The sequence below is a fragment of the Pollicipes pollicipes genome, unplaced genomic scaffold (assembly GCF_011947565.3).
Source record: "Pollicipes pollicipes isolate AB1234 unplaced genomic scaffold, Ppol_2.1 Scaffold_3447;HRSCAF=4054_pilon_pilon_pilon, whole genome shotgun sequence".
NCBI classification, from domain to species: Eukaryota; Metazoa; Arthropoda; class Thecostraca; order Pollicipedomorpha; family Pollicipedidae; genus Pollicipes; species Pollicipes pollicipes.
The window spans coordinates 35,638,534-35,709,340 of NW_023596297.1; the positions used below are offsets into that span (position 1 = coordinate 35,638,534).

The 70,807-nt window shown below is 52.8% G+C and overlaps 3 protein-coding genes across 7 annotated transcripts; 1 reads left to right on the forward strand and 2 right to left on the reverse strand.

Annotated features, from left to right (window-relative positions):
- The first annotated feature begins 15,303 nt into the window (after positions 1 to 15,303).
- Positions 15,304 to 20,919, forward strand: LOC119091218 (uncharacterized). The gene is made up of 3 exons (XM_037213863.1): positions 15,304 to 15,469; positions 16,047 to 16,174; positions 20,593 to 20,919. The coding sequence occupies exons 1-3, from the start codon at positions 15,358 to 15,360 to the stop codon at positions 20,758 to 20,760; spliced, it is 408 nt and encodes a 135-aa protein (XP_037069758.1). The 5' UTR covers positions 15,304 to 15,357; the 3' UTR covers positions 20,761 to 20,919.
- Positions 20,920 to 33,083: 12,164 nt separating this feature from the next.
- LOC119091410 (major vault protein) lies at positions 33,084 to 43,030 on the reverse strand. 4 transcript variants are annotated; one of them, XM_037214190.1, is made up of 3 exons: positions 42,896 to 43,030; positions 36,395 to 36,545; positions 33,084 to 36,063 (listed from the first exon to the last, which is right to left on the reverse strand). In XM_037214190.1, the coding sequence occupies exons 2-3, from the start codon at positions 36,535 to 36,537 to the stop codon at positions 33,639 to 33,641; spliced, it is 2,568 nt and encodes an 855-aa protein (XP_037070085.1). In that variant the 5' UTR covers positions 36,538 to 36,545; positions 42,896 to 43,030; the 3' UTR covers positions 33,084 to 33,638. The 4 variants fall into 4 exon arrangements, with proteins under 4 accessions (XP_037070085.1, XP_037070087.1, XP_037070086.1 ...); XM_037214192.1 differs by lacking the exon at positions 42,896 to 43,030 and adding an exon at positions 42,669 to 42,792; XM_037214191.1 differs by lacking the exon at positions 42,896 to 43,030 and adding an exon at positions 40,962 to 41,060.
- A 1,386-nt stretch (positions 43,031 to 44,416) lies between these two features.
- On the reverse strand, positions 44,417 to 53,675 carry LOC119091429 (uncharacterized). 2 transcript variants are annotated; one of them, XM_037214219.1, is made up of 6 exons: positions 52,594 to 53,675; positions 51,966 to 52,095; positions 51,588 to 51,682; positions 50,714 to 50,950; positions 49,777 to 49,902; positions 48,306 to 48,384 (listed from the first exon to the last, which is right to left on the reverse strand). In XM_037214219.1, the coding sequence occupies exons 1-5, from the start codon at positions 52,831 to 52,833 to the stop codon at positions 49,807 to 49,809; spliced, it is 798 nt and encodes a 265-aa protein (XP_037070114.1). In that variant the 5' UTR covers positions 52,834 to 53,675; the 3' UTR covers positions 48,306 to 48,384; positions 49,777 to 49,806. The 2 variants fall into 2 exon arrangements, with proteins under 2 accessions (XP_037070112.1, XP_037070114.1); XM_037214217.1 differs by lacking the exon at positions 49,777 to 49,902 and having other exon boundaries at positions 44,417 to 48,384.
- Between the last annotated feature and the right edge of the window lie 17,132 nt (positions 53,676 to 70,807).

Genomic DNA, 70,807 nt, shown 5'->3' on the forward strand with positions numbered 1-70,807 from the left:
GGCCGGCTGCGTTAGGGTGAACTAATAACGTGCGGACCGGCGCCCGAAGCTGTTTCCGGCCGCCGGGCGGTCGGCCCGCTGTGACCAGTCCTCCACCGCTACCGGCGCCGGCAGCACGGGCGGCTTCCGCTCACACCGCTGGCTGACCTCGCGGTGGAGGTGCACTAGTCGGCCAGGCCCTGACCGCCAGTGGACGTCGGAGAGGGCACCCCCGCGTGAGCGTCCGGGAACTGCACGGACGCCTCCGGTGCCAGGCAGGAGCTTTTTGGCTGGACACCTCGGTGACAGTGCTGGGCACGTGCCAGTGAATGCTTCCGGTCCCAGCTCACCCTCAGCGATCGGGCGGATGAGTTGACTCGGTGCTCAGCAAGAGGACAGAATCTCAGGCGGACCTGTGATACCCCAACCCCCAGCCCAGCGATGGCCAGACTGCTGCTGGTCGTGGCGCTGCTGCTAGTCGCTGCACACGGCTCGCTCCTGCCCTTCTCTGGCTACGAGACGCTGCAGGACGTGCTGCGTCACTTCGGCTCGCGCGCCACGCTCACGGCACTGTCGGGTCATGAACGGAGCCCGCCGCAGCGATATCCGACCGTCGACCGGTCGGGCGGGCCGGGCTGGGGCGGCCGCTGGGGGGACAGCGGCATCGCCGAGTCGGACGGCGCGTGGGGCGAGACGCGGCGTCAGGACTGGCCCGCCAGCGGGTACACCCTGCCGGAGCGGGTGTGGCCGATCTACCCACCGTGGATGGGGTCCGCCACCGACGCGGAGGTCACTTCGGAGGTCACTTCGGAGGTCACGTCGGAGGTCACGTCGGAGGTCATGTCACCAAGTGACGTCAGATTTGGTGGGGTGTCGTTAGCAGACGGGTCAGATCTGACGTCAGACCCGTTCAGTGACGTCATTTACGTCACGGAGAATGCCACTGATATCACCACTGACAACGTTAGTGCGGATAACTCCTCGGACGTGCCCAAGAACTCGACTGATTTGCGGGAGGTGGTCCGAGACACGCTGGCGTCCATTTTCCAGGACATGCTAGGCGGCTCTGGCTCGTCAACCGCCCCTTCCGAAGAATCGCGGCCGAAATCTGTGCCGGACCAAATCGCCGTGGATTCGGTAAGGGTTCCCACCAACTCTAAACTGCCCTTCGTGAACTGCAGCGGCTGTTCAAATGACGTACAATGGACCCCGCTAGTGCTGCCCCCATCGTCCTTCGACGCAGCCCCGCCGCCCACTCAGCTCGCCGAGCCCGCAGATGTCGGCGACGGCGCGGCCCCGACATCGGACTACGACCTGGGTGGGGAGCCGACAGCGGATTACGATCTGGACAGGGAGCCGACGGCGGATTACGATCTGGACAGGGAGCCGAGCGTCAACTCGCTGGGAGTGAGGCCGAGCTTCGCCGGCGGCGACTACGAGAGGGAAGTCGGCGAAGATCTGAGGGGCGAAGCAACGTCCCTGGAGTATCCGGATTACGGAGACGGCGACCTGGCAGCTGCAGGGTCTGAGAGCGATAGCTATATAAGCCGAAGAGTGTTTGGCCTGTGGAATGGCTTCCGGAGGAAAATGAGAAGGCTGTTTCCGTCTTGGCGTTACTTGACCACGTGGCGTACGCCTTGGTTTATCAAACGATATTTCAGAGGAGGAAAGAAGAAGAAGAAAGTTCACGGGAGGCCGAAGCCATCATACGGCGCTCCCAAACGAAAGCCTCAGGCGTCATACGGTCCTCCGAAGCCTAAACCCAAACCATCGTATGGCACTCCTAAGCGAAAACCTCAGGCATCGTACGGTCCTCCGAAACCCAAACCCAAGCCATCATACGGTCCTCCAAAAACCAAGCCCGGACCATCATATGGGACCCCAAAAGCCAAACCAAAACCATCATACGGGCCCCCAAAAGTAAAACCAAAACCATCATACGGGCCGCCTAAGTCAAAGCCAAAGCCTTCGTACGGTCCTCCGAATGTTAAGTCCAAGCCATCCTACGGACCACCAAAGGGCGAGCCGAGACCGTCATACGGACCCCCTAAAGTAAAACCCAATCTCCAATATGGCTCTCCAAAAGCAAACCCCAGTCCATCTTACGGTCCTCCCAGGGTCAAACCGAAACCCTCTTACGGACCGCCTAGGACTGAGCCTAAACCCTCCTACGGACCGCCTAAGACTAAGCCTAAACCCTCTTACGGACCTCCTAAGGCTAAGCCCAAACCCGCATACGGACCTCCTAAAACTAAACCTAAACCCGCATACGGACCTCCGAAAACAAAACCTAAGCCGTCATATGGCCCTCCCAAAAATGTACTAACCGATTCCTACGGGCCATCGAATCATCCAAAATCCGCGCCAAGGCCAAAACCGTCCTATGGACGGCCTCAGATTTCACATCAAATACCCATCACATACGCCCCAGCCATCGGATATCCAACACGGAATTATGGTCCACCAAAACAGCCGGGGAAAGGTGGTGGACGTCGTCCAGCTAAGCATCCCAGCAGCCAGTACGGCGCTCCTCAGCAGCCATCGCAGCACACCCCTGTCAGAAAACACTCGCTGGCGTACGGATCACCGAAAGGATTCGGTGACATTCACAAAGACTCGCTGGACGTGCACATACTGGACCCAGTCGTACAGAACGACCACCGTCCACACAAGCAGCCCGACTACCACACCGACGTCAAGGCCTACAGCTTCCCCACCTTCGATACCATTAGCTCCCCCTTCCGCACTCTCTACGACTGGCAGGTGGCGCAGCTGGGCAGCATTATCCGCAAGATCCCGCCGCTGCCGAAGTTCTCGCTGCCGAAGCTGAACTGGAGGCCGCCGCGGCTGAAGTTCCCGCTCTTAACGAACCCGTTCAACCAACACACCCGCGCGCCGGCACACCGCCTCGAGTACACGGACGGCACGCTGCCGGCATACCTGAGGCCGGCCGTCAGCGGCGGAGGCCGGTTGGAGGAGAGGGCCGGCTACCTCGGTCGCTCCGGCATGCCCCGCGCCGTCGAGCTTATCCTCTCCGGCTTCACGCTGCTGTCCGTCATGCTGTTCGTGTACGAGCGCGGCCTGGCCGTCGGTCAGCTCGTGGGCAACAACACGGTCAGCTTCTGGGGGGTGAGCGCGCTGGCCCGCCGCGGCGGTGGCGGCGGCGGCGGCGGCCCTCTGGCAGTGGCCAGCGCCGACCTTCTCCGAGACCTGGCCGGCCTGGCGGAGCGGTGCGCGACGCCGGAGGAGGCGCGGGGCGCCTCCTGTCCGGCCAACTCGAGCCTGCTGGGGCACCTCGTCAGCAGCTACCGCGACCTCGACAATGCCACGGCGACATTCGCGGCCGGGTCCGAGTGCCTGCGAGAAGCTCTCTGTCGGGTGGCCAGAGTCAGACTGGACGACCCGGCGGAAGTGGCGGCAGCCGTGGCCGTCATGTAAGTATCCAGCAGCCCTTGGGTGGGGCAATGCTATTTCGTGGCAAGCATGTTTGATTAGTCAAAAGTGTGAACATGTTTGTGACATACGGTCGCGCGGTTCGTGAGCTCATGGCTTTTATTTTTTGCCTGAACTTGGGCATTTACTTGGTTCTAGAATTTACTGATAAGCAAGCGTGCTTAACAAGCGCAGCACGAACCCCTACAGCTTTTCGCGTTGCGTTCCCCAAAATATTCATGCAGCCCAACCTGGCCAGTCTTTTGACCAGTTCGAAACCGGCACATTTATGTTCTATAGCAGAACAAAACGCTGTCCCACGTCCGAGCCTAACGTCTGCACATGCGTCGGCAGGGCAGCCAGGTCGATGTCCAGCGAAGAGCCGCTCTCAACGTTGCTGAGTCTGGGCGTGCCGTTCTGGCGGGCGGCCGGCACCTCAGGCCAGTCATGTCGACCGTTTTCGCTGCACAACTGCGTCGATGACCCGACCTGAGGTCAATGCCACAGCAGCGACCCAGCGCGCGACCCAGCCGCACCAAAGTCGTAGAGGACCGTCTAGTCATAATTCGTGAGGAGTGCGTTGTTTCGCTACGAGGCATAAGCTTCCGGACATTGTGAGCAATGATGTTCAAGAAGCACCTCAAGACGTTGTCAAGCGTGGGGCACGGCTCCTACACAGACACCTGTTTGACCTGAGTGAGTGTGCTAGCACATGTAACTAGCTTTGCAGCCCGTGCTACACTGCAGTCAGCGCTGCAGCTTGCGCCACCTGCAGCGTGTGCTCAGAGACTGCGCGCCATCACGTACGCCCCAGATCAATACACCAGATCGCGTTCGAATACAGCGCATCAACATACACGGCTTTCCAGAGCAGCGCCCACGAGCCAGGCACCAGCGCCACTCTGCGACATGTCGCCTCGGTCACAGCTGCGCGCACCCGGCGCCGCCGCCTCATCTCTGCCGCCGCGGCGCCCGCCGTGGACGTCAGGTCACGCCCTGTCGTGACGGATGCGGCGCGGGCTTGCCGGCTCGCGTCACGCCCTGGTTCGCCAATCCGCCGGCCGGGAGCCCACGTTCGCCGCGTGCCGGCTGCTGCGGGCCGACCGGCGCGAACGGGTCCTCATTAGGGACGCCGGCGACGCCGAGACGGACACGCTCGGAGCGGTGCGCGCGCCGGCTGCGACGCGCGCCGCGCTGCCTGGCGCCTGGCGGAGGCGGCCGAGCGCGACGCTCAGCGGGATTAGGACGACGTGGCGGGGTGCGCACACACGCGCACACGCACAGCGCTCACGCTCATGCGTACGTCCATGTGAGCACTTCTCTTTAGGTTCATTCCTGCGTGCACCCCTGTGGGTTCGCTCCACCATGGCGCTGTGAGATGTTATGACATGTATTCATTGAGTGAGGGCAATGCCCTGTCAAATAGGTTTTGGATTGCAGTCATGGTTATGCCGCCGTGATTCCACGGTAAATGGTGGCTTCTTACGACGCGCTTGTTCTACAACTACGCAAGTTAGAAATTTATTCCGTCCATGGCTGCATTGCAGTTGGGGAATAGCTTTCGCGTTAAGTTGAGCTTACAAGACTTGAGTTTGTTCTAACCAATCCACTTGGCCGGTACATCTTCTCTTAATTGACTTTATTGATGACAAATGTCGAAAAAAACTCGTGTTTATGCGTTTTTTTTGTAAACGCACGGCGTGGGTCTCCTTCATCGAGATTCAGCGATCACAGCGGCTATAAATTAAAGCTCTTGGGCCACGCCGCAACCGGGCTTCGAACCCGGGTCCCCAAGTGCAAACCAAAGGTGTTAAACACTTGGCCATTACACTCTCAGCAACTATTGCAAACATTATCACGACGTTGTCACTGAGGTGCTGAGGTATGGTCAGTCTGAGGCCACCCACGCCTGGTAGCCACAGAAAACCTGAATGTGATGGCATGACCCCCTTACGCTGGAGCACACTCTTTGGTCGGGTAGTGTACAACAATATGCCCGTCTGCTATACGTAAGGATTGCTATGTCGATCCCATTCAGACTACAGTTGCCAGTGTGGTCAATCAGTACGCCTCATGAGCGTTGGTGTTACAAGGCGCGACGACGGCTGCAGTCGTTTTGCGCCCAAACGTAATCGTCAGCCTGAACGTACGCATCAGCTCCATCCTCAAGCACGTCCAGGGTTTCCAGTGGCCATCTAAAACAAACGGATCTAGGTGCAACACACGCCAAGTGAAAACAAAACCCATTCAATCGCTCGCCATCCGTTCGGAGCATACGCATGAGACCGGCTTTGAATTGTGACACGTGTCGGTACGCGGTGTTGCTTCAGGCGAAGTAGTTAACTGTTTGCCAGCTCCATAACAAAGCTTATGTTTTACGGCCTCGGTTATCAGCGTCCCATTCAGCCGGTACTGACTGGGAAAAAATGCATGCAAAGTGTTGCTGCTGCTTTTTGTCATGTTGTATGCTCCCGCCATGTAACGCCCCCCGCCAAAGTCCTCATTTCATCGCTTACTTGAAAGCACAAGCCAGTAATTACTAACTAGTGGACAAATCACCATCGCGAGCTAACGAACATCACTAACACCAGCGTCGCGTCAACACACACACACACACACACAACACACACACACACACACCACACACACACACACACACACACACACACACACATATATATATATATATATATATATATATATATATATATATATATATATATATATATACATACATATATATATATATACATATATATATATATATATATATACATATGAAATTAATGATGACTTGTACGCATGAAATTAAATGCCTAATTATTGCAGGCATGCACGACATGATGCCATTTGAAGCCCTCCAGGCCTGAAATTTTAGTGCAACCATCGCACACCTTACTGCAGCTTAAGTCATTCAACTATTCCGGAACGGAGCTATCTGCAAGCTCACTGCGCACTGTAAGCTGGGTCAGCTGGCGTAAAATCGTGGGAGCCGACCACCCGCGGTCCATTGCCAGCGCGCGCTGACACCGCTATGTCAAGCCTGGAGCGGCGGCCACCTCCAGTGGGTGTGGAGTGTAATTTTACCCACCAACTAACCGCACGCGGCGCACGTCGAGCTGAAAATGAGCGGGGGTCGCGCACGCATGACCTGGCTCACGCGGCAGAACCGGCGGTGCCGGACGGCGGACAGCACCGCCCGCGCGCGCAGGGGGAGGGGAGGGGAGGGGAGGCCCCTGAGCCCCGCCGGACGCTCTCGGCAGACCGTCCGTCCTTCCGTTAGGCGCACGTCGGCGGACGCTGTCCTGTCCCGCATGAGTGGCCGCGCGTGCCGCTATGCCGCCCCTGTCCCCGCTACATCGCCGCGCGGTACGCGGACCGCCCACACCCGCGCCGCGATTGCCGCTATTGTCGCTGGCGCGCCGCGTCCGCCGCGCGCGCGTCCTGAGTGTCGCCGCGGCGGCTTCGCAGCAGACGTGGCCCGGGGGTGCGGAGATGGTCGCTCCTGGAGGCGTTTGGTGGCAGGCCAGCGGTTCGTCGCCGGTGCTGCAGTCGACCTTGACCACTGCGCTGACCTCCGCCCTCCCCGGCTCGCCAGCGGCGCTGTCTGACGTGGCGCGCTCGTCTGGCTACGGCGGCGGCAGCCTGGGCCTGCCTGGCTTCGATATGATCTTGACAGCGCTCACCTACATCGCGTTCGGCATCTTCCTGTTCCTGCTGATCCAGCAAGCGGTGTCGGGCGGCGGTGGCGGCGGCGGCGGCGGAGGCGGCCGCGCCGCGCCGGAAGCTGACACCCTCTGGGCGGTATTCCTGCTGGAAAACCTAGACGAGGTGCCCAACGTAGTGGCCGAGAGCGTGCTGAAGACGACGCGCCTGCTGACACTTCATAGGGGGGTCTGCACCGCGCGTGACCTGTGCAGACTCAACATGAGGGCGCAAAGGGAAGAGGTCTACAGGGGCGTCATCACCAACGTGATCAGGTGCGTTGCATGCTTTCAGTCACTTTGTTTCATTTGAGAAGAGCTTGTTTCAGAACTGTGCTGTGAACTTTGCGTTACGCGATTAAAATGCACGCATCCATATCGACGCAAAGAGGGGCAACGGCCTGTAGTTACCCCAGGATGACGCAATTCAAGTGTGCATGCATTTTTCTAGTGTGAATTGTATTTTGGCGAAAGGCCCGAATCGAAAATTCTATTCGGTGAATTCAATTTTTAAAGTTATACACGCGTGCAAAAGATTTACACCCTTCCCGGTGTTCGGATAGTGCTCGCTCAGAGTGTAGCATATCCCTCCGCCATCCCCGTTTCGCAACCGAGGGTGCTTGAAGCCGGCAGCAAGAAATCTAAGCATGTTTTAATCACGATGTGTGTGTAGACTTTCTGTATTAAAAAAAACCACGCGACTCAAGACGCAATCCCAATCTGGTTAAATACGTTATTTTGTGCTTTTCTTTACAGCCTCGGCGTATCACTGATTCCATCAAAAGGCCTAAGTCTATGGCAAAAGTGGGAGGCTGTTCTGGAAGCAAGAACATCCGGTCACTGCGAAGCGAGGATTCCCTGTGTTAAATCGGAGCCCCCTGACCAACTCTCACCTCCCGCTCCTCCGTTGGCAAGCACCAATCGGGCATCGTAGGCCTGTAAGCGCTCATTCATATATTGCAGTGCATGTGACTGGGTGAGTCACGGTAGCTGAACCATGGTTTAACCAAGTCGTCAGCTTAGGGTGAACCGCGAGCAGGCGACTGGAGCATGTAACATTTGGTTGTGTGAGTCGCGGGAGTTGAACCATAGTTTAACCAAGTCGTCAGCTTAGGGTGAACCGCGAGCAGGCGACTGGAGCATGTAACATTTGGTTGTGTGAGTCGCGGGAGTTGAACCATAGTTTAACCAAGTCGTCAGCTTAGGGTGAACCGCGAGCAGGCGACTGGAGCATGTAACATTTGGTTGTGTGCGCAGGCCTATTAGAATCGGTTACCGTTCCCATTCTCGTGCCCTTTACCGGGCTGTGAAAGAATGCTCGTGAGATGTACATTCAGTTGTGACCTACCTGCATGAAAGCATGATCTACATAAGAAGAGCTTTGCGTAGAAGTGTTAACGAAGCCTACCTGTGGTTTGTAAAGCAGGGTTGTGAACGGTATGCATACCTGCAAGCGGACATGAATGATGTGGTGGTGTGAAAATGGAACAGTAAAAGGTAGCAATGTACGATGTGGGACGAATACATAAGCATCAGTGCGCACGTTTAGTTGGACGGGTATTATGAGCGACGCAAGAAATGGTGGACTACAACGATCTTTTTAACCGCCTTAGGACCAACGGCGTCGAACAGACTTGTGCTTAATTCTGCGGCAAACGCCAAATGCGGTATATTCTGACTCTGACTTCGAGGAGCTCAGCACTGGTTTGTGTTGATCCCGGTTACGACTCGGGACCATCTTGCTCGAACTCGGCGGTGCAGAGTCGGCTGGAGTCGGGCTCGTGGGGGGCAGTTTCCGTGCGGTTTTTGTCTGTTTTTGTCTGCACTCTGTCCATGCATAGATACAGTATTTGGAATAAGTATTAAGTGACATATGCCAGTTGGGATAGAATACAAGGTTAACTATATATTCAGGAAAGCTAGATAAGTACAACAGACTCCTGAAAATTGCATACCTATATATACGTCTGTATACATATATATCCGTATAATACATATATAGATCTATAAGAAGTGTAGCTCTCTATTCAGCTGAGCGGAGGGTTACCAGCCCCTCCCCCAACTTGGGCTCCAGTTTCCCAACTTTGGGAAGAAAGTGTGGCATATATATATATATATATATATATATATATATATATATATATATATATATATATATATATATATATTAAGGACGTTGACTCTGGAGCAGTATATAATGATATCATGCTGCCATATCTCTAGCTGAGCCAACTCCTTGCTGACTGCAGCCTCTGTGGATGGTTGACTCAGCTCTGACCAAGACCCTCATAAATTTTCAAACTAACTGAGCCACCTTGGCCCAGCCCACATTTCACTGATTTCGCACTTGGCTCTATTTCCACCCGGAGCCAGGTATAGTTCTGGTGGCATGGGCGTCCGACATGGCTGATCGCCATATTGTCAAGAAGATTTCCGATTTCCGATTTCCATTCACAAAGCAAAAGACTCAACGAATCCGTAGGCCGTGTTGAAGATATGCCATCTTTTCGTTTTAAGTGCAATAATTGGCTCACGGTGGGACAGAACGTCAAAGCGCAAAGTGAGTTCAAAGTGCGGAATATGTGATGGCCAGTTCTGGCCTGGTTAAATGCCCAAGTGGTGCATGCTCAGACCTATTGTCGTCCGTTCAAGGTGAAATCGCGTATCTCGAATATTTGTCGCCAGCTGGGCTCGGCAATGCCTCAGCTAGATCGGCGCTGAGGCGTCTAAATTGGACTGCATATGACATATATTGACAGCAGTTCAGCTTTTGCATCAAATAGACGGGCAGAGACGACTCTATTATGATCAAAACAATTGGCCTGGCTTATGCAGGACTCCACGAAGTCCGCGCAACGCCCCTACTCGTGAAATAATGTCATCGGAATTCACTTCATCGTCATTGATTCCAGCATTAGTATTGGAGTCGGAAACGAAGTCAACTCAGAATCACGCTGGGATGCCAGGATTAGAGTCGAGATGAATTTCATATGCTGCACTGATCAGATATGCAATAGCATTGGCGACTTTTATACACATTGCAAATATTCGTTATGTTTACTCTGTCAACTTATATTTTGAGCACGTTTGCAGTTGGCCGCATGTGGATGCGCCGAGCACATCACGTATTGTAAAATGTAGCTCATAAACCGTTATTGTAAATGGGTAGGCAATGATGTTGATCGATGGCATAACAACAGACCCGCGTTTTTAGCTTTATGTTCATAGTTGGCTACAACTGAATATAATCTTTCCACATCAATAGCTGCAGTTAGATGCCTACGCCTCCTGAACAGTATCATCAGAAATATACGCGTAGGTACAGGTCTGTCTCAGATATATGCAAGTGTCCAAAAAAAGAGAAGCCAAATTTGATCAACACGAAATGCTTGGCAAATAATTTTGATTGGCTCAATCAAACCTGTCGACCTGAACCTGTCGACTTCATTCAAAAAACGGATCGTTTACAGCACATGCCTTTGTCTCAACGCAGCAAACCTTATCTCCAGCCACCAATGACCGGACCTGCCGACATGATCACCCAACCACCCTTCATAGCTCAGAACCGTGCTGTGTAGGAAGCGCAGATGCGGGCTTCAGACCAGTGCCGTAACAATCCGACACCGCTGCCTTTAGTTACACAGGAAGCCCGTTACCGCCGATTCACCAGCGTGCCCACTTCCCCGTCCTCTACCCCTGCCCGTCACGGGCCCGTCCGCGCCCCTGATTGGCTGGCGACCGCTGCCCGCTGTCGCCGCGGTGCTGCCTGGCACGTCCGCGCGCGCCGGTGGCCGCCGGCGGCGACGGTGCGACGAAAGGTGCTGTTACGCCGGATCAGTCCCCTGGCGCAGCTCCGGTGGCGTTCTCCCCGCGTCAGCCGCTGCTGCGCTGCCAGGGCACTGTGCTCTGGGCCGGTGGAATCTCTGAAGAAGAAAGAAGCGCTCGAGTCTGCGGTCGTGATGGTGACTCCCGGACCATGGTGCGGCGCCGGCCGATGTGATAAGTACAGGACCAGGACCACGCCATTTCCTCGTCGGTAGGTGTCGGGAGACCGTCCTGTTTCTGCTCTCATGTTCCTATGAAGAAGACGGAAGACCGGCCCTCATCACCAGGTTTTGTTAGAAATCCGTGCTGCTGCTGCTGTTGTGGGTCCCTTGCCGAAGACCCACCCAGAGCCATCCCGTCGGCTCTCCAGCGTCGCTGACCGGCCTGCCCTGCCAGAGGCCGCCGCGACAGTGGCAGCCATGCCTCTAGACCCGGACGGTGACCTCGCGGCGCTGGACGGACCGCGGCTCTCCTCTGCGCCGAGCCCCCTCCTCCACCACCTGTGGGGCGGCCTGCCGCTGGCGGAGCCGCGCAGCTCTGGCTACGGCTCCAGCCACGGCGGCGGCTACGGCGGCAGCTCCAGCCCGCTTGACGCAGCGCTCAGCGCGCTCGCGCTCCTCGCCTTTGCCCTGTTCTTCCTGAACGTGCTGCTGCCGCAGATTACGGGCGGCGGCGGCGGCGGCGGTGGTGGCCGGGCGGCCCCGGAGGGCGATCCGCTGCCGCTGGACCTGCGACAGGAGCTGCTGAATGTGCTGCTGGCCCGGCTGGAGAAGCTGAACAGGAGAGCGGAGGAGGACCAGAACGTGAACAGGAGGGCCACAAGGCGCCAAAAGGCGACCAGGCGCCAGACCGGGCGTCAGGAGGTGACCAGAATGCCCACCAGGAATCAGGGCGGGGAACTTCCAGCTCGTTGGAGGCGAGACTTCGGGGAACCGAGCGAGACTGAAACTTCGGGGAACCGAGCGAGACTGAAACTTCGGGGAACCGAGCGAGACCGAGACCTCGAGGCACCGAGCGAGATCGAGAAGTGAACTAGAGCGTGTGCGGAAAGCTGGGTAATTTACATCGTGTGCCTCATGAAGACTTGTCTCCTTAACGTAGGTTTATTTGTGGATAAATTAAATACACACTGTGTTTAACTGCCTAGGTCCTTGTGTCTAAACAAGTACGTGTCATATGTGTGGCTGTATTCACGTTAGGAATGTAGTAGATGGTTTTGTGCTTCGTATGATCTCGGGAACATTATGCCCATTAACAGGCATCGACAATATTAGCTCATTCATAAGCCTATTTTTTGAAATGGTTGAATGTACTTGTTATCGTGGAGACATGCATTGCATAGATTGTAGTAATCTAATTAATCAGGTTTTGTACGTGAACTGATTTTCAGTACCGCCAAAAACAATAAACATTAACATATACCCATGAATGCCGTTCCCACATTTCATACTGAAAAACTCACAAATGTTCGTTAGCGGATTACAAGTCCTATTGTTATCACCGGAGCCCGTCACTGGCATGCCATGGCCAGGGCAGCTGACCCAGGGTGAGTACGGACTGGAGGTCAGACGGAGGTGCTCCTGGAACCTTCGAGTTCGATTCGATTCCGTTTCATCTGACGGGTGGTCTGGTTTTGAGGCCAAGATCGATGTGGCAGGCGGACGCTGCATCCATCCTCAGCTACATAAGTCAAGGAAAAGGTGGTGGCGGCAGCATTGGGGCCGAAGATGTGCAACTCACGTTTAACTGCTGACACACGCTGAGAGTGGTGATGTCTTTAAAATGCTCCACCCTTGTGGCCCGTCACAAAAAATGAGCTGAAAAGCACTGACGTGTTATGCAATTGAAATGCGTTGCGACGTTACAAAGCAAAATATAAGCAAGCGATCGTTGTGCGTTCTTGACTCAATAAAGGTTGGAGACCGTTGGGAATGTCAGCAACATCACTAGATGGCAGCAGGACAGAGAAAAGTCCCTTTTCTCTCACTGGCAAAATTTGGAACCGAATAAAACTTGTCACCTGCAGCCAAATCTTTCAAGAGCCTTTGCAATGTATACTCGAAATGCAATAAGCCACGAAACAACGACAAGTTTAATGCAATGCGGCTTAGCCGTGAAACTTTTGGTTTTTGTTTCGGGAGTTCATTTGCACTTAAGTATCAGTTGCTGGCCATCAAACACTGAAAGATAGCTGAGACCAAACTAATAACAGTTACCCGATAAAGGCGTACTTAACATAACCAGGTTAGAGATGTGTAGTTTCCTATTCAGCTAAGGGTAGGGGATTATGCCTCCTAGCCATGGGTGTTGGTTCCTATTTATATTTATTTTGTATCATCATTTTTCATGAATCTTTTTAGGAATCAGCTCTCCAAACTAATTTCGAGAACTTACATCCTTGCTCCCAACTGTGAAAAAGTGCGTCAAAAAGATGGGAAAACTATTGAAGATGCATTTCGGAGGCGGGTTCAGTCATTTTGTTCTGCCCCACCCCCATCCCTCAACCCTACGTATTTTGCCAAACTGCATCCCCCTACATTTAACGATAATATGGCTACACAAGCACCCGACAACAATGTCGCTTTTGGTTTTGTGTGACGTCATTACACAATCAGCTAGAAGCGTAGGCGATCTCCACTATCTTCGCATCATCATTACTGGTGCAGAACTCGCGCTTCCTAACATGATCCCAATCATTTAGAACTGACAGTTCAATTCTGACAAGCGTACCTAGCGACGCATGTGTACAACTAAACCTCTAGCATGTAGGTGAGAATCAAGATATAAATGACAGCAAATAGCGCGTCGATATCAGCGATATGCTGTTACCTTCGCCTTGTGGCACTCGGAAGCATTGCGATACCTCTTGAGGCACACCCGCAAGTTGTTAGCTCGCCTTGGAAAGCCCCATCACGTGCGCCAACCACCGTGATCAAACATGACCTGCCAGGTAAGGCTTCTGCATGTTCTACAGCGGCCGTGCGAATTAGTTCCGTACGGCGAGCCGCCACCTTCCCGACCGTTGTAAAGTGCACGGCGCTAGTGACCCGTGACGCCGTGGAATGCGCCGCCGGCCGCGCTCGCCCCGGCGCCACTCGGCCCCGCTGTGACGTCCCCGCGTGGCCCCCGCGACCGGCGTGGCGGCGGCGCGCCAATGGGCTGCGGCGTACGACCTGCGGACACGTCGCGACACAGCCGTAGCGGCCGCGCCCCTCCCCGCGCCGCTACAGACCGCCGTCGTGACGGAAGAAGACTGTCGACGCTGCTGCGCGCTCTGGTCGACCGCTGTGACGCTGACAGCACCGTTTGAGGTGCCTTGTGTGAACCGGCTGGTGCGTGACGTCACATAATTATTGATGCGCTCACCTGTGAGTACGTTTAGTCACAATGAAATGAATACAGCCTCTGCAAGCCCCGGCGCGGCTCACTTCCGGGGTGAAATTACATCAGACGCTCGCTACTGCACCGTCATTTTTTAGATGTGCACATTTGATTGATGGTCGCATATATGCTCATACACCAGACACGCCTCAGAACACAAATTACCATTATCATACTAATCATCATGAGCTCAAGTGGGTACAGTCATGCAGATGAGAGCCATCACCCTATCACGATGTCAGATGGGGTCATTTTTGCAGTTTCGTCTCCACTTCACCGCCAGCCTCCGTTTTAAAGGTTGTGAGCACCGAAGGATGATGCCTATGATGTGCATAATCAGTATGTGATGAAATCTTGCATTCACATCGCAACGCATACACGTAATGTTCAATGTCTTTGGTTGATGCTGTACATCATTCGATTGTCTCAACGCAAAGCCCTGCATGTGAATATAAATCTTACAGAGACGATATATCTGCAGTACAATACGCCGCTCACCATCAATTGTGTGCATGTCGCACTATACAATCTTCACGTATCTTTTCTCGCGTGCCAACACTAAATCAGTCCATGACTTTACTGAAGAATCATCCAGCAGATGACAACTGGCGTCATGTTTCACATAAATGGCGCGCGCTTCGTGCGTTCTGTTAAATATGAGCGTAGCGTCTTGCGAACAAGTAAAACGCACACTTTGACTCACCCACCACGAAAACGCACGTGTGTTAGTCTCTCCATCCGGCACGAATAAAACGCAGCGGGGCGGCCAGCCTTTGATCGCCTGGACTGTCACGGGCCGCGGCGTGGATCAGAAGTGCGCCGTTTCCGGCGCCCCTCCGCGCCGGCAGTGTCAGCGGCCCCGGGGCCGGCAGCGGACCCACGCGGGATCCGAGACCGGCGCTCGAGGCGCTGCCAAACGGGACCCGACGCTGGCGCCGAAGCCGGTGCGGCAGTCACGCGCCGCCCGGCCGCCGCGCGACGCGTGAGGCGCCAGGCGTGAGGCGCGTCTCGTGGGGAGGGCGCGGGCCGGGCCAGCATGGAGGCCGTCATGGTGGTCAGCGGGGCGGCGTACGGCCTGGCGGCTGTGGCGAGGCAGCTCGCCGGACAGACGGGGCGCGAGCGACTGGCCAAGACGTCGGAGGCTCAAGGTGAGGTCTCGACACAGTCTGGAATCGCACTCGTGAAGGTTTGTATTTTGTCATAAGTGCTTTGTCTATTGATGTAACCTTGCGTGAGTAATGTGAGGAGACGCTAGGTTTCACCTTTAATAGATGTACTAAATATGTGCTCCGCAAGTTCATCACACATAGGACGAATGTGAATTCGTCTTTTTATGTCTGTTCATGGTTTTATTTGCCGCACATCAGTAGAGACTAATGTTATTTAAACCACTCACGCCGACACGACTTTTGCACGCGTAGCCTGAGAAAATCATTCGAGTGCATCTCGTGACTCGATTACCTCGAAAACCTTTCGTTCACGTGACTGGGTGTAGTTGTTTGTTACTGACCCCCAACGCAACTGTATCCTCAAATGTCTATATGTTGCCAGCGGTGTCAACATGACATATGCAGCTAGACTCCCTGACGTACGCCAAGAAAGTGTGACTGTGCTTGCCCAAGTGACGTATGCAAGTTGAAGGACCTAGCGACCATAGCGTTGTTGTGGAGGCTCCCTTCTGAGCACATATCCGTAGTTCTGCATGACCCCTGACTCTGACCTCAGTTCCAGTGGAGTATCGATCCGGGTACGGCAGCTCCAGCTCCAGCTACGGTGGAGGGGCCAGCCTGGAGACGGCCCTACTCTCTCTCGCCTTCCTCGCCTTTGCTGTATTCGTCATTCAAAATCTGCAGGTTTGATGCCCTTGGTTTGTATTAAAAGGGCAAAATCTTTATAGTTTATGGCATTCCCAAGTTGTGTTTCCAGGCTATTTCAGTCCTTAGCAAAAGAGACTCGAAAGGAGGCGATATTGTATGATGTTTGTTGAGCCGTGCTATTACCTTACGCTATATAAATTTATAAGGCTAGTGTACTTGCTATGAATGCTATGGGCAGGCCAGCTCATCATTTCAAACATTGTTTCGGAAGTCTCTCAGTATGTAAACATTTTTTCATTAGCTTTGGTGTCGGTATATTTTTATTTGAAGGGTATCTTAGACATTGTGATGGCTACTGGAATGACACCCTGAGCTCGTCGAAACAAGCCGGCTTCGTGTTTTATTTTGAATTTCTGTTTGCTAGCTCCTCCGATAAAGAGATGATGTTTGTTCTCTGGGTGTGGCTTCCGAGTCCCATATCACACGGTCGCACCTACGTTTTGTGTGGTCAATTTGCATTAAACTGATTTAGGCTAGTTCGAAAGTAATGTCCATTCAGCTGCATGTAAGTGCCGTTGGTCCTAACCAGGCTAGCGAAATAAGCAACCGCGAAGTAACCGATCCTGAATCATATGATCTTAAATGACATCATCGCGAATCACAGATCATTATTTGCGCTCACGACTCGTATCGTCGGTTGTAAAAGGAAATCCTGGATTTGTATACTTCTGACGCCAGGCTGATTTGTCGGAAGCTCATAGCCCAGCCGATGTAGTCTTCTCTGAACGTAAGTGTGGCATTGAGGATGTAAAGCCTACGAAACGGTCGAGGGACTGGAATCATATGACCTGACGTATGGTGCATCGCTAGCACATTTGCAAGCGCAAACAAAACAAAAAACATCCAAAAGTAACCGCGCAGTAAGCACCACGGGACAGCGCAGCACCCGACGGGAGACAAACAGCCGAGCCCGCAAGTCAGGTCAGGAGAAAACACTGTGGAACATGTCGGGGAAGCACACTGTCAGACATGTCAGGGGAGGACTGAGCCGACTTCGATGACTGGACCGGATTGGAAGCGAGCGGACGAACGGACTGGATCGGGCTGTGCGTGCCATTTTTCCATGACATGACATGACAAAGCGAGACAGGGAAGGGCAGGGCAGGACAGCGCGGAGCAGGACAGGGTAGCGAAGGATAGGACGAGGTGGTGTGGAGCTTAGCAGGACCGGACGGAGGAAGGCAGAGTAAGACATGCCAGACACTAGGTAAAGTGGGGCGGAGGAGGGTAGGGCAAGGCAGGATAGGACAGGAAAGTGCAGGAAAGGAAAGGTTAATGTAGGGCATGGAAAGGACGCACAAGACAGAAACAATAGCTCTGTCCTGGTTGGTCTGATCTCGTTCCGTTCCGTTCCCGTTCCGTTCTGCGTTTTCGACCGGAGCTCAGAGTTGCGCCATTAACAGCCGCAATGCACCATGAGTCTGGCGTGAATATAGGTGGCAGCACAAACGAATGCATTCAGTCGCCGAAGTTCGGCAATTGTAAAACAGTGATGTCGGCTCAGATTTCTGTAGCATTGAAATTTTACATGAAACTTTTCCGCAGTGTGGCTGTTACGTTAACGGAACAAACTATCCCTCGAGAGATATAAAGATTGAAGATAGAAAATGGTGATCATCCGCCAAACAGTCTCATGCCCACGGCGAGTGAATGGAAGTCTTTGTGCTGCCATCTATATCTATATCGGAATCGTACGCTCTGGCTATAGATAGCAACACTAAAATGTTGCTACAAAGCGCATATATGGGCTCTGTCGATCTTTCGTCACACGAGAAGGTTTCTACGGTCCGCCTCCCGCTGTCACTACTCATTAAGAATGTTGGTGTTGCCATACCTGGAAGTGTTTGCTTTTGTCATGTCGGTTAAATGACCTGACATGTTTGTGCTTAAAGGTTTCAGCATTTAAACTGTATGTCGGATCAAATAAGCTGTATATTGGTTCAAGCAGCATCTCTTAACAACGCAAGCCTGGTTCTCTTGCCTTTTCCAAGGGGCGCACATATATATTTGCTTCCGGTAGTCAAAATTCAGTCTAAAGGGGTGCAAATATATTTTTCCCTCCGTTACAAAAAAATTCAGGAAGAACATCATATCGACGGGAGGCCCCATGTTCTGGATTCAAAAGGTTCTTTTAGAAAAGTGGGCGAGAGTTTAGGTAGAGTGCGGCCCGAGATGCCGCGGATCGTCTAATGGAGGGCCTTATATCTGTTTGCTCTTCTTGAAAAAAAAGTTTTTTTGTTTTCCGGCTTCTTAAAAAAGTTATTTTTGTGTCCCTGCTGCTGTTTTATGTTTCCGCTCCTTCACCGAAATATTTTAGTTCTTGAGTTGAGATGCATTTTGGTTAACGCTTTTGATAAACTGTCTAAGGCTTTCAGTTTTTTTGCGGTGTGCCCAACTTTAAGGGAAACGTGTCTGGTTGTCGCATGAGGTAAGCAATACTAAGCTTATGTTCGAGCCAATAAATGCCAGAGCAATACAACGCCTATAGTACTCAGAAACTTGCTACGACTGTTCCTCCGCGTCAATTGCTCTGTTACGGCGCACGGGGTAGTGACGTCAGCAGGGTGTGTTGCGCTCTCAGGGCGCACGGGTCAACTACTACAGAAGCTCGTTCTCCTGCTCTCGTGCACGGGGTAGTGACGTCAGCAGGGTGTGTTGCGCTCTCAGGGCGCACGGGTCAACTACTACAGAAGCTCGTTCTCCTGCTCTCGTGCACGGGGTAGTGACGTCAGCAGGGTGTGTCGCGCTCTCAGGGCGCACGGGTCAACTACTACAGAAGCTCGTTCTCTTGCTCTCGTGCGCGGGGTAGTTACGACATGAGGGCGTGTTGCCCTGTTCTGCCGCATCTTGTGGCAAGCATTGTCCGTAATTTAAGATTGATTTTTGCTGGTTGTTGGATGCATTATTTCTCGTGAACTTTACGTTTGCCCTGATAGTGGAGGGGGTCAATGCAACCCCTAAAGGTCTTTTAGCATACCTCTCCAAGATGCTGTGCAATCACTCCAAAATTTTCAGTAGCGCATAAGACATTTAATTCACGTGTTTTGGCACAAAAATCATCTAACTAGCTTTTTCGGATTCCAAGCAGCGGCGGTTTTCGAGGAGCACTGCACGGCGATTCACGGCCGACGAGCGGGACGGGCGGGAACCGGTGATGCCGCGGAACGCGCGCGGCCGGCCGACATGTTACATTAGCAAAGTCACGAGTCATAAAGATATGCTCAAAACGCATACAAATATGCACCATTGTGCTCAAAATTGAACCAGAAACACGCCAGTTCGTGTCTTTTGTCGCCAGAAGATATGATATCGCATGTATGATGAAAAGCTCATAAAACACTAATTTCCGGAAAAGTTAACCTCTAATCTGACCTAATGGGTTCAGTGATTGACCCGAGCGCACACAAAATGGCACCAATCGCGAGAAATTGTTAAAACTTATCTATTGGTGTTTTTCGCTAAGCCCTATCTTCTCTAGTTTGGGAACACCAGCGGGCACGTCGCAGTCTGCGTTATGGAAAACAGCGACTCGGGGCATTCGTGACAAGTTGTGCTAACTTATTTTTCTAACACTTTTTTAACGGCTCAGTTTATAACAGTTGGGCCTTTTTATTCAAACAGATCATCCCGAAGTTGTTCATAATAACATCGTGTCAATTGGCAATTTTGTGATGGCGTAATTTTGGGATTCTGGGATTGGTCTTTTACTCATCACTCATCACTTCTTGCCTAAGACATGCCATCTAAAGCTGCCCCAGGAAATTCCCACGTGAGCACGCTGATCTGTGTTTTGCTTATTGCGAGCGTCGATTGCGAGACAGGTGCTCCCTCTAGCTCAGCTTGTAGCGCCGACCACAAAGCTGCTTCTGGTGAGTTATTTGTCCAGCAGATGGACTAACAAATCAGACTGGATAGGAGTAACTACACGTGTAGATAAGCGATGGGTTAATAAACGTGTCAGATCTGCCTTCAAGCGTGGTTAACTGGACCACACGCGTCACTAGATGCAGGTCAGCACTTGGACCAGCATTAGGGTCATCCACCGTATGGTGCATAGAAGCGAAGCATGGTGCCGCGTTGTTCTCGAAGCCAACTGCCCTCGGAACATGCAAACAACAAGATTCCACTGAACCCACAATACATGCGCATTTGTCTTACATGCCTCCCTGGTAAGGATGGCCCGCCGAAGCCTGTCGGAAATGACATCGTTTCATTATGCGCAAGCATGAAAATCCACCACCTACAGGGATAAAGCATGACGACACGCATGCTACATGCAACCTAAACAACCGTAACTATTGGTGTATCTGTTCCCAAAAACCGAGCCGTCTGCAGACTGGGCTGCCTGCAGACAGAGGCCCCTCGTCGACGCTGTCTTTGACCCGTGTCCACAGGCGATCATCGCCCTGCTGACCGGCGGCGGCGGGGGTGGAAGGTCAGCGACCGGCCGGGCCACGCGCCCCAGCTCTGACGCAGACGACAGCCGGTTGTACGACCTTGACATGGTATCGGAGGTCACGCATCAGTTCATGCTGGCGCTGTACAAGTACAGCGGCTACTGACGGACGCTTAGTGGCCATAGGTGTTACTGACAAGTTGTTCGCGAATACGAATGCGGAGTCTTCGATGTAGATATCCATGCAGAATGTTGGCTACAGCGTTCATCGACTAGGATAAGATGCTATGGGCATGAATGTGACGTGTGCATATGACCTTGTCAAGTGCTCAATGGATTTCGTACGAATACAATTAATGGACAGATGTGCGTTCAATGGAAAACGTCGTGTCAAGGCCCTGCACCAGAAAACGGGTAGTAGTACGTATCTTTGGACGGCGTTTGATACTGTACCTTCTCCACAGCACTGGTTCAGTCACCACCTGGAATGTCATGCCGCATCCCTCATCAAAACTGTCCTCAACTCTCCTCACACTTGCACAGTGACCCTCACCACTAAAGCTTTATCATGGTACAAACAAAATCGTCCTCAACTCTTTCCACACTTGCACGCTGACTCTTACTTCTGAAGATTCATCACGGTACAAACAGGACCTCCTGGACAATGTCCGGTGTTCTCCTGCATGAAATCTTTAGACTGCCGGTGCGGGGAATTACGTTGAATGCGACGATCATTTCTTTCTGATCACTCTGTAACTTGAAGTCAGCTTCCACGCGCACTCCGCGCATGACTGAATTATTTTGCATCCCGGGCTGCACGACGTCGATTTCTTTCCCTTAATGTCGGGCAGGAAGTCACTGCCTGCATAAAGGGATGAAAAATGCACTTTGCAGGGTGTGACAGTGACTATGCCAATACCGATTTAAGCTTGTACAGTCTTGCTAGCCTTGCATGGAGCTGTCCAACTTTTGACAGCGTTGCAGCACCAGCTTCTTCAGCATTCTCCACCTATGTCTGCTGCACGTAACGTCTCGATGCAATGTAGGTAACGGTGCAACACACGGTACATCTTGTTTGACTAACAAAGGACACAGCTGACAAACGCAAACAAACGTGAATGTACGCACTCGGCGTGTGATACGCTACATTGTGATTTATCTCATTAAAGTGCGGTCAATCTGTCGATGAAACAAACCCGCAAACATAGCTATTGCGAGCCACAGCGCATTGTTCCAGTTCCAGTGCGCTTGACATAGCATCGCCAGCCGGCTTCTTTGACGGCCTGTTTCAGGACCTGCACGGCCCTCCGTGCCGAATGGTAGTTTCTCTGCATCAAAAGCGGCTGTCACGCCTGGGTAGCGTACAACAGCACGCCCGGTTTGGCATTTGTCCCGTTAAGGTGCCTGCTACGGTCGGTTCGCCGAAGCGGGTCCGTTATCTGTGGCGGCGACGAGCGCTGGCAGCTGCGGCGAGCCCGGCGCGCGGCCATGGTCTGGACGCAGTAGTGCGGGAGCGGCAGAGTCCAGTCCAGGCTCTTTAAGCCGCCTCACCATGACGGCCCGCAGCCTCCAGACGATAGCAGCGATCACACATTGCTCAGACGATAGCAGCGATCACACATTGCTCAGACGATAGCAGCGATCACACATTGCTCAGACGATAGCAGCGATCACACACTGCTAAGGCCGTTTCTGCAGGACGATTTAACACAGTTAACTTGGATAGGCAGGGTGCAGGCAAGAAGTACACAGGGGGCACATGTCCTCCCCCATTAGGTCACGAGGGCCCGAAAGGCCCCACGGGGCTCATCATCATGAATCAGACTGGAGGGCTCAAAGGGTCCGAAGGGTCCGAAGGACTGGCAGGAGGTCGTATTGAGGGACCCTTGCCTGCAGAGCCGCACCCCCAAAGATTATTTCATAGTTCGCGTCGATCGGAACCCCTGGGACACTGAGAGCCTCTTTGTTGGGACACTGAGAGCCTCTAAGAGACTGCCAACACCGACCAATCGGTTCCGCGTCAGTTCGGGTCCTTGGGCCGGTTTCCCAAGCAGGGACAAGACCGGGGCCTGCAACTGGCACTAAGGACATCATGCATAGTCAGTGCATCTGAAGCAACAAGGGCTCCCATGTGCTGGCCAGTATCCAATCCCAATACCTGGCCATGGCCCGTGTAAGTGTTCAACGAGAGATTTGAGGTCGGCAAAAGGCCCCAAGTCGGCCATGGATACCTTTGCAGAACAGGAAGAGAGACGTGACACCAAATATCAGAGTGCCTCTAGCGCTGGTCAGAGCTCTCCGACATTGACAGGAGACTTGATAAACGACAATGAAAGGATCCAAAAAGACACGATGGAACGGGTTGTGCCAGTCAGCGGCGGGAGGAAGTCCAGAGGGGGGGGGAGGGGGGGGGGACATAGGGTCATGCCCACCCTTAGGCCCCGAATAGGCCCATACTCACCGAAGGGACCCAACGCCGGCCGAACAGACGCAGTTTTTTTAACACAAAACGCAACAAAACTGGACGTCTTGGGGTTTCCTGACGACCAAGAACAGTCGCAAGCAAAAGGGAAGGAGCCACGAGCAGACAAAAGTTATTGTTCACTGATTAAGAGGATGGTGATAGAGAGATTTTAAGGTTCATTGCGCTGTTCAGTGGCCCTACGCTGTTCCTAGAGCCCTATATGTCAACTTGCAGGGAAAATGCGATTACTAAGGAGCCTTCCATATACTCCTTGATTTAGTTACACTTGCTTGAAAGGCCCCGTGCTATTGTCGGGGCTCTCTGCTGGCCCTCTTGTCAATCAGTGGTCTTCCACTGATTCTTCCCATTCGTCCAAAGGGCTCTATGCGCTATAGCCGTGGCCCCGTACGTTACACTGCTGGGGTATCCTAGTCTGTTCAAGGGCCCTCACGTTGGTTTCGGTTAACCTACCGCCACGCTCGCGATATGTTCATGGGCCCTCTACATTGGTCCTATGCCCGTCCACTGCCCTGTCACTTGCGGAGGGCGCTACGCCCTTGTCGGGGGCTCCATTTGTTAACCCCCACCTCGGGCATGCTCGATCTTTCGGGTGTCCTTCACGTTGGGTCTTAGGTGCTTCTAATGTTTTTTGATGGCGCTACACTGTTGTCGGGAGTCCCATCTGCTAACCGGCTCGGGCACACTCGATTGTTCGGGGGCCCTGCACATTGGGTCTTTGGTACTTGTCATTGGAATAAAGGATCCTACAAATGTAGTCTTACTATCTACTAACATGCCTGGGCACTCTTCATCGATGAAGGGCCCCTCCACGGATTCTTTACATTCGCCTGAAAGGCTCGCGGCTCACTCCTATCAGGGTCTTTTCTATTGATCTGCTCGGGCACTCCTTATCTTTCAGGAGCATTAATTCATGCACACTGGTCTTGGGTTATTCCCCTGTACTCAGAATGTCATGCGCTCTGGCCGGACCCTGTGTGTTATCCCGCCGGGGTACTCCCGACCGCGCAGCGTCTCACCATATGCGCTCTGGCCGAACCCCGTGTGTTATCCCGCCGGGCTACTCCCGACCGCGCAGCGTCTCACCATATTGATCTTAGGTTTTCCGCTTGCTTTGAGGACCCTACACTGTCGATGGGAGCCTTTTTGTTGGCCTTCCGCGACACCCTCAATTGCTCAGGTGCGGTCTCTTTTCGTCTTAGGCATTCCCTTATTACAGAAAGGCCTATGCCGTTGACGGGGAACTAAATCTTAATTGTAATGACAAGTACTTAATTGTAACGATAAGAATGTAATGATAATGATAAGGATCGGTGAGACCACCGAATGTCAGAGACATTTCGAGACGGACACCATTATTAGGTATCAAGTGGGATGCGGTGGTGGCGTAGCCGGGGCCTGAACCACAGACCGATAGGTCCTGAGTCAAACGCTCAGACCATTATACCACCACCGCCCCGAACATAAATCATCATCGCCCGCAGAGCTCTTGCTCGCTGTGGGGCTCTTCACGTTGGGCGTGGACTCTTTCGATGAAGTCGCTTCTTTATTCTCCCCATATGCCTGGGAACTCATAGAAACATTTTGTAGGGGGCGGGGCAACAATGCCCCCTCACCTCAAGTATATAAATAAAGCGATGTCCCTGGCTAGGAGATAGGATGGAGGTTACCCAAAAGCTGCCAGCTTCAAAGGATTTTGGAAACCCCGAATGGGATCGGCTAGGGTGTATTTCTATGAATACCATACATAGTGAGAAAATATGCTGCCTACTGGACGCTGCAGTCAGGCTCCTTCAGAGCAGAGGAGGATTTCGGCGTCGATCGCGGCGACACCATGGCCGGGCAGCGACACAGGCTCGTGATGTGAACATGTCTAGTCGTGGTTATCATGGCACTGGTGAGTAAAAGCAGAGTGTGCCACACCACTCGATCTTTATGAAATCCGGATGGGCCGAAATGATGGAGCTCGGCTTCTAGCACACGAGAGGCGCGGCGAGATGCGCGCACCTTCATGGTTTGCTGATTTCCTTCAGTGTTGTATGCGCATGACTAAGAACGGATCTGTTTTGTGTCGTACTCGTACAACGCTACGACACCGCCGGCTCTGGCCTGGACGGTCTTCCGTGTTCATTCGCCAGGGGAATTTCGGGTCTGACACAACAAACCGCACGTTCTAGGCATCGCATCGAGTGACATCGGGTTAGATATGCCATGATCAGAGGCGATGCCAGTGACCATGTCGCTGGGCCATGACCGGTCAGGCGCCGAGGGCTCTTAACCCCGGCCGCTGCGCTTGTCCCTGACACCCGATTACCGCCCACTGACGGGGACGCTGGAGACTGACACCCGTTTACCACCCACTGACGGGGACGCTGGAGACTGACTCTCGAAATATACACAAGCCACGGCTATGCGTCGGCTCGGACGCAGACGTTGAGTTCCATCGCCCCTCCCTGTTCTATGTTCCCTATCCTCTAAGCCTTGTGGCTGCATATGCTGTCACTCCTGATCATCATCTGATGCCACAATGGAGGTGGACGCCGACTGTATCGTGCGCATTGGTCTGCCTGACTTCGATGCAACGCATGTACCACACTGGGCGAATTCCAGCCTAAAATGGCCAAAAACCTCATTTTCTTGCATCTTACCAACTGTCTGCTTCCGTTGCTTTCCGCCGTCGGATTGATCAGGCTGTTTAAAATCAGCCTCAGAACAGCCTGGGCGCCTTGGTGATAGCATATTTCGCATGAAGTCGGAGTCACGTAAAGTTCTTTTGCTACGTGTCGAATCCATTCTACATATGTCGACAGCATGCTTGTGTATTTTTAGATAATGAATTGCCCAAGGTCATAACATTTCATCGTGACAAGGATCAAGAGAGCATGCTCTATCGACTTACTGCACTGGGGATCAGCCGAGCTGTCTGTGAAACGCGCGCCCGGTTGGCCGGTTAAATACCCTTCGCTCGGGCGGAGTGGGGTCAATTCGGCCCCTGAGATTTCGGAAACTAAGATAGCTAGAGACACTAAACTTACACGGTAGATCAACACGGACATGAATCTATTAGCGCTCAAATTTTAGGTTTTTAGGCTATGACCTTGGGGTCAAATAAGAAAGAAAAAATATCAAAGTCTAGATTGGTGTCTAGGTGCCCCCAAATCTCCTTATGCAACCGCCGTGAAGCTAGATACCTGTTCTGAGCAAAATTTCAATCAGTTCGTGACCTTTGTTGACCCTTATAAGGTCAAGGTGACAATAAACCTATGAGATTGCTGCTATTTTGCCGCTCAAATCAGCGTCAGGGGTTTGGTCCTAGGTCAATAAAATTAGTCAGTTGGATAATTTCCTAAGAAATTGTCCAAGATATGTATGGCTTCGACTAACACTCCGTTGTTGCATGCTTTTGAATGATTCCAAAGAAATTCCTCCGCTGACAGCCATGGTCTGACTTTGACCTGCCATGGGATAGTGACGTTATAAGGTACATTTCATATTTTTACACCACATTTCTTACAGCATATTTTTAATAATTTGCTGTTCATGACTTCATTATTTCATCCATGATTCGCTAATATGCCCATCGTTTGTGTCACTCTTTCTAAGGTATAATATGCCCTCACTCGCACACAAACTGCTGGTTCATAGAGTGGACGTGATTGAGTCATTGTCACTGCCCATCGGCATGCACAGCGCGGAAGTACAGAAAGCCAGAAACAAACGCAACCGGCAGTGCCGGCTCATTCACGCCGAGAAGCCATCCAGGCAGGACACAATATTGGACCAGCTCCACCATCTGCTGGTGATCAGTGGTCCACTCGTCGCCAGCATCAACGAACACGACATCGCCAGACCCAGGCACCGACGACGTCCCTCGCGGGTCAGCTCGAGCGCAGTGGACAATGTGGCACTTCCCGAGAACGTGCAGAGGCTGAATGGTGATGCAGATGGAGACCAGTACACGGGCGGCGCTCAGTCGCCGGTCTGCAGCTGACTGTGGGGGCATTGAAGTAGCGAGTTTGCTCCAGCAGCCCCCCCCCCCCCGCGCGGAGGGACGCCAGAGTCGGAGGAGTTGAAAGTTGCGAGAAGGGAAATCATAGGTCTGGCCAGAGACCATTACAATTGGGGCCAGCAAACTACAAAAATGCTTTTAAATATTGTCGACCAGTAAAGGTGGCCCTCGGACGCTTTAGGTGTTTCCTCGATCAGTGCTGCTTCCGACACGAATATGAGTTTGATTGTATTGAGCAAAACATCGTCAGCTGGGGCATCTATTAGCCCGGGCCGCCGGCGCGTACAGTCGTATTGTGTTTGGGCCCGGATTCCATCAGCAAGCCGTCGCCAGTGCGTACAAATGTACCCCAATACGGAGGTGGGCAGTTTTTATGCTGTGGCACACGGCGAAGTGGACCTCCAAAATTTCGACCAGTGGGACTTAGTACAAAACAAAGCAAGGTTACCTTGTAGTAAAACGGGCACAGACGGCTACAGCCAGATGCCAAAATCCTAAATGACCAGAGCACGGAACTATAAAGGGGTCAGACCATGAAATACCCCAAATTCAAGTGTTTCCTCCAAGCAAATCGGCAACTGCACAACCCCGGCCTTCCACTGCGTGTGTTACGTGTCAAGCGCAAAATGACAGCAAATGCACAAAAAATGCTTTGAAACCCTATGTTGTTTTGCAACACGACTGGATGTGTGGCATAACATAATACGTATATATATATATATATATATATATATATATATATATATATTAACGGCAAAATAATGTAGCATAATGTCACCACGATCCAATTGCTTTTAGCACGAGCACTAAGGCAGCTAATCAATGCATTCATTATATTTGTGTGCTTGTGCTGACGCAGAAAGATCGGGCCTGAATTCCAGTGGCGTTTCCAAGTTAATAAGTTTAAGTGGTAGTAAATTAGACTCCTACCCTTTACAGCTGCATGTAGGTTGCCTTAAACATAAGCCTGTATCATTCCCGCATTCGTCAAAGTTGCCTCAGCATAAGTTACGACTTTGGAATATTGCACCCCGCATTCACAGACAGAGCATGATACAATGCTCAAAAATCCGACATTCATTATAATCTATGGGCCCATTATTCCCTTTCACTTACGCGGCAGCGGGAGATTCATATGTCACTTGAATAACGTTTTCAACCCATTCTTATCGTGCACGATAAATCTTGGATCATTCAAAATCGATTAAAGCACACAAAATTAAAACGCAAGGCATTTCCCTACCCATACTTACTGAGTTCTAGCAGGCCGGAATACGTTCCATCCCTCATATCAATTTCAATTACGCCGGTTGCATTCCTGTATTCTCCACCACACAGCCGAACTCTCCACTACCCTCTCCCGTTCCCCACAAACTTCAGCTCTTCATTACCTCCCAGTCCCCGAGACGCCCAATTTCTTCACTATCCCTTACCTTCAAGACACCCGACCTCTGCACTTCCCCTGCCCCCCCCCCCCCCCTAGACGCCCGACCTCTTTATCATCCTTCTGTTCTGAAACATCCGACCTCTTTACTACCTCTGCTCCCCGAGACGACCGACCTCTGCACTACACCTCTCCTCCGAGACACCCGACCTCTTTACTACCCCTGCCCCCCGAGACGACCGACCTCTGCACTACACCTCTCCTCCGAGACCCCCAACCTCTTCACTACCCCTGCTCCCCGAGACGACCGACCTCTGCACTACACCTCTCCTCCGAGACACCCGACCTCTTCACTACCTCTGCTCCCCGAGACGACCGACCTCTGCACTACACCTCTCCTCCGAGACGCCCAACCTCTTCACTACCCCTGCTCCCCGAGACGGCCGACCTCTGCACTACACCTCTCCTCCGAGACACCCGACCTCTTCACTACCTCTGCTCCCCGAGACGACCGACCTCTGCACTACACCTCTCCTCCGAGACACCCGACCTCTTCACTACCTCTGCTCCCCGAGACGACCAACCTCTGCACTACACCTCCCCTCCGAGACGCCCGACCTCTTTACTACCTCTGCTCCCCGAGACGACCGACCTCTGCACTACACCTCTCCTCCGAGACGCCCAACCTCTTCACTACCTCTGCTCCCCGAGACGACCAACCTCTGCAGTACACCTCCCCTCCGAGACGCCCGACCTCTTTACTACCCCTGCTCCCCGAGACGCCCGACCTTTGCACTACACCTCCCCTCCGAGACGCCCGACCTCTGCACAACCTCTGCTCCCCGAGATGCCCGACCTCTTCACCATCCCCCCCCCCCCCAGACGTCCGAGCTCTGCACTACCCCTGCTCCCCGAGACGCCCGACCTCTGCACTACACCTCTCCCCCGAGACACCCGACCTCTGCACAACCTCTGCTCCCCGAGACGCCCGACCTCTTCACTACCCCTTCTCCTCAAGACGCCTGACCTCTTTGCTACTCCTGCCTCCCCAGACGCCCGACCTCTTTGCTACCCCTCTCCTCCGAGACGCCCGACCTCTCTGCGCGTCGCACCGCTTACTGCCGTGCCCTGGCAGCTGCGCGTGACTCGCCCGGCCCGCTCGAGTGACTCTGCAGCGTCACGGGTCACGCAGAGTCACGCCGCGCCGGGAGCGTCTCGCTCCGCTGGCGACGGCTCGGTTTGCGTCGCATCAAACGGTCCGAGAACCCCGCGCCAAACAGTCGCTGGGACCTGCCCGGGACGGTCCTGCGTGGATTTCCAGAATTATAGTGCTTTTGGGCCACTACCGGGTGGTTTTTAATCGGGTTTTGAGCCTGCTTCGGCAGCTGGCCATCTACTCACCATCAAGGGCCAGGAAGCTCTCCAGCGTGGTCCCTAGTGCTCGACATTGCCCGGTCCGGCAGTCACCGCCCGCCAGTCTGGTGTCGGCCGCCTGCTGCCCCAGTGCTCAACACCTGCTGCCCCAGTGGTCGCCGCCGCCTGCCGGCTCTCCCGGCCGCCGCGTGCGGTCCAGCGGCTGCGGTCGGCCCGCGCAGTGCGGTGGGGACCGCGCGCGTCGCTCCCCCCAGTGTGCTTCGGGATGGCGCGGTGTTGGGCAGTGGCGCTGGTCGCGGCCGGGCTCTGCCGCCTCGTGGCGGGCTCTGAGACGCACCGGAGGACCGGCGGCGTGAGCGGTGTCTCGGAGATCGGGGCGCTGTCAGGGGAGCGGGGTTACCTTGCCGAGTTCGACGCGCAAGGGCCTCTGTCTCCGCCGGAAGAGCACCGCCGGGAGATCGTGAGAGACGCAGAAGAGGTCATCAAGGCGGACCGCCGTCGTAAAACCAGCACGGGTCCTGCAAAGGCTGGTGGGACAGAGCACCGTCAAAGCAACGCCACCGGGCCACGCCACATACCGGAAATCCACGGGGGCCCCGCCCAGATCGGCAGGGCGGACGACCAACCGTCTGCCAGCCGGCACGCTGACAGCACAGATCCTGCTGAAATCGGCCGAACGGACCACCTACGGGAGATTGAGACTCAGGTGCAGCTGGTGAAAACCAAGCTATCTGAGAAACTGCAGGGCGAAATGAGGTACGTGGGTCGTCTGCTTGGCATTTCGGATGTCGGTGAGATCGTTACAAGACAAGGCTTTACCCTGCCGAAGGTACGCTCCCTGCATAGAGAAGGGGACCGTCAATTTGATTGATGGGTACACATGCACGACAGTTTCGAATCGCACTAATCGTGGGGTATTACTACCTCGCGAGATGGCTTAAGGTCCTTTTTAGTGTGATAAGTCAAATATGTCAAAGGTCTGATATTACGTTTTAACATAACGTGATTTAGGCACGCTACCATAATCTCCAGTCTTGGCATGGCAGAACAGTTTATGTCGTAGAGCTCAATAGGGAAGCCAAAAGAGCCGTGAAGACTAGCTGATCTCACCCAAACTAGAATAACTGTTTTATTAGCTGCTACAAGTTTGCGACAGAAGTCGCATGAAGGCAAGTGACACGCTCTTCTGACGGCAAAATTCTTGCTGTGCGAGACGATAGGGTATGCGCTCAAGCGACACCGAACGTTCCCAGGAAAAAGCTTCGAATACAACGCCGTAGACTTGGTAAGTCACCTCGCGACCGCTCACCCCGCTGAGCTCGTGATTCCGGAGCTTGAAAACTCGCATAACCTCACACAATCCACGTCAGCTCGCTTGGGCGCCAGCCATCCCGGCCGCTTCAGCGGGCTCGCCACCCTCGACAGGTCGTCCTCCGGCAGCGGCTCGCTGGTGACGCTGGCTGTGCTGGCGCTCGGCGTGCTGCTCTTCGACGCCATCAACGACGCGCTCGCCGGCGGCGGCGGCGGCGGCGGCGGCGCCGGCGGCGGACGCAGCGCCGGCGAACGCAGCCGCTGGGACCGCGTGCTGGGGCCCGGCGGCTGGGACCGCATGCTGGAGAAGGACCGCTGGTACCAGCTGCTGGGACCGAGAGGCTTGGACCAGCTGTTGGGGATGACGTCTTCCGAGTCGGAGACGCGGGAGGTGGTGCTGCCCGGCCCGGGTCTCATCGGCGACTACATCAACAGCCTGCTGGAGATTGGCCTCAACATGATCACCGTCTGGCTGTACGGGTGAGTGCAAAGGGCACCTGCTGGACAGAGGCTGCCGGTGTTCCCTGGTGATGAAGATACGATCGAGCGTAGCAGAATTCTGGTCCTGGCGAGTGCAAGCTCCGAAAAGATTCGTGCACGTCACCTCTTAAATGACAACATGATTGCACGCTCTAGCGATAGAAATACTTTTCTTGCACGTCCAGAAAATAGACCGCAGTTCTCTTCGGAGTACAAACGTTTAACGACGCACGGCACCGGTTTACTCTGCTGCCAGCAATGCGCTAAGTCCCTGATAGTGAGTGGCCACCCAGCGCGACGACCACGTAACACTTGTTCGGTGCCTGGCCTCAGGGAGGCTGACACCGAGTGCGGCCGGCGGCTTCTCTGCGAGTTCAACCAGCGCGCGAGCCGCCAGTCATCGCTGCACTCGGCGCTGACGTACGGCGGTGGCCTGCTGCTGTCCCTGCTGCTGCCGGAAGCGTCCGCCTCTGAGAACCTGCTGGCTATGCGCCAGGGACGACGCGGCGCCGACTGCCTCTCCACCTTCGCCAGGTGTCAGGTCACACTGTGATGGCGCCTGCTGCAGCAACGGCTCCAGCAGGTGTCAGATCACAGCAGGACGGCACAGTCACTGTAAGACTGTAAGGCAGTCTACCCAGTGTCGGGCCAAACAGTGACGGCGCTGGGTGTCCTGCGGGCGGAACAAAGAGGAGGCTGCTGCGAGCAACCGAACCTGTGATAAAGCTCACCACGGAACCATGGCGCAATCCGTGCACCGGGATAGGACCCGGGTGAACGACAGCACAGCGGTCCGATCACGACGAGCTTAACAAGCTGACCTCAAGAAGGAAGAGCAGCGCGAACTTCCGAGACGATGAAACAGAGAAGACGTGCGCGTGGTAAAAGTCAGTCTTTGTTTGTTTCGTGTATATTTTGATGTCAGAAGCATGCAGAACTGGTCGGTCTCTCCGGTTGGTCGTTGCCTACAGCGAATAAAACGACCCACTCTTGTCTCTCGACTTAGACGCCGCGCATCAAATGAGGTTCGTGGTCCAGGGAGGGCTTTCCGTAACAGCTGATGCGCCAATGGGTTTGGACTGTCTGCCCTGACTACGCTGTTTAGAGCTCGCAACATCACTGCGCTGAACAGGCGTCCCACTCACAAACGCGCTGACATTTTTACGACCCATCAACGACCTCACCATTCGGATTGACGACTTAAGTGAGCCATTCCCACCTGGGCATCGGTGCCCATGTTCAGCTCTATATGTGAGGACAGCAAATAGCGGCTGACTTTGCCGCACCGTCGACTCCAGCGGCCATGCACCGTCGCCGACATGACGTCAGCGAGGCCGCCGTCAGTCCCGGGGTCAGCCCAGCTGCCGGTGGGTCGGCTGGACTCGTAAACCGCACCGTGCTCGCTGCCGGCTAGGAGTGGTCCACCGACAAAAGCTCACAAATACCAAGTTCAGCTATATTGGATAGTTTATTCTAGTATGCAATGCTTCACAAGGCAAACTCGCAGGCCACGTCGATCACAGAAGCGGTTGGACCACAGGTCTTGGTCACAGAAAATGTGTGCAAACCATACCAGAAGCAGCACCGCAAGACAACACAGCAGGACGTAACGAAATCGCACCGGCGATTCATTTGCACGTATCTTAGCTTGTACGGGTCGCGTCATCGACTCGACATTAAGAGGCAGACGGTGATAAAGACAATTGCCATTATTTAGAACTAGCAACGACTCGTTCTCTACAAAGTACGTTTTAAGTCTAAAGATCAGGAGAATAATGGATAATCCATCTATAGCACTTGCAAACGTTGACTGGCTTCCACCCTCCGCTGGATAGAAAAGGAAGCAGTCCGAAAACGGGATTCGATGCACCTTGCGCACTAGTCTCTCGCTCCCCGCCAACCCTGAACTAGGCAAACAAGCAAACGGCGCCACGCGTGCTCCAAAACACACCGCCGGCATCTTGCGGTAGCTGCAGTGCACGACACTCCCAGTAGATGGCAGCTCTAGTGCCGGGGTGCCGGCGGAACGCCCGGCTGCAGGCCGACCAGACCCTGCGCGGTGTTCAGTAGGCTGATGGGCGTGCGACCGTCGGTAATAAGCGTCGACTGCAGGCCCAGGCTCTGCAGCATCTTCACCTGCTGATCGCCGCCAGCCGTGGCCATGGCCTGCAGGGTTTCCGTGCCCATCGCCTGCACCATCTGACGGAACTTCTCGATCTCGATGCCGGCCATGTCCTTGGAGCGCGCGATCTCCAGCTGGTTGCTCTCCTCGGTGTACTTGAGCTCGGCCTCGCGCGCTGCGCGCAGCCGCTCCAGCTCGGACTCGGCCTCGATGGTGGCGGCGCGCGCCTTCAGACTCGCCTGGTCCACGGCCGCCTCGCCCTCGATGCGTGCCGCCTCGGCGCGGCTCTGCGCCTCGGCCTTGGCCTGGCCGGTGCTCTCTATGGCGGCGCACGCCGTCTGCAGCTCGACCAGCTCCTTGCGCGCCAGCTCGGCGGCCGCCTCGTCCTTGATCTTCTGGCGCTCGAGGCGGCCGCGCGCCTCCTGTTCGGTGCGCTCCGCCTCGTGCTTGGCGGCCGCCTCCTGCGCGTTGGTCGTGATCTCGATGGCCAGCTGCACCGACTTCTGCAGCGAGTCCCGTGTGCGCTGGTCCACCGGTTCCACGCTCTGGATGTCGATTGACGTCACCACCAGACTGTTCTGCGGAAAGACGAAACGGTCGCGCACCTTGCCCGCCTCGTCCGTGCCGAACACCGACTGCCGAATGATCTTGGCCGAGTTCTTGTGGAAGTCGTCGAACGGCCGCTGTGCCACGGCGCCGCGCACGCGTGAGGCAATCGCCTTGCATGCGTCGCCGACGAAGTCCGGCACGCTGAAGATCTTGCAGGCGTCCTCAGCCGTCTTGTTGCCTACGTCGAAGTGCCAGTTGTAGGCGATCTGCAGCGAGAGACGCGCGTGGTCGGACGTCTCGACGGTCACGATGTCGGTGCAGAAGTCAGGCCCCAGCAGCAGCGAGAGCGCGCGGATCGTGTTCGGCTTCTTCGGCTTGCCGCCAGAGAGCGAGAGCTGTGTGAACTCCTCGTCCGGCTCGAGCATCACCAGGTCGGGGCCGAAGACCACACGCGACCGCTTCTGCTTGTAGTCATACACCTGCACGGCCGCGTTGTGTGGCACGCGGTAGGTTACGACACGCGTCTTGTCCATGTGCGCCGCCTGGCTCGCCTGGCCGCGCGCCTCGCGCAGCTGCGAGTAGGCGCCGCGGTCGGCGAGCGCGTCCGCCTTGAGCAGCTCGGTGACGCTGGTCGGCAGCTCCTTGCTCCAGAGCTCCTCGTCCTGCGTCAGCATGTAGGTTTGGCCGCAGACGGCACGCACCTCGCCCGTGCGGTTGTTGCGCACGTAGATGCCCTCGGTGCGGTCGAGCGGGATCGCCGACTGCTGCAGCACCACCTCCACCTCGATGGGCGGCACGAACTCCACGGGGCCGTGCACCATCCAGCGGTCGCCGGGCCGACGCGCCACCGGCGGGCTCACCGTGTCGTCAGTGAAGCCCTCGCTGGCCCGCAGCACCAGCGCCTCGTCCTCCTGCAGGATGTAGTTGTCGTTGATGCCGTCTTCCAGCGACTCACCTGGCTCGAGGAAGAACGACTTCTCGCCCTTGATCAGCTTGCGCTGGCCGAGCTGAGGCTTGCCGTTGGGTCCGACCGGGTCGCACACGACGCAGTACTGGCGGCTCGTCAGCGTCGTTATCTCCAGCTCTTCCTCCACCTCCTCGTACACATCCGGGATGAACGCCTCCATGTCAGAGAAGCGCACCAGCCACTGCTCGCCATTCTTGCGCCGCACGCCGCGCTGGTCGGTGAACGTGCGCGTGGCACGCACCAGCAGCGCCGTCTTCTCCGTCAGCACGCGTGCGTTGACCAGCTCCACCACCTCCTCGTACTCGCCGGGCAGGTAGGCGCCCACCTGCGAGACGATCCATTCTTCGCCGGCCACGCGCTTCACGCCTTTGCGGTCGACCGTCTCCAGTCGCGCGCGGAGCCGCAGCGCCTGGTTAGGCCCGATGATCGTGGCGCTGATCTCCGACAAGATCTCTACCTCGGGGCGCGGCACGTACGTGCCGGGCCCGAACAGCCACTCGTCGCCGGCCTCGCGCGCCTCCTCGCCCTCTTTGAAGTCGCGCAACGCGCGCAGGTGCAGCGCCCGGTTGGCGGGCACCACCTTGAGCGGCAACACGGCCGAGGCCAGCCGCTCGCCCGGGTACAGCGGAAATGGGTCCTGGAAGAGGCGCACCTCGGTGTCGGCGTGCAGCAGGCGCGCCTGGCCGCTAGCGTCGAATACCACGCGCCCCTCCTCGCGCGCCACCGGGTTCTCGACGATGCAGTAGTGGCGTGGCGGTACCACCACCATCGCGCTCGGTCCGACGATAACCCTACCAACGAGCGAGCGAGGTCAGTGAGCGGCACGGGGCTGGACCCGACGCTGGAAACCGCCCGACGGTGGAGACGGCGGACAGGCCGCCAGGATCGGCAAACATCGATATTGGTAAAAGTTATGCCCGATGGACTTACGGTTTCATGTAATGACCGGAACTAGTGATCTTGTCACGAAGGTTAATCGAAGGATATTCTTGTTACAAAAGGTAAAATCAATCTCATTATTGGTGCGGACGCCTAGCGGGTCTTGATCAGTGCTACTTCATCCAACATGATCCGGCTCTGACAGCCAAGACGCTTGCGTCTCCTCTGCGTCTAGAAGCTCACCTTTCATTGTCCTTCCTGATAAAGGTCTGGGGGCCGACCTCTACCCGGGTGACGTTGCTGGTTTGGTCAAGAACATGCACATAGTAGTGCGGCTGGATTCTGTACAGACTCTCCGAATTGCTCGAACCGTCCTTCTTACTCATCTTGCACGCTGTGGGTGGAACAGGTAAGGTCACCTTTGATAAGTAGTCGTCACCTTTGTCACCTTTGATAGATAGTCGTTTTGATTCGTTCTTAAATAATTCATTCATTCATTCATGAATTATCTAATTAATATGCCAATTCATTCATTCATTCATTCATGTTTTCGTCCCTGCATTGCGCGCATGTATTGTATTGCATTTGTGTCGATATCAAACAAAGTATGGCTTCTCTTGTCGTCAGACCCTTCTTTCTGACGTTCTTCAAGCGTACTTTCCATGCTGTTGTTTGATCTGACTGTACTTGAAACGCTAGCCGTCGTGAAGACTGTCGCGTCCTTTCAAGCTTGGCCAAAATCGAAGCACGAATTACAATTTTCGCCGTGAGCCGTAACGCAAAATTTCTACTTGACATGAGCGGACCTGGATGAGATGAAGCATGGTCTGACGCCGCACACCAAGGCTCCCACTCCTCGGCGCACGACCACGGGATGATCTGCCTCGCAGGACAGTGCTGCCGTGGTCCGGCAGTCGCTACCTTAGGGTCAACGCAGCGTTAGCCTTCGTCTCGGTTAAGTTCGAAAGACTGCATTACAGTCAGAGGAGAAAATTTGTGGTGTCCTATGTTTTTCCTGAATTCGCTCAAAATTTGTGACAGGCTCTTCTGTGGTTAAATTCTAAATCCAACAGAATCAGGACACAACCCCAATTGTTGTCTCTACAATAATCCACCGTGACGAGCCCTTCAATGCAGATAGTAGCTGACGGTATCAATCGAACTGGCTTCAAACGCATCAAACAATGCTACAGTGCAGCGCTATGTCGGATAGTGCTACATACGCTCAACGCTTTTCCATCGGGTTAATTTCCCCACATACTATGTCACCCAACGTCGTGATGGCATCGTTTTGCCGTAATAATTTCACTCCTCCCATCACTATCAAGCCCAGGCCAACACATAGCCAGTCAGCGTTCGCTTCCGAGAGAAGAGCCCGTAGAGGCGCATGCTGGCCCTGGCAGTGCAGCGAAAGAACCCACCCGCCTGGCTGGCTTATCAAGCGTTTGGCTGGACAAACCAGTCACGAGCTGTAACATCGACCGTGTACATAGTCCACCAACAACGAGCAAACATTGGCACAGCCTGGACCGAGACCAGGCGTGGCAAATTGCCAAAAACCTCACTTCGAACGTGCTGCGGTAAGGACCGGGCAAGCGGGCAACTGTCAGCGAGCGTTATGTTTCTGTAATCGCAATGAATCGCAAAGCCCCTTGACGGCTTGACTATGATCTTCGGGGCCTACTTGACAGCTCCTTGCTTAACAGACTATAATCACCATCGTCCACCACACTTATTTTAGGCCGGCGCCCGCCGGCTGCGGGTCGAGAGAGGGTGGGAGGGAGGAGAGAGGGGGAGCCGTCTGGCATCCAGCCTGGCGCCGGCGCCTAACCATTTTGGGCGGACTGCAGAACCGGACGTCGTTTGCAGAAGCGCTGGGCAGCGAAGACGTGATACATGACGCGTGACGACTCCGCGTGGTCGCTATATGGGTCCTCCGAGGTACTCGGCAACAGTCCGGGCCGACGAGCACGGGCTCACGCGAGGGCGCGGTGTGAGGCCCTGGGAGTTCGTGGGGCTGCGATTGGTACACCCTCTGACCTCAAATCTGACATAGATAAATGCATGAAGTCATGAATATTTTGCAGTAACCAGGCCGCTTTCCGTCCATTCTGAACTCCTTTGTCCACTGTGCAATCGCACGACGCCTGGCACCCGACCCACATCTCTCGCGAGGATCCCCGACCGCCACCACTCGGCGCCGGCGACCAGGCGACAGTCAGCCTCCCACTGCTCCCTTCTGAACACACAAGCCCGACACCGCGCCGGTCCACCGCCGACAACGCTGGCCAATGTACCGGCCGTCCCTCACGGCACTGGTCGACAGCAATGAATGCGGCAACACGGCGACCATGTAACATGAATAGCGCTTGCCGAAACACCATCGGTCTCGCCTGCGTGGGACGGGTGTCGATGACATCACAGCGCGGCACGCTACAAAACACCCTCTGGTACCAAGACGCTGTAATTTCCGGCATCATGTCTCCTGCTGCAGCGGGAAAACTGATGACATGACTCAAGCCAGATGCGATCAGCAGATTTCGCGACAAGGGTGTCCAGTCTCGGGGCTACCTTCCACTGCCCAACCGCAGCCTGTCCTCTGAACGTCTAAAGAGATCTCACCGGGAGTCCCCAGGTCGTCTGGAAAGGCCAACAGGCGGTGCTATTTCATTTCGGCTCCGAACAGCCTGCCAGGTAATGCACTCCGCCTCCATGGCGCAGAGCTGCTTCGCGACCGGGACGAGCAGCGGTGCTGCCGCAGTTTTGCATGGGAATGCGGTTAGTTTCCGGCAATGTGGAACATTCTGCTGCGCTCATAATTATTGAAATAGGGTGATCCTCAGCCAAATGACAGGGCCAGGGTGCCACGATAATGCCAGCCAACGCTCAGCATGGCGCGCCCGTGACGACCTCGGTGACGCCGGCATTTTCCCTCCTCATTCCTTGTGTTCCTAGCGACCGCCGAGGCACCGAGACTGGCAGGGGCGTCACTAGTGGAAGGAGGGGGGGGGGGGGGTCTTTTACCTCCTTACCACCGATGAAACTTTCCGTTGCCCAGTGGTATCAGTGGCAACACTTTTGTTTTAATTGCTACGCACACAAGAATCAACAGTTTCGCCGCCCCCTGAGCACAAGTCTGCGTTTGCCGCCTCCTCCAAGCGATCGCCAGCCCTCCCTAGCACCCCACCACGGAGACGCCCATGGTAGCTAGCCAAGTCCTTTATCGAGCGTCAGTCACCGCATTATCCATGTCCAACGGCACCAGGTGACCACCCCGCGCACGTTCTGTGTACGTGGGCCAGCTCCGTCGATGCCGGCGAGGCGGGCTGTCGTGCGGGCATGACGCTCTATCGGCGGATCGCGGCCGGCGCGGGCCGTGTTTGTTTGGCGTGGTGGTGCCATGGCGACTCCGTGTATCCTGGGGAACGTGCCACACGTACACTGCATGCCTGATCGGCCCGGTGCTCCGTCGTACCGAGCCGGGGCACATGGACCACTTGCTTGGGTGCATGTTTCTGTGTGTTTGAAGGGAACCCCCCAATAAGTCGGGTCTTTAATGCGGCTCCAATGGTGCCTTGAGGAGACATTGACCCAGTCCCTCAACTTACCCCCCCCCCCCCCCATCTTCCAATGATTTTCAAAGTCATCTCTCTCACAAGCCTCCGATTGGATGCACACGGGTCCCGGCCACCCTGTCCTGCAAAACTCTTCAACTACAAAAATAATGTTTCGACACCATCCCACAAAACCAAGATGTTGGTGTTTTAACACCACATGACGTGCTACTGGTGATATGCTACTGGTGTCGTGATGCATTGGTGTCGTGATACATTGGTGTCGTGATGCATCACATCATCGCAGCGATTAGCGCTGCAAGCAGCCGCGCTTACCGTCCAGCCAGGAAGCTCTAAGGTAATTCGCTCTCAGGGTAATCAGGTGGTCGCCGCGAACGTCACACCGCCTTCCCGCCCAGTCTCAGGCTCGGCCCCGCCCGGCTCCAGGCTGGGAGCCCGGTCCTCGCTTAGTGCTGGTGCATGCCCCCGTCCCCCCGCCCGCGGGAGGGTGAGGATGGCGCGTCGGCGGCCCACCCGCGACCGTGAGGCCGCACTTCCAGCCGGGATCACCGAGCCCGCACCGGCCCGCCAAAGTCGCGCCGAGACGAGCTCTGTTTATCGGCGGCGAACGGGAGCGTTAACAGAGTGCGGCGCAGCGTCAACCGGCGCCGGTCGAGCGTGCGGGGCTACAGAGATGTGCTCGGAACTCTACACGGACCATGGTCGGCGGCGGGTCTGCGAACGCTTGTCATGGCGATGAGCTGGCGTTCTCCACTCAGCCCTCTCGCGCCCGGGACCACCAGCGAGGTCGTCTCAAGGGCGTCGTGGACTGCGGCTGGCGGACCTGCAACGCGGCACGTCCGGCGCTTTGCGGAGCTTCGTTCCCATGTGGCGATGGTGGTGTGTGGACACGAACCACATCTGGACTACTCCCTCATAAACCTGCCTCAACGCCCCACCGGGGTATGACCTCACTGGCGGCTTATTGGGCAGGTTTAGTGGCGCACAAAACGTATCAGGCAGTGCACCAAAGGGCCGGTACACCTAGCCTGTAGCCACATGTTTTTAGCCACGCAACAGCGCCGGTCTTCTTTAAAGTAGCAAATTCCAAGAGGGCGGGCGGAGAGTGGAAGCATGAACGGCGAGACGTCTGACCGCTAGCGACCACACGAACACGAAGATACCGAGGGTGGGAGGGCGACGGCGTCCATGCCAGACCTCACTCCCAATCCCACCGGCGGCGGCGACCAACTCACCTGAAACCGGCCACTCCGTCCAGCCCCACCGCACGCCGCCCTCTACCAACCGCCTCTGCACCCCAGCCGACGACGCCTGGCGCCAGTTCACGTCGCGTGCGCCGCGAAACGTGGCGCAACCGGCGCCGGTCAGCTGGCGTGCGGCTCGACGGCTGACTCAGCGTCCCGCCCGGCGACTGCCGCACGCCGCCGGCGCCGTTCGGCTGGCTCGGGGAAGCCCCGCGTTCCAGCTCCGGAGCGCTGAGAGCGCTCGCCACGCTCGCACACGTGACGTCATAGGCGATTTCGTGTGCTGTCGAGACGACTGATAGCGAGCCGATCCATCAGAACTATCAGCAGACGACTGATCAAACAAACAGCGAGGAGGCCAGGCGACCATTGATAGTCAGCCAGGCGAGTCGTGCGCTGCTCATTCCGGGATACAGGCATAGCTGATTGTCGTCCGGGGCCAACAGCCAGCCAGCCAGTCGGTTAAGAAGGTTATCAACAATGCAGTCGTTTCTCACGAGGTTGGAATTCCCCGCCCTCGGAAATCAACGAACTGGCTTCATGGTATGTCAGCGAACGACCTGCCATTGGTGCTCTTACCCAGCAGTGGTCCGCGAAGAAGCAGCACTTGTATTTCTATTGGTATTTTGGAGCGTGGCGGCCGCTACGGCGTGCACCTATGCATAGCAGGACTAGAGACCGTGCCCAAAGCCTGACCATTGGGCCATCACTGACAGCGCACACAAGCACGGCACGTGCGTATATACGCTGGCGTCCAGGGATGCCCAGGCGTTCGCGATAGACGACGTGCTTGACTGGCTTACATTTTGCCAATATTCCTCAAGGTACATGGCGAGGGGAATAGGAACAGACCCGGAAGTGCGCTTGGATCCTCAGCCGGGTTCAACGTTCGCGGCAGGTGGTGCAACGCGCCCATTGCGCCACGTCGAGCCAGCTGGACGTTTGAATTCCATGCCGCGTGGCTGGATGGGTGCCATATTACGCAAAAGTAACGACCCAAAGGCATCCGACGACTTTGCAGAGTGAGCACATGGTTATCAGGTCAGCCCCGACATCCACGCGGTCTCCCTACCAATTGTGAGTACCACCGCTGGCCAATGGGAGACGAATCAAGAGCAGGTACGAACGAGCCGCAGCCTGCCACATTAAACGCATTATCTCCAAGGCGATATGTCCATGTTCGTTCGCTTGTGCTATCAGCGTGCTAGCAGCTACGATTGAAAGAGAGCGGAATTTATCAACCCGTCGCTTTGATCGAATAGTAAACAACGTGTGGATTTCCTCTGAAACCGCATGAACGAAACAAAACCAAGCTAAATGCATGTAATACAGTGCATTTAACCAAAGACCGACTGCTCACACCGAATGACAGCAGACTATTAATCCACACCAGATATTTGCATCCTGTTCACTGCTCAGAGTTTGCATCTGGACCAGACAACCCCAGTCGTCAGATGACCCAAGCCTCCACACGTGACAGCCGCGAACAGGTCGGTGCGTGCACTACCTTCAGCCGCGGCACACGTTGGCCAAGAGCCAAAGGGGCGGCGCGGCACCACTGGACCTGGCAGAGCGGGCCATACATGGCACTTATCGGGGGGACACCGCAGGCACATCAGGGAGGGGAGAGGTGGGGGACAAACTCCAGGCAGGAGGCCCGGCCGGTCCCGCCGCGGGACCCCCGGGCCCGGCGATTACCCGGCTGCTGGCAGTCCCTCGGCGATCCGGACCGGGAGCGAGAGCGCGAGCCGGACGGTGAGCGAGAGCGCGATCTGGACCGAGACCGAGAGCGGACGCGCTCCGCACAACGGCGCCGCTTGTGCATGGCGCGTCGGCACTGGACGCCGTGCAGACACGCCCCGGCGGCGGCGGCGGCGGCAGCGGCGGCGCCACGAGCGCACCCAGTCGAGCGCGGGGGAACTCACCGCGGGCCGGGCTCGGCGCGGGGCAGCAAGCTTCGTCCCGAGAGGGTTTGCTCCGCTCGTGCTCCTCAGGCGAATGCGGCTCGGTGGCTCCGGCCGGTGCGGTGGGCGGTACAGGCTCTCCCTCGGTATCAGGCCCCGCCGGGCGGCGCGACCTACGTCACCGGCGGCCTTGAAGGCGTGTTTCCGCGGTCGGCCGCCTGGCGGCGCTAGAGGCTATCCGGATCGATGCCCGGCTGCAAGCCGGAGCAGCCTATCTGCACGGCAGACATACGGCAGGTAGATCGGTTTGCCACCAACGGAAGTTGGTCGCCGGCGAGACGGCTGGCGCCAGCCTCCTGCGAGGAGATGAGGCAGACCGTGGGCTGCAGAGGACAGCCCGTTCGATTGCTGAACTGGCTATTATTCCGGCGGCGACAGCCCCGCTGCGCACGATCTGCGCCGTCTCGCTCAGTACTGACGCCGTCTCCTTTCCCTTCGTCCTTTTCTGTCACTTCCTCCAGCGGGTGAGAGCACGAAAGAACAGGTCGTGTTCTTGTGCACGACTCCTGGTCATTAGTTCTCCATTCCCGCGGTCCTAGCCTTCGAACCCCTGTTCATGGCCTTAAGTCCCCGGAAACACCAAATAATTCCTTCTGCTGGGTGAATACCCGGATGCAGGGTGCCACCAGTGCACCTTTCAGCACACCCGTCTGGAGCCGGCAGCCGTGTCTCGGCATGCAGCGACATGTTGTGCTGCCGGCCAACTGTACTGCAGTCGCACACTAAACCATCGGCCATATTTGACTGATTCCCCTCGTACGGGCGTTCACCTGTTTCCGGGGAGCCTGCCGACATCGCTGAGCGACAGCGGAGACCGAGCGTGCCGAGAATCCGACGCTGCGGCTCACATGGGCCGTCTGCAGAAGCAGGCTCGCCCGGCGTACCCCTCCGTCGAGCCCGCTATCGTCGCTAACCGACCGTGCAGTCCCTGCCACGGCAGAGGCGGCGGCAGGCACCCTAAGTGAGGGGGCGCCAACATACCGGAGCCCTCGCGCACTTACGGTGCATAAATGCACACTTTAACCCTCTATCAATACATCCGGCATGCAGAGGTGCGCATCTCCGGCACTGTAAGTACTTCGGCTACACTAAACCCATTCACAGGCCGCTCCCATCCACACCATGTCGAATTTCAGGGCCACTCGCACTTGCACTTGGGGTGCCTCTCGATCGGTGAACCCACTTCCCATGGACACACGTGATCCATGGAGTGCACCTCGGCACTTAATCAGTGCCCACTCCGCTTCTCTTGGCATCGTTTGAGCAGCACTGAGTCGATGCCTAGTACCAACACGTATCAGCTTTGACCATCACCTGATTCCGTTCAAAACTTATCGCATATCGCAACACGTTGACTTGACTCAGCAAATAAAAAACAATGATTTCGGGCTTTGTACCTACCGTTTTTTCTCATTTGTGAGTCTAAAGTCAGCGTGTTTTGTATACAATGCCGACACGCTGACGGTCCGTACAAACCCCAGGCATCGTTAGCAGCGTGTATTGGAACGAAAGGCGTGCACATCAGTAAACGAACGAACCACAGTCCGTCCAGACACAACCAGGGCACCTCCGCCGACCTAAAACCCACTGGCGGGGCGATACCGGGGCAGAAAACCCCGTCGGAGTGTCCCCCTCACGGACCCTCAGCACCAGCCGCGAGCGCAGAGAGCACGAAATGCAAAAGAAAGGGGGATACAAAATGAGGAGAAACGGAGCAAAATTAAGCGGAAAGCCATTTGCAGATTCTACATTTGACTAACAACTAAAAGCGGCGAGATCTGAGTTCGATCTGTTCGTTACACGCCTCCGCAGTCACGCCCGATTATCACAAAGGTGCTTGTACTGCCACTCAAAACATGGTGCGGTCATCAAGACACAATCAACACCCAGAGACAGACATACAAAAAAGACTCCAAAGAGTGCAGACTTCAAGAAAGCAGGCTAACTGCGCGCTGTTGGAGAAATTGACAAGCAGGTATATATTAAGTTTCACCTTTACAACTTACCATCACGTCATGACTGGCGGCGCTGTGGCTTTTATTGGTTACTGCTTGATTTGCATAAGGCACTTAAAACACTGAAAACGAATTGGCCACATTCAACAATCTTATCCCTTCTTTAATGATGGGACAGAGTTTATTTTGGAAAACGTGCACATAATGCGAAAACGACTATGCTCGTCACGTAATCTGCATGGTCCGTCCCATAATGTAAACTTGTTTGAACTCTCCGCACTTTGTACTAGGGCCAATGCGTATGACTATCTTCACAACTCCAAACCCATGACGTTTCAAAAGTGTACATCTCCCGCAGCAGACACCTGGGTGACCGTGGTATGAGGTTAGTCCCCGGGAATATGGTGCAAATACGACTACACTACCAGCAGACTTCACCACATCCAAAAGACTCATCAACAACGTCAGCAAAGCAAAAACTGCGTATCAAAATGCGAGCATCTTGCGGTAAATTAAACACGACGTGCACCATTACAGGAAGACGTGCCAATGGACGGGAGCCAGCTGCGGCTTTCCAGCGGCTTTCGGTGGAACACAGTCCGAAAATATATCAACGCCACACATTCGCGACTAAGCACATGCATCTAGTGCACGTTCTAGATAGCGACACGATACGACCCGGTTCACGTACATTATGCCCAGGGTTACCACGCCACGTCTGTTCCAATGGACTTCTTAGGGAGGATGAGGCCAGGCTCGGCGAGTCTCGACACGTTACCAGTTTGGTCCCAACTTAACAATTGTCATTACAATGAATACGCATTATATTGTTGCCCTACACTGACATATCCCGGGGTATTTAGCAATACCATATTAGCAATGATCAATATCCTTAACAAGGCGCACGAGTATACACGTATGTCGATACGCTCAGGGTCTCGGGTAACACGATACTCTCATGGCAATAGTGCTGGCAAAATACCAGAGAGCCTGCAGCTCATTATTGGTAAGCAAGTGGTAAGTGATCGGCATGTCGGACGAGTGCAAAATGCACATCTGGAGAGCAACAGCTGCAGTACTTACATCTCTACGGCATTAAACGGGAGGTGGCAAAGTCCGAGCTTTAACCAGTAGAAAGTCTTCCCCAACGGTTGCATACGCCTTGGTTTCAAATTGTCCTGTATATGACAGTCCACCATAAATAAGTCGGGTGGGCTTCCACATCCATGGCATCCCGGCAACATATGTACAGGCATACGAGGATTATGGTATGGAACGAAATGTGATTACGATGACCTCGCTTAAGGGATCGGACACAAGGCAGCCAATTTAAGTGACATAAGCAGGAAGTTACGGGTTGTTCTTCTCAATCGCACGGGACCTTTCCCTCTATCCGCCGTCCGCACCTGACGCTGCGATATTGTTCTCCTTCGGCATCAGCATGCGCCCGATGGCCGGGGAAAACGCTGCAATGGTCTTTGTTACGGTCATGCTAACCATAACGGTACAACAGCCACAACCTCGTGAGCGTAAAAACGAAACAGCAGCACCATTTGCCTTTATCTTCAGTGATAGGAGTCCATTAGTCAATTTTGAAACCAAAATATTTGCTTCATTCTAAAAACCAAGCTGGAAATATGTTGGCTACGCGCAATCTCTGCAAAAGCCATTGTGCCATGCATTTCACCCCTGGGCTTTTCACGTGATCATCTGATTAACCTGTAAGATTGGAATCTTACAGAATTAAATAAATCTTTTAGAATCAAACCTAAATTTACCTATACGATTTTATAAATTGACCAATGACTAGTGATCAAACAAAAAATGATGAGACGATCAAATGATCATGCAGAAGTGCACAGCGCAAAAAAGCATGAAGTCAGTTAATCGACTGCATCATGCTGTTTATTCAGGGGGAATTTCAGAGAATTGCATCATACGTCCTTATAAAATAGTCTATGCGTTCGTGGCCAAGTTAAAGTAACTTCCATTTCATAAATCAACTTTTTGTTTCGGATATAATGACGAATCTAACAAGGATCTTAGGGGTCTTAAAACAAAGCTACTGTAAATGATAGAACCAGCATTCCAAAATGCACCAAATATAGCACCCAGGAGTAAATATAAATTCATGCTGTCAGAATCCTGGTTCCCGGCGGCCCACGCACGCAATTTGTTGGCGCTAACATGCTGCCCCTGTAACTCGAACCGAGACATCCAACCCGCCCCACCCCGTGTCAATCCCAGGGCGCTTGGATGTTGGGTTGACCATCACTCTGCTCGATGCTGATTGGCCGATTTTGAGCAAGGAAAGGGGCGACAGGCAGTGAACCCCCCAAGCCGGGGGTGTAATAGCATGACGAAATATTGACATCCTTACTAAAAAAATAACCAAACATTGAAACAATGGTCAAATAAACATCGTTGAATAAATTAAGAATGCAATAACATGAACGCAAATGACGTTTTAACCGCATCCTAGACATGAAGGACAGCCATGTTCCAGTAAGACGCCAGGCTATGCAAAGATAACCTGCAGAAAGATAACGCTTTCATGAGTCGATTCTTCACGAGCGCATTTCGTGTGACGACTTTGGGCAGCTACCCTGTACTTGTCGCACCAGTAAAACGCCGTGCGCGGCGTAGAAAGAGGAGACAACGGTATACGGGAGGGGTATCGAATCTCGCCGCACAGGTGATTCCAAAACTAAGCCCAGAAACCTTGGAGCCTAAACGAATAGTTCTGATCAAAGCATTGAAAAGTCGTGCATAAGAGTTTGGCAAATATTGTGGCAAGTGTGAAGATGGAAAAACGCATGACAATCATAAGGCCCTCTTTTTGAGCTGCAGCTGTTGCATTCGAGGCTTGCTTAAAAAAGCATTGACCGTTTCCTGATTGATGACACGCACGACTGTCGGCTCCACGGCGCTGACTTTACTAAGCGACTTGTGCGTGGCATATTCACTTACACCATATCATCAGTTTCACGGAGGTTAGTCCCAGTAGGACAGGGCCACAGACTTATTTCATCGAGGGGCTAGGAAGTTCATTGGAACAGACGGATAGCCTCACCAGTCGAATGTGGAACTCTTCAGAAGCGGAGGAGCCCGAGCACAAGCGCGCGTGCAGCCCTCTTACTGTGACCAAGCACGTGCACGCCAACGCGCGTGCATTCGGACTTACTGCACGGTCCGGGCTCACACCGGCTCGCCGAGGCAGCTGTCGGGGGAGTCCGGCCGGGAACACGGCTGGATGCTGACAGATACCGAGGGCCGATGTTGGGTGTCGTAGCCCGCCGACAGCAGTCCATGCTGCACGCCATGATCCACCGACGGCCGATGCTGCATGTCGGCGCTGATTGACGGCCTGTGCAAGCTATAGCTGATTGACGGCCGGTGCGTGCTGTAGCTGATTGACGGCCGGTGCGTGCTGCAGCCGATTGACGGCCTGTGCCAGCCGTAAGGCGTGGCGTTCAGTGACGTCATTGTGCCCATCTGAAATGGACAGCGGTGAGAGGGGAGATGCAGCAACTGATCGCGTTTGACGGGTGTTGTGTGTTGTCTGGGAAACCAGAGGTACGGGGTTTGATTCCTTGCGGTGCCCGTCCTTCCTGACAGGGTGAGAGGCAGACGACGCCATGTAGCATCAGCAGCTGGGTGCGTCGCAAAACCCCAATGACAACGGCAACAATGGGTGTTAGGCACAATATCTCGCGTTCAGGACTACTGTGCTGATCGCCTCAATACCCATCCAGTCATATATCTCAAATATATTCCGTAGTTCAGGAGCCTGCCACGACCTTGTTTTCTGACTTTCCGACACCTCAGCGGAACCGAAGCAATCAAAAGTCGTTTGAGCCACGGGTTTGCCATCGCCTGGTCGCCTGGAGACCACGGGCAGGTGTGAGTGGCAACTCGCTGGGTGCTCGCGCCGGGGTCACCTCAAGCTTTTTTACGTGAAACACACCACATACTCTACAATCTGCCGACTGGTGGGCATATCGGAAACAGAAACACGCTGCCAGAACCTAGCACAGAAAGAGCAGTGCACCAATGCAGTGCAATACTAGACCCACTCCGCCACGAACAGTAAACCGGAAAGCCGGCTGCCCTTCGCGCCGTCACATCTATCCCAAAACAGCCACCCTCTCTTTCAGGCGAGATAGAGCACACGCTCCGTGCAGATGCCGCGCGACCAAGGCGTGGAGCGGGCAGCGGTCCGGGTCAAGGGAAGCACCGTCGGGCCGATGGCATGCCAGCAGAGACATGCTCACGGTCACACGCGACCGACGTGATCAAGTGTCCACGTCTGGAGGACATGACTCAGACAGTGCCAGGTACTCGGCGGCGAGGCGGACTAGGAACTGCAGAACTGGGACGGTGGTCAGAAAAACCGTCGGTGCACGGCAAAGAAAGCACACGGCCGGCACCCGCACGCACAGTGCGTGGCGGAGAGAAGATTGAACGGCCGACAGCGGCCAAGCGCAGTCAGACGAGGTGTGTGTGTGTGCGCACGCGCGCGCGTGAGGACAGACATGCTTGCCTCCCACCGCGAGCCATCTCGGTAAGGAGAGATGCATCCATCTGCGGCACACAAGAGGCGTGCTCTGTGGAAAGACCACGGTGCCGTGAAGGGTACAAGTCCCGCCAGTCACAGAGAGACGTGCTGTGGATAGACGGGTAGCCACAGAGAGACGTGCTGTAGGGAGACGGGGCAGCTACAGAAAGACGTGCTGTGGGGCGATAGGCAGCCACAGAAAGACGTGCTGTAGGGAGACGGGGCAGCCACAGAAAGACGTGCTGTGGAGACGGACAGCCACAGAGAGACGTGCTGTGGAGAGACGGGGCCGGCATCAGGCGACCCCAGCGTGCTGCGAGGAGACACACCGCACTGCGAGCTGATCGTCCGTCGGCGCTTCACAGCGGCAGGAGCGCGCTGGGAGCGAGCGACTGACGCTCCCAGTCGCTCACGGACGGCCGGGTCGTGTTCAGGGACGACGCGCGCTCCGTGAGCTGCCGCAGCGAAGGTCACCGTCAGCCACGCCGCACGAGGCGCGCCGGATTTGTCAACGTCGCGCTCACGCTCGCCGCACTGTTCACCGGCACACGGGCCGTGCGCTGGCCACAGGTCCCCCAGCACAGTAGTGTACACCAGCAAGACAACACGCAACGGCGCGTGATCGTGACAACATTCGGACAGATGCCATGCCAGTCGGATAAATCGAGAGGCATTGAGGTGTATTAAACTGGCTTATAAACGTGATGTCTTTTAGGGGAATAATGGCGGCGGAGGGTACATTCCATGAGTATCCCACAGCTACATTTCTGTGCATTCGAAAAAATAATCTTGCTTACCACTAAATTGTCAAGGAACACAAACCACGTACAACATAGTTCATAACTTAAAACGGGCAGCTGCAGATAGTAACCCTACTTCCAACGTTTGATAAATGCTTGTAACAACTATATAAAGGGCCAATAAAGCAATGCAAAACTAAGAACTATGGCAAGGCGTCCAGGCACCCTCAAAACTTAGTCCTTCCGTCCACCGGATACGCCCAAAATGTAGTTTAATTAATGTTATATCATGCTTGCACCTACACTTGCCTCACCATTACAAAGCACGGGTCTGTCTTAGCCGTGTGACGAACCGAGCGGAGCCTGACTTCCGACGTCCTCGGGCTCAACAGCCAACGCCCAAACCAGAGCCGATCTATTAAAGCCAGCCCTCCCACACCACTGGCCCACCAGCCGCTGCGCACCGGGACCCAGTTCGCGCTCAATGCTCGGGCCGCAGGCGGACTCAGCCTGCTGGGATCCTAACCTTCAGATGGGCGATGTCCTCCAGCTTGGAGACCTCGGCCAGCTCGTTGAAGAAGGACCAGACGACCAGCCAGCCGTACACGTTGAGCAGCACCATGACCGCCCAGAGGAAGCACATGACGCCGTGGTAGGAGAAGTACATGTCGTTGACGATGGAGGAGAACACGAAGGCGAACGTCCGCCAAATGGTGTGGAAGATCATGAAGAGCAGCCATGGTCGGATCCTACGCTCGTCTTCCTGTTGACGGCAGTAAGTAAAGAAAAAGTTAGCTCCGAGCAGCATTGCAACCCAACGCAAACAGTTCACAAAGGTTTGAGGGTTTGGACCTAGCGAAAAGGTGGCATAGCCATATTTTTAACAAAATGAACAGAATTTATCATTAAAAAATCACGTTTCGATTCCCAACAAGCCCTCAAAGATATCGATTGCTGAAAGTTTTGTCCTCCGCTGTATCCCTTTGGACCTACCATAATGAAAGTGTCAACACCAACCGACCGTACTTTTGCCTCCCACAGGCTCCACGCTCGGGCCAAAACTTCGGAGCAACTGCAGCAGAGCTTTGCAGTGTAAAACTGATGATATACAGCCTCAGAGGGCCATGCTACTTGTTCTATGTTGAGTTTTGCACAGAACATTTCCACGCCCAGTGGATATTCCCCTGGAGACTAACTTCACATAACCCCTACTCGGATATCGCGACTCGCTCTGCATTCGCGGATTAGTGCAGGATCGAACACAGCCCATCACTAACAGTAGTCCCTCATATGATACACCTCCCCACCGCTGCCACAGCTGACCGCAGGCCGTCACCTACACCACCCCACTCCGACGACCCCAGCGACGCCGCGGGGCGCCGCCGTCGTCTGGGACGCACCGTCTTCAGGGCGCGCAGCAGGATGGCACTGACCACGAGAAGCACGATCCCGGAGACGGCGCTCACCAGCGCCAGCACCATCAGACAGCGCCGCACTGCGGGCGACATGGCCGCCGACCCACTCAGCGGCCACCCAGCGCAACGGCGGCCCACTCAGCGGCCACCCAGCGCAACGGCGGAGGCGCACACCACAGAGGCGTCGCATACATGGGAGCATAACTCTTAATCGCCGAAACTGCATGCACTGACGCAATTCCTGACACACTGTTTCCAGCAAAATAACAGGACATAACAAACCATGAATGACATGAATAATGTTGGGAGAATAATGTTCTGGCGTCGCAGCCAGGTCTACCTCCTGCCCACAGGGCCACCCACCATGGGCATTGCCGACGTAAACGAACTCAAACGAGATGATGTAGTAGCCGTAATGATTCTTGCCAGGCTCCGCCTCCGCCAGCACGTAAACGTCGAACGTGCCGGTAACGATGGTGAAGAGTGCCTGCAGCTGAGGAGCCAAAGGAGGGACTGAGGCCGAAAGCGGTCAGTCACGGCGAGCGTTCACCCGAGGTATCAGTCATGACAAGGTCACTCACAAGTATGTTAACTCCTGCGTGATGATGGTGGACAGTTTTCATACTGAAAGAATCCACGATTCGCGACGGGAATGATTAGACCCACCAGCTTCCCAGAAATATAAAATAAGGAGATGTGGAAAGGATGGACAGGGCGGAGAGGACGCTAAGAGGAACACCTCTGTTTCGCCTACATTTGGCAAATCCCATAGAAGCAACTGCCAAAAATCCTGTGTGGACACATAATACTGGACTGTATTAAAGGGCAAGTGAAACACAAACACACTAAACCTTCCACCCAGAAGGCATTGCACAGGCGGACGCCTCACCCAGTCAGCTACCGACACCACCCTCTCTGAAGCCGAGCGTTGCGGACAAAGGAGCTACGATGGGTCCTCCGCCCGGCGCTGCCCGCCCTGTGCCCCACTCACGATGGCGTATACGGCTGTGATGTGTGAGGCACGCGGGATAGAAGTGCCCAGCGCGCCGGCCAGCACCGGCGGCCGCCACTCATCGGCCGGCTGCGAGAATCCCGCGTGCGAGCGTGCCACCGCCGAGCGCACCGAGTGTACCGAACCCACCGAGTACAGCGACAAACCGCGCGATGCCACCGACGCGCGCGACGCGTGCGAGGCGCGCGACGGCGGCCGCGGCACCTGCAGCAACGCCATCTGTTGGAGGAAACAGTAACTGGTGGTGTATACTGCTGACACCAATGGAATGACTAAGGTTTTGGAAAGCACAAAGCATTCCCCTCAGTCAGGTGGCATAACACTTTTGGAGAGTGTAGGTCACTTGAAGAAACATAAAGCAAATGATCTAGGTTTGATGGATGTTATAGGATTTGTTTGGTACAAAGCCACCCACTTGATAAAAATATGCTTCAAACAGAGCCAAAAAAAGAAAGAGATCATTCTGCCACTTTTGTGGCTGTAATAAAAACCTTCAAATTCAAGAAATCATCACTCAAACACCAGAATACCTGTTGTTTAATACCAGCATACAAATTTAAAAGGACTGCTAGCAGTTAACACATGGAGCTTGATCATTAACATCACGCCATAGGTAGTGCTACTAAGAAACTGTCCAGGTAACCTTGTCCAGTTATCATGCTTGAGACAAAGAAATAACATGAAGCTGGAAACACACAACTTGGTATTGCCTGGAACCTGGGTTCTCAGACCACATCAAGCCTATGTCTAGTGCCTCCTTAAACTGGGTGGCAGGCTTAACCCTTTGAAATAACATTTTCTAATAGCAAACAAAAAACAAATACACACAGAGCCATTATCCTGCACGCAAAGTGTGTCAGCTTTTTGTTTTCTAAAAACAAACAAAAAATGAGCACACACAGAGCAATTCCCCTGCAACCATAGCATGACAGCTTCTTATGGGCAAACAATATGAATGCAGAAACACTGCTTGTTATAGATTGCAAGCACACCCACAGGAGGCATGTTCAAATTCAGTCTTCTAGGAAGCATATAATCAAAGTAACAAAGTTTTTCAGTGTGCCACTAAAACTACACCCTAATCAGTTTAACCAGTATGCTCAGTGTGCACAGAGTCACTACTTAATGACTGCAAAAAAGCAAGTGATCATATCACCAGACTGGACTGACTTGATTATGGCTTTATCATTTGTCAACTGACTTGAAAGAAACACTATTTGACCAGTTTCCAGGTTATTCTTCATAGTCACCATCAACAGTGGTCATTTTTTTTAGCATATTTGATCACTGAAGAATGAGATTTGGAATATATCCAACAACCATCAATATTTTAAAATGCAATTACATCAAAGGCAGCATATTGAGTCTTAGCACATCAATGTTTGAACAATTTAGGCACGCTCCTCTCATTTTTGACAATCTAGCCATCATTGATACCACATTTTTTCACACGAGGTAGTTCACTTACAAGGCCTGATATCTATGTCTAGGCATAAAGATGTAAAAACATAAAAATTATTTCCTAAAATGCGTGCACTTGGACCTCATACATGTTCCATTCTTCGAGGGGAACGGACACGCTCATGAACGTTCAACATCAGTGCTGGAAAATCACTTAGCAGTCACGATCAGACTAAACGTGACTAATGAGACTACATCCTACCACTTGACTCGGGCATTTTAACGGAAAAAGCTTTTCTATAGCGACGCTTACCTATCCCGCAACTTGAGGTTCACAGATCGGGAGATTCAAGACTCATGCCCGCCAATTCACGATACAAAAAACTGGGCGTTACTCGTCTTTACTGCGTCTTTGCTGGCTCCAAGGTCGCCAATATACTATGCCACTAATTTCGTATTTTTTTCCTTCCTGGCGATGATAAACACAGTTACACTTGCCGCTGTCCGGCGTAAAATAAAGGGGCATCATTTTGGTATCTTGTGTGTGTGTGTCCTATATGTTCTTATTAGGTTTCGCAATATGCAGTTCATTTTTGAACCGGAGGCGGTGTTCGGATGAAGGCATCAGGATGAAAATAGGCATTCCAGACTCGGTTATCGTTGCATGTTATGAGTTCGTTGGGCTTATCAGATTCTATATCATTGTTGAGACAAATTTCACTTGATAACTTAGTTTTTTCTCAGCGTTCAGGATGCGTTACTCAGTTGACTGCTGACATCAATCAAAACATTTAAGCGTAAAAGCGGCCCTGCTGTGCGAATTGTAAGCTCTGAATTTACTTTCCGCCACTAGATGTCCATGTCTGAGGACAAACATCTTGAGTGCGCATCGCGCGGATCATGAGAACGAAGACAGGTAGTGTGGATTCCGTGGCATAAAAAGGACGTTCGGAGTAGCTTTGGCCCTGGGGCGCTTTGTAATAATGAATAGCTTCAAAAAGGCTCGAAACTTTCGGGCTATAGCCCGACGATGGGAATCTTACGTTAAGGCATTCGAGGGTAGAATTTCCTATCCTCGATCCACACACTACCCATGAGGCTGTGTATTCATGCCAAGCCCGCTATTCATCCCTTATCAGCCGTACCCACTTGCTACCCTCCTGCTTTCATTTTCCAGAACAGGACCCGTTCCGATGTACGCAATTTGCTCGAAATATGTGCTAACCCAGGCCGTCGCCCGTTCAGTGTGGATACTCATGGGTTTACCCAGCTGTGAAGCTCCCAAACTTATCCGTCTTTGGCAGAGTTAAGTATTTTTTGGCAAGGCGTCGTCCATTATCGGCCCAGATTTCCTCATTATCGCTCCTCCCTGCATCCCCGCAACGCCCCGTTTGTATAGACAAGCTACATGCGCCAGCCATGAGTGGGCTTAAATACCCCCTAGTGGGGTTCCCGCCCAAGTGCCGAGCACGAACCCTATACAGGTGTTCCTATTAGGTCCCGTTGGAGGGCCACCAGGTGTATGTAGCTCTGTCCCACCAGTATCCATTGTCCTTCATTTCATATCCATGAAATAATCATTACTGGCTGAAATGCCTCCAACACAAACCAAATCAGAGGACTCGTCGATACAACTTCGTTCAGCATTTCTCACCGTTTTCTAACCCTCTTCCCCTAGTTACGTACTGGTTACGCTGGGCGGAACCCCTTCTCCCGGTCACACTGAGTTAAAAGCGTAGAGTCCTGAAAAGGTGACGTCTGCGTGCTCCTAATTTAGCTAGAGGTGCAAAACATAAGCCCACGCGTTGTTTATCATGAGAGGAGCCTGAAGGCCTCCGTTTTCAAGGTTTTGCAAAATTTAGAACCTTGAGGCCGGATGCCGTTGGCTCATGTCGAAACCCTATCCTTAGTTTTAAGACGGTGACTTTAGCATGCTTTGCTACCATGCCAGTGCGCAACGTTCCGCTGTCGGAAAATCAGCCCTCTCTCTCCTTGCTGCAATTTGATTATGCCTTATCAAAGCCTCTCCCCTAGCATTCGTAATATAATTTACAGACGGTTTCCGTGTTAATCTGTACACTAAAAGCCTACGTAACTTGGCAACTGTATGTAGTCGTAAAGGATTTGGCCTCGGGGAGCCCCGGACATATTTGCATGTGACCATTTGGCGGAGCGCACCTGTTAGCTACATGTAGCTACATGTAGCCGTTTGTCCGTCACGCAATTCTCCGTAGCTGGAGTTACGGGGATGAGGTACTGCCGGAAGAGACTCGTTTGCGTCAGGGAAAGTCAAAATGTTTTTACATCGTGTTTTCTGTGGATGGAATTACCTTCGACGGATTTTTCTGGCCATAGTGGAATGCAATGTCTGCTGTTTTCAGCAGCGCCCGTGATCTTACCAATCGCTGAAACTATGATAGGTTCCTATCACCCTGCACAGTTTATAGAACTGTTACGATGATCCGTTGTAAGAAAGGATAGGTTCCTATCACCCTGCACAGTTTATAGAACTGTTACGATGATCCGTTGTAAGAAAGGCATGTCGCAATTTAGGGAAGAATCGAGACGGGGATTAATACTACAGATAAAATAATGGTTTGACTTTAAACTGTCGTTCCCATCTGGTGTGCTAGCATGCAAACAGAGTTTCGACCAGTCAACTCTCCACACGTCGTTATGTGTTATGAAGTCATAAGGACTGGATGATGTTTGGCTTTCAGCGATGTACGAATCACAGTCCGTATTTTCTCCTTGAACGTGTCAGGATTCGAACCAAGGTCTTCTGATTGCAAGTCCAGTGCTCTACCAACCGGGCTGACTGGGAAAGTCGCTCCCGCTCCCGGGAAAGAGGACATCCAAAATCATATTTGGGCAAACCAAAGCTGTAACAATGTAGTTTTGTGATGCGTCGGCAATGTTCCTGCTACATCTTAGTGTCCAGGGACTTATTTGATGGCTTTGCGTATTTCCACGTGTTGAAATGCACGATGCATGATCGACAAATGCGTGTTTCGCGCATGTCTGTTTGAAAAGTAAAAGTTGTTTTCGTGGAGACCACGCCCGGGTTTTATCGAGATCTGCAGTAACCCCCTTTTGAGCATTTTGTTCTGTTTTTGATGCCAAATTTTAAAACCAAGTCAGCGGTGCAACGAGTCCCTCCCCTTTTAGGTGTAGACGTAGGAACACCTTAGAAGGTGTGTGTGGGGAGGGGTGGAGGGGAGGGCAATGCCGCCTTGCAAGCCGATTCTTCCGCGTATCGCCATAGGACTCATGTTAAACAATCTCAAAAAAGGCGGAGGGGGGAAGCTATGGCTCTCCTCGCCCGACCCCATTCCTACGCTTGTGCTTTTAGGAAGGCTCAAAACGGTTGCACGCTTAAGATGATATGCTGGTACGCTGAAATATTTTGCCCCCCGAATAGCGATATTTTTTAATTCCATCTGCCAATATGCTCCAAGAATATCATCAACAAAACCATATCATCCGGAGCAACGTAGTCGGTATAACAAGGGTAAACAAGCGTGGAATTTACATGTCGTGACCCACGATCAACATCTTTCAACATTGTTACTGTCTTCTGACACACAAAAACAGTACATTTACATACTCCGTACAGTAAAAAACAGTACATACTCCGATCAAATTAGAAATTCGCCAATCGACGTGCCGTTATCGTTCTACCACATACAACAAGCATGGGACGTATGGGATATGAATGTGCCATGAAAATATAATGCGTCTGTCACGATAGCTCAGTTGGTTAGAGCGTCTGCTTTCCAAAACACCCACCCGAAGCGGATTGGGTTCGAGTCGCTTTAGGCGCTCGCTATTTGCCCTCGAGCGATATGACCTGTGGCTGATGGCAGCACCCGCGCTGAAGCTCACGTGACGTTAGAGCTCAGGACGGACAGGACAGGACCAGGGCAGGATCGTGCCGAGCATTGCGGCACGCTAAACATTCGCTACCAAAGCCCGTCGTTAACCTGGAATTGCACGATCGTATGGCAAGGGCTAGTCAGGGATCGCGCAACAACACTGCTTAGCGTGAGCTCTGGTTCCAGAATAGCACCCATCTGAAGAAGTTCGGATCGTATCTTTAAAAAACTCATGACCACAAGTCAAAAAGGTCAAAAGTTGTCCAACGGTGGCAACAGTTTTGTTAAGTGTCAGCAGCCAGGGTGTCCAGGGTGCCAGGGCCTATCCATAACTCCCCGAGGGCCCTTGTCCCCGTGGATCGTGACAATGATCAATCTGTTTTACGTACGTGTTTGCCGTCGGTAAATCGACCACCCCGCGTCAAATAATGCACTTTATTGGCAATGCCAGCACAGACCAAGGGTTTTTGAGTGTTAGCATTAAAAAAACATTTCAGCATTTTTTACCTTTTTTATTTAGTCCATGTCCAAAAATACTTAAAAATGGTTTGGACAAGCTCTATCTGTCTAAAGACCTCGGTTTTAACTAAATTCATGTAGGTCAGGTGGTAAGATTGAATTTGAGGATGTGTGTGGAACCTGAAGTAGGCCAGCCACGATGGGCCCTTGTGGTTAGTTGTTGGCTGGATGTCTTTGTGTAGTCATGTCTTGATGTCTTAATGGCTTTATTAAGGTCACCGTATCATCATGCAAAGCATCGCCATGGCTATACTAGCATTAAGGCGCCATTGCTGGCGCCGTCTCGTGCTTCGTCAGAACAGAATTCCAGGCGGTTGGTAAGAAACACAAACGCACAAAGCACGGTCTTTTTTTACCAAAATATAATACCGTAAGGTCCATACCTATTCGGTACCCAAGAGCACGTGCAACGATCCTAGGTCCGTCTAATTCCAACCAAGCATGCTGTCACGCGCTATTACTTATTGAATATGTTTACGTCTTTACGTTCAATCACCGCCAGTTTTGCCACATCCCACTGATGAACAGTGTATACTTGGAAGGCTAAAAGGTAAGCACCGTGCTGTTAATGGCTTTGTGCCACACGAACAATGTCGTCACGACTTTCACGGGCACCAGTGGGATGTTACTATCGCTGAAGTTGCAGTTCAGAAGTAATGAGTTGGCGTCGAACATATTTGTTTGGATGTCACCGCCAGCTTTTGTTTAATCGTACCCCACATTGTTGGTGTGCAGTCACAATCGACAAACAGGTGACGTAAACTCTTGGAGTGCCGCCTGAGCAAACGGCATAGCTCTTCAGCCGATATGCCATGCATTTTAAGCCGGCGCTTTGTCGGTGATATTCTATGCAGCAGCATGTACTGAGGACATCTGATCTGTAGAGTGGGGTGGAGAGCTACAGATGCAAATGCTTGTGTCCATGGGTATTATGCTGGTAGAGCTAGCTCCAGATCTCATTTTCTCGTCACGCTAAGTGGTGTCTCTAGTCTGCTAGCAGCTGGAAATGCATGTGCAAAGCTTGCAGTGCTTGATGTTTTGGCAAGCTGATAAATTACATTGTTGCTTGTGTCAGCGTGAGGGTCTGGCCTCATGTTCACACGGACAGCGTGCCAGAATGATAGCAACGACATGAAATTCGCACCTGGAAACTTGTTACGTCACTCCCGTACGCTTAGCTACTCTCATATCTGATGGTTGTAAATGTCGCGTGAGTGAGTGATGCCTGCTCGTAGGCATTCTGTCATATTAACACCGCTGATTGACTCATCCTTAATTTCGTGTTCAACCAGAGCGCGTCTGACTGAAACGGGTCACTTTTGAATTCCTTCCGGGCGCAGCTTTCTTGGAGTGCGTGCGTGAGTGCGCGAGTGCGCGATTTCTTGGAGTGCGTGAATGTGTGGATGCCATCACACATGGAGCGCATGATGCATAATTTTTTTCAGGTAACTGCCATGACGTGCATGGTTGTGTATTTCAACAAATTATCATATTGAAATGGCTTGTTGATCACAGCGTATCGTTATCTACGCTTGCCAATTTGGTCATACTTAGGATAGGGAGGTTTGAAACGGATTTGATGTAATCGTGTTCTGTGTAATCCATCTAATCCTACTTCGTCAGTGAACAGGGAATTTCGGACATGCGCAGTGTACGTAATTCGTATCTTCACGGGTGACGACAAAAGGACAATCTTTAAACAGACCATTTTGGCGAAGTATTCTGGTGCTCAAATATAACTTTAACAATTATTTGGCCCTATTTTCCAATGGCACAACTTTTATCATTCACTTATGGGTGGGAGACTTTCGCCAAAGTTTTAAAAACATGTATGCATAGACGTATATTTCGATAGAATTGAACTTGGCTAGCTATAAGCGAGGTAATGATTCTAAGAAAAGTTTGGCACTTAGCATCTTCCTGCCAAAAATTCATTTTTTAAAGCATTCGGTGGTGTGGCTGAAACAGACACGACAAATGAACTCATACCCTGGCCACTCCCTCTTCATAAGTATGCAGCGCTTGCATAGCTTACATACCTAAACAAGATCCATGATGAAGTATCCTCTAACTAAATGATTGTGAAAGTCCACCTTGCTCCATACAGCACCGATCTAATTATTAATGGTGCAGCCAGCATCCAACGTTCTGGACAAATCCCACGGCTTGCTGCAAAACCTGGTATTCGTCTAGAATTTGGATTAACTAAAAGCATGAACTGAAAATGCATAAAAGATTCTAGTTTCACATGATGATCTTACTCTTAGTTGTAAACACGTGGCTCAGTTGTTGAATGTCGATGGAATTGCATAAATGCAGTCAATTCTTTGTGAGAGTGTTTGGCATATACTTCAACTTCATGGACACATTTGCATTGAACTTCGACACTTTTTCAGGGCATTATTTCATCATGAAAATGCCTTATGATTAATAGTGTTAGCTGAATATTTGTTGTACCTTTCGTCATTCCCGTAATCCCTGAACAGAACGAAAGGTTTTACAAAGAGTGCATCATGCTGCTCATATATGCTCTCCATGGTATTATTTTCTTTATTTTATTTTTTATATATGATGTGGGAAAGCATCAATGACTTGATACATGCATTTATCCCCATGCATATGATTGGCAGCAACACTTATGATGTATTTTTGGCAGCAGTGTCAATGAGATAATCGCTTACCTCATTTGCATCCTGACTTTGTGAGAGCCTCTGTTGAGTGGGGTGAACAAATAGTTTGCTTTTTTAATCCTGGCTTTGTTAGAAAGGAGGAAAACGGAGCAGCGCTCGCATCTGTAACATGGAACACATTGTTCTGGTGTCCTTTATTCATCTGATCCGTTCGTGTGTCTTTGCTATATGGGACAACGATCACCAATGTCGTCAAGTATGGCCGAAAAGATTACTTTCATGTTTGTGCAGGTCCCTAGATAATTTTGCAGCCCTAACGCGTTAGTTGCCTCACAGCCTGAGATGCCCTGGGGCCGACGCCGGTGTGTTTCGGATTCACCATCTCATCGGAAAGCACCAGACCCTTTTTGATTCGTTATTGTCATACGTCATTTATGTGTTGTAGTCTACTACCAAAAAAGTTGTCTACCGTGGCCGGCCGTGTGGTTGCAGCTTCATCTCCAGGACATTCGAAGCAACAATTGACAAGGCCAGGCAAGACTTTTCGTTTGCTGCGCCGTCAGCAGGATCACCATCAGCAGCCGGCGTCCGGCCGTGTCGTAAGCAGGACCACCATCAGCATCCGGCGTTCGGCCGTTTCGTCAGCAGGGCCACCATCAGCAGCCAGTGTCCGGCCGTTTCGTCAGCAGGACCACCATCAGCAGCCGGTGTCCGCCCGCGTCGGCAGCAGGACCATCATCAGCAGCCGGTATGCGGCCGTGTCGTCAGCAGGGCCGTCAGCTGCCGGCGGCGGCGCGGCGCTGCGGGCTGCCGCCGGAGCGACAGAGACAGAGCACTGCCGTCGCTGGTGGTCCGGCGGCCCCTGTCGTGCAGCGTAACGGCCTGTCATCGGAGCCGATAGGATCGCCGCCTGACCGCCCGCCGCATCCGTCACCGACCGCGCCGCTCTGCCCGTAGCTCGCCGGCAGCTGGGTGAGAGTCGGCTCGGCCCGGCGCGCAGCCACTGCTTCCGCTGCGGGCGCTTTAAACGGCGTGGTGTAGTGGTATTAGGAGGGTGGTTACTTCATCTTATTGCATATGTATGCTTGGGCCCGTGAGGTTTGTAACGGCTGCCGGGGATTTCCGAAAGGGGGCTGGGTGCAGCCTGTAGTCGGGTAAAATCAGAACGGCCCAGTTATAAATAGGGATTGAAAGGGTGGTAGGATTTTCTTCCACTTATTTAAGCGTGATCCCCAAAGACGTCTGCTTCAGAGCGTCGCCATGCAGAGACATCTGGACGTTAATGGCTGGAGGCGCTGCTCTCTCCGACGTAAAATCCTTCTGCTAACAGTTGGCTTATCCTAAACCACACGAGGCGTCGACAGCATACCCCAGGTGCCATTTTAGCGCAGACTTGAGTCGTCCTTTTTGAGCCCGTTGGTCCACAAACAGCATAACTAAAAATACACCATAGTTTCAGCGACTCAAGCTGCCAAAACTGCGGCATTTGTAGCTTTTAAAACTCAGTGTACGTTGGAACTACACATGATTGGAAATCAAACTAATTAAGGCAAAGCCTACCAATGCGACTGTGTGCTAATAAAGTACTATTTTTGCCTTACCCAAGCTTCTGAATATAATTACAGTCCCAGCAGCAGCGAAACAATACCATGAGCATTAATCAACGCCTAACTGATGAGCTCACAAAAAATTGATTATTGGCACATCATGTATTATATGACTACTTTCCAGCACGCAGTAGCGTCAGAGCTGTATGTGAGGTTACAGGGACGTAGAAAAATGCTCGTTGACATTGGAGATTAACATATATTTTAATGCTTCATTTGGATACGCATGATCACGGGGTGCCACCTTTAAAGTCGGTGAGGTGAAGGGGGGGGGGGGGGGCTCAACAGGAAAGGTTGACTTAACATATCCCCAACGCCTTTTTCTCCCTGATTTCGACCACTTAAATTTGCTTCCAGGATGTTATACTTTTAAAACAGCTATTGTTTTGATATTTCGTAGATTCAACATTGTTTAGATGTAAAGGAATGCTCCTTTTTCAAGTTATTGTGAGGTGTCTTTTTTGAAAAGCTTGTTAAAGTCTCAAAGAAACGCATATAGATTAATTTTAATAAGGAATCGCCGATGGATAGCTCTGCTACTGATTATATTGCACAGTCACCACAGCCACAATTATACAAGCAATGTGCTGCAAACTGTACACATACACTTGCCACTGATGGGGAAAACAAGCAATAGCCTTTATCTGGGCCATCCGCCTTTCTTAAAAGCTGCCGCTTATTGCAGTCAATCGTTCTTAATACCAATCTATATATTATCGTTTAAAATCTTGTCAATCATTTGCAGACTAGTTCAATCTGTGAAAGATATAGCACCACAAAACACCAAGTGCCTTAAGGATGCTGTTTGGTACAACATTTACATGATGCTCTCGCTCTCGCACACATCGGATCAGTCCATTCTCTAGTACCTTGAACGACTGTGTCAGATGTCAGCAACCAGCGTGATGCAGACGATACAGACGTGGTACCAGCTGAACGTGGTAGGCAAATTTGCACACTGTCTGTACATAGTTAAACGATTTCAACACTGTACGATCCATAGCGTGCCGCGAGTTATCGATCCAGAAGCAGTCAAAACGGTATAAATAGCTTCAAACCCCGGAGAAGAACAGGAGAACGGAGATATGGATGTTAATATTTCGGCGACATGCCTTCATCGAAACAAAAGGAGAAGCACTTCCGCTATTGCTTGAACAGCACTGCTGCTATTGTTTCGATAGACGCATCTTGCCGAGAAATTAACACATCTGTATCCTCATTCTCTTGGTTTTTCTCCGAGGAACGAGGCTATTACTACCGTTTCATCTATGTGAACAATGTTCCTCGCAAATGCAGTTAACAACTTACAGAAGCAGTCAATATCGCTTTCTTCGCACTTATCTCGAATGCGTTTCACTATGGCCTGAGCTGAGAGAGATTTGGTTATATAACTGCGTAAACGTTTAGTCAAGGCTACTGAAAACAATGTCCAGAAATGTGTGCGTTTCACGTAATGCTTTAGCTGCGACCACCGAAAACATACACCGTTACACGTTCCTGCCGTCGAAAGGTAAAACCCCATATGTTAATTTTTGACCATCTTGCGCTTTTTGTGTCATCCTATTCATCTACTCGTGCTGATTTCGGTTATTTCAACAATCAGTTGAAATATCCGAATGCAGCATGAGAAGACGATTCAGATGACATAAAAAAACGCCAAATGGTTAGGAATGAACATATGGGATTTTGCCTTTGGACAGTAGATTAATATGTTTCGCCAACTAAAACAACCAGTCCCATAGCGAATCAAATTTCAATGAGAGTAACCTTATATTGGCAGGTAACGGCTGTCAGGCAAACCTTATTTAAATCAAATTTTCATTAAATACCGTCAGTTCAGTGCACAGAAAGGACTCATTCATGCAGATTCTGAAACAAATTTGGCTCCATCAATTATGTCTAAATAATGTATGAAATGTATATTAAGAGCGGAGTGTTCGCCCGGGAATGAATGTATGCGACTGCATTGCTCGATATTGGTTTTGAGGATGAAGTATAGATGTGCACCCACGCAGTTTTGTCAGATCTAGCTTTTTAAACAAAAGAAAGCTAGTTATTGCGGTGTTTCCGGGATACCAGTTCACCGGTGATAATATGCAGCGCATAGTAGGAAATTTCTGTCTCAACGCACTGAGCTACAAACCCCAAGCGTGACCAGACGTGCCAATGCAGCTCGTAAATCACAGTGTATTTGCGCATAGATCACGATCGTAACGACACGCAAGTGACTTGAATGTATACCAATAGTTATAAGTGAGTTTGTTTCATCATACTTGATGCTTACTTCAATGTCTTCAAGTGTGGAGGATTTCCTTTAACCCCGCAAGTCCCGCGATGTGCGGGCTAAAAATAACTAACAATTTGCGCCTCTAGTCTGTAACAGCTGATGACGGCCCTTTGTAGATTCTGCCGTCGTTATGATCATGGCAGTTGTCATGACGACGGTAATCGCGACAGCTGCGGCTGCGAACTGGGGCTTCATTCTGGGGCTACTAAGAAAGAAAAAAGTAGTGCTGTTACAAAGCGTTGACAGCGTAATTCTAACTCGGAAACAATTGAAGTTAATCTTCTCAATAAATCTTGATGGTGCTGCAGTGGCACTGCCCAGTGACATAATTCTGTTACCCGGCTCTGAAGTCTCACAAGGGTATGTTTTTTTTTCTAAATATGCCCTAAGTGTAGGAAGCTCCATTTAAAGCGGGAGATACTAGGTCATGATGGCCACATACCTACATAGTGCAGTCTATGACCCATATCAGCATCATTCATGACTGTCATGGGTAATGCTTTTGTCGCAGTCACCAGCATCGCAAATGATTTCAAAGTTATTGGTACATTTGGTCATCATTTTCCTGTACCCAAATTGCACTTTTCGATCAAAGCCACTGCAGTACACTGGCAGTGACATGCCAGCTCCCGCCAGGAAAGGATCTTCCTGCTAACTGACTGTCAGCAGTCCGTCTTTCCGTTCGGTCCTTCATTTGGCATGCGGATTAGGGCCCACCAATGCTGACTGCACCTCACGCAAAAGAGACAGCCAAACCTACGCTCCGCGTGCGAGGCACGAGTCGGAAATGTTCCCCGGCGCATAAGTGTGCCGGAAACAGAGGCGTGCTGTGTCGTCTGTCAAGAGGCGCTTATCGAACTTCAGCTGTGTTCACCTTCCGCGCGAGCCCAGATTAAATCGTTACCGATTTGACAGGCGCTGTCCGAGTTGGGTTTGTTCTGCGAATCGGCGTCGGCCTCCACGGACAGCGAATAACACCACACCAAGCTTTGCAGGGTCGCAGGGCACGCCGTGACGCTGGCAATGCGGCAGCTGCTGTTTTTGCCCGTGATCTACGCGTAAGTGCACTGTTATTTACGGACTGCATTGGCATGTCTGTGCGCAAGTGGGGGCTTGTAGCTCGGTGTATTGAGGCAGACACTGCCTGTTATGCGTAACATATTGTTGCCGGTTTGCTGCTAACCCGGCTGCAACGAAACAGATAGTTGGTTTTTTTAAATCCTGGATTTAACAAAATTCCGTGGGTGCATAACTATATCCATCCTCAAAAACGGTGTCGAGCAAGGCGCTTGCGTGCATTCATTCCTGGGCGAGCACTCCGTCCTTACCATACATTGCCTAAACGTAACTGACGGGGCCAAATTTCGCTGAGCAACTACATAAATGACCCCTGCCTGTGCGTTGCACTAACAGCATTCGATAAAAGTTAAGTTTGGATAATGTTTTTATTGACATCCCTTGCCTGCTTGTGTAGTTAACAGTGTTGTTTCTGTTGGCCGCCCCGTACCCTGCCGCGCGACGCGTCCTGACCGCCCGGCGGTCAGAGGTCGCGGTGCCCGGGGCGCTATGTGACCCGGGCGGTGATTGGTTCGCAGTGTGTCGGCCGCCTGGCAGGCGACCTGCGGCCCGGGCCCTCCTGCGCCGAGAGACATGAGGACGGACGTCGGGCCGGTGCGTGTGTGGAGGTGTAAGTTGCAGCTGGAATGTAGACCCAGAGTTCGTTACGTTTATCGAGCTTACAAATATTGTCACAGTTATTGACATTTTCTTGATTACGGAACTTGTTATTTTACTCTACGAAATGCATGCATGTGTAATGGTTTATGTTTACGGTATGTGTAGTCCAAAACATGACGTGAGCTGCTGCACATTTCATGTGATTTTTTCGGTGGTCTGTATTTAACGTTAAAGTAGTTGCATAACCACATCTCTCTCAGTTTAGGCCATAGAGAACTGCATTCGAGACCAGCTCGGAGAAAGCGATATTGTCCGCTTTCCGATCGATAACTTACGGTACGCTATGGATCGTGCAGTCCTAAGATCGCTTCATGATTTATTGACATTGTGCAAATTTGCCTTTAAAGCGCAGCTAGTACCATGCTTGTATCGTCTGCATTGCTTCGGCCACAGGCGCATGAAGCAGCGTTCACGTTTTCTCAGATGTTATTCCGAATGCCTTGCACGAATGGCTTCGTGTTACGGGCGCCTGTTAAGCAAAGTTTCGTGCGTGAGCCCTAAGCCTACCATTTAATATGTGCCAACCAGCTCAGAGAATGATTTTGCTTCCGGCCTTTCGCCGGGCAGGACCGCAGAGGGTTCGCGTGCAGCACAATGCTGCGACACGACTGCCTCAGGCCTGAGTTAATGTTCGTTGCCATTTGGCTGCTGACCTGCCCGTGTTGGTCGGGCCGAGCAATCTGCTCTCTCTGGGACTGGAAACCAGTGACACTGGATAATGAGCCCAGTACCTTTCCCTAGACCACACCGGCGACAGTTGACCAGATCAAATGATGCTGATCGGGTGGGGAGGCAATGTTGTGTCCATGTAGCAACATTACAGAAACATGAAGCCCGACCAAATAGGATGGACTTCGATGCTCTCCAATTTTTTTTTACTGTTCTTTTCATCGCGAATGGTGCCTCTTGCTGATAATGACATGAAGCTGTGGTCAGCAGCCGTAAATATATGATCTCCTAAAGAGCGTGAGGGGTGAGCCGCACAAGCTGAGCTGTTTCTCAATGTTCCAGCAGGACTGAAGCGGTCCGCGGCCTCGCTATTTACCTGTCGTCTAGATAGTGACAGCAAATAACCCCTTTCATTTTGTGTCCATCGAGACTCTCAAAGGGAGGATGTCCAGTTGAGGACAGAATGTTCACGATTTTACATTTTCGCAAAAATGTATCGTATGTTTTCTAAGTATAGCATTTGAGTAAATGCATTTGGCAACGTTCTTATCACTACATCCGAGTACAGTACAGACCACGAAACGTAATGCACAACAATAAAAAAACAGCTGCTGAGTTGTCGCTCATCCGTCCAGCTGCATAAGCCCCAGGTATGTACACCACTGATTTTAAGCCATGAGCATCACAACCTTGGCCCAGTCTGTACGAGGCGAGAAAACGACGGCACGTTACGCGCCGAGCTGCCGCGGCGGTGGCGGGAGTGGCACGTGCTCGCTCGCGGCCTCTTGAGCGCGCTGTCATCCGTCAACACAGCCGACAGAGCTCTGTTTGAGGGCGCCAGCCTCGCTAAGCCTCGCGGACGAGCAGATAAGCCTTGCAACTGTGAAAAGAAATATGCTGTTGTGAATCGCGTTCAATGGGCTGGTTTCGGCGAAGTGGCAGCCGCGAGAGATGATGGAATTCTTACGCCTTGTGACTAGAATGAATTGCATGCCTAACCAGCAATGACGTCACGATAAAAGTGGTTATGTAGCGGTGAAGTTACGAGAAAAATGATTACATGATACAGGTTTCAGTCATCTTGTGCTACAATCTTAATCGCAAGGCAATATGTTGTGAACAGAATGGTGAATGAAAATCCAGAGGACCCCTAGCTGATCGCCTCACAACATTTTGTGTTTGCCAAATTGATGTTTTGTCTAATTGCGGCGGGGGCGTGTTTCGTGCAACATTGGTGCGTAAATTTGTTAACGATATTTTCATTTAGAATTTCTAACAGATGAACGGGCTCGCTGTTGCAGAATTATGCTTAAAAGTCAATCTGCCGAGGAATGTAGTGAAGTCGTCCTGTGGACAACTTAAGCACACACTTTGTGGCTTACTTGGCCGGTCAATCTCCTTAAGGGGCTGCTAGTGCTACCACGGTGACAGCTAGATTTCTTCAGTGAAATTAAGATTCGGCGAGTGCGGAATGTTGCATGGCCCCAGTTGTGCCCCTTGAAGGCGTTGAACATGTTAAAACCTTGCATTGGAGACCCTTTGTTGCTGACTAGACGTGGCATTTAGGCAAACCTACATCGCATTTCAGCATAATTTCCGCGCCGTCTGAACAATGCACAGTTTGTTCTAATGCAATAAAACCAGCTTTTGTACCAAATCGCTATAGTACCCCACCTTACTGTCATAACGAAATTTAGCCCGATATCCTCAACGTTCTCCAGGTTCTGTTATGCTTTTTCCGTTCTGCTATAGGACGTTATAGGGCCGTCCAGCGCCGTAACGCCTGGAGGCCAAAGTAACAGCCAATAGCCCGTGTCGCTGATAACTGTCCTACGCTGCTGCAAACCCCTCCTGTTCCGTTCACCGTACCACCGTCCTTCTCAAATGGCCCCACCCAGCCCTGCTAGTCCCCCCCCCCCCTCCCTCCGGCCGGCACGAGCCTGGGTGGGACCCGGCCGCCGGGCATAGCTGGCATAGCGGCGCGGTGCAGCCCTTATCATGAGGGCCTCGTAAATCGCACCAGGCCGGCCGGCGGAGTCGCGCCGGACGCTCCGACCCGCCGGCGCCGCGGCCCGCCCCTGTGACGCCACCGCCGCCCGTACGCAGCCATGTGCCGGTCTGCCGCAGCCGCGGCCCTCCCCGCCGCCAGATAAGGCTGGAGTGGCCGCTTCAGGCCGCGTTTGACCAGGAAGCGCCAGTTCGGGTGTTGGTCGTGCACTCGAGCGGCGAGTGGCTTTGTCAGCTCGAAAGGCGGCTGATCAGAATGCTGCTGCAATGCAGCTGATGTTGATGTGTGCCGGCATGCATGTTCGTGACGGAAGACATTTACTTTGTGTTATGGTATGGTGTGGAGATAGTCAATCTTAGCAACAGTTTGAATATGCCACGGACATATAAACCCCACAGGCTTGATATAAATAGTTTGTGGCTCCAACAGAGAAGAGGAAGAAAAATGCTGCACAAAAGTAGGTGCATTTATTCGACGTGGACCCGTTCGCTACACGTTGAAGCCTTCTAACATAATTCGGGGTTTGGCATACTCCCGTCTTTACAGGGTCCGTGATAAAACAAACACTGTGGGAAGTTGTCACTGCGTTCAAAGCAAATAACCGCAAAAATACATCAAGTCAGCCAGAATATGCCACAGCTGACCATGCATTAAAAAACCATCATGTTCGGCAGGCCAAACTACTCAACGCACCAACCAAAGGGGCTCCTGCTTATACAAATGAGCGTGTGGGGGGGGGGGGGGAGGGGTTTGATTAGACACTCCCTCGGTAACTGTTGTAGACAATGACCTGTTTTGTTGTTGCGATGCATCGAAACAGCATCGTGTGCTTATTTGCACATATGCCTTTACGGCGTGTCGTGAGACCATATGTGCAAATGAGCGCATCAACACATCATTATACGTATTTCTCTCCGCAATCGAAGCGTTAGTGGGCCTCACACCAAATGGAACAGCAACAAAACATGTGCGGATCCGTGTCCTATTGTGTCAGGAAAGTAACTAACCTTCATTTTTCGAAGCGTGCTCGTCTCTGCCACATCACATTAGCTGCCTCTCAATCTCTGTCTGCCCGTGTATCGTTCTCTCTGTGGCTGCCTGCTTCTATCTGTCTCTGTCGGGACATGCTTTGGACTAATCAACCAATGCTTGGTTGTTTCGAATGGCGAAACATGATTTACGTTCAAACTACCACCGCGGATTTTCATTTGTTCATATTCTGTGTCCTGTGTCTGCAGTGTCCATATTTACAGCAAATGCCGCTTCGCACTCACAGTACAACTACATTACCTGTCATGCTCCGCTCTTGATCTTGAACTGCCCTGCCTGTCTCCGTCACCGGTCTAGTGACGCGCTCCGCTGCGCCACTTGTGTTTAGAGTGCTTAACCTTCTACCGCGCTCACCACTTCTGCTCTCACAGTCCTTACCTGAACCGTGCGCCACTTCTGTGACTATCTGG

Bases quoted from the DNA above. Each gene is read 5' to 3' on its own strand.
- LOC119091410 (XM_037214189.1), bottom strand. From the start codon at position 40,457: ATGACAAGCGTTCGCAGACCCGCCGCCGACCATG. The intron at 36,546-40,423 runs GTCCGTGTAGAG...TTCCACCCACAG, and splicing joins CAGACCCGCCGCCGACCATG to CGTGCAAGATGAGTAAGAAG. The intron at 36,064-36,394 runs GTGAGCTTCTAG...GCTCGTTGGTAG, and splicing joins ATCAGGAAGGACAATGAAAG to GGTTATCGTCGGACCGAGCG.
- LOC119091218 (XM_037213863.1), top strand. From the start codon at position 15,358: ATGGAGGCCGTCATGGTGGTCAGCGGGGCGGCGTACGGCCTGGCGGCT. The intron at 15,470-16,046 runs GTGAGGTCTCGA...CTCTGACCTCAG, and splicing joins CAAGACGTCGGAGGCTCAAG to TTCCAGTGGAGTATCGATCC. The intron at 16,175-20,592 runs GTTTGATGCCCT...CCGTGTCCACAG, and splicing joins TCGTCATTCAAAATCTGCAG to GCGATCATCGCCCTGCTGAC.
- LOC119091429 (XM_037214217.1), bottom strand. From the start codon at position 52,833: ATGGCGTTGCTGCAGGTGCCGCGGCCGCCGTCGCGCGCCTCGCACGCG. The intron at 52,096-52,593 runs GTGAGTGGGGCA...TTGGCTCCTCAG, and splicing joins TCACAGCCGTATACGCCATC to CTGCAGGCACTCTTCACCAT. The intron at 50,951-51,587 runs GTGCGTCCCAGA...TGCCGTCAACAG, and splicing joins TGCTGCGCGCCCTGAAGACG to GAAGACGAGCGTAGGATCCG.